We start from the raw sequence: 72,089 nt of genomic DNA, 5'->3' as shown, positions 1-72,089 counted from the left end.
GCTCTCACCACTGGTGTCCCCCAGGGCTCAGTTCTAGGCCCTCTCCTATTCTCGCTATACACCAAGTCACTTGGCTCTGTCATATCCTCACATGGTCTCTCCTATCATTGCTACGCAGACGACACACAATTAATCTTCTCCTTTCCCCCTTCTGATAACCAGGTGGCGAATGACATCTCTGCATGTCTGGCAGACATATCAGTGTGGATGACGGATCACCACCTCAAGCTGAACCTCGGCAAGACGGAGCTGCTCTTCCTCCCGGGGAAGGACTGCCCTTTCCATGATCTCGCCATCATGGTGGACAACTCCATTGTGTCCTCCTCCCAGAGTGCTAAGAGCCTCGGCGTGACCCTGGACAACACCCTGTCGTTCTTCGCTAACATCAAGGCGGTGACCCGATCCTGTAGGTTCATGCTATACAACATTCGCAGAGTACGACCCTGCCTTACACAGGAAGCGGCGCAGGTCCTAATCCAGGCACTTGTCATCTCCCGTCTGGATTACTGCAACTCCCTGTTGGCGGGGCTCCCTGCCTGTGCCATTAAACCCCTACAACTCATCCAGAATGCCGCAGCCTGTCTGGTGTTCAACCTTCCCAAGTTCTCTCACGTCACCCCACTCCTCCGCACACTCCACTGGCTTCCAGTTGAAGCTCGCATCTGCTACAAGACCATGGTGCTTGCCTACAGAGAAACAGAGCTCTGAAAGACGTGTGTCACGAAACAAACAATACCTCACAGTGATGGGGTGCAAAGAACTGAACTAAATAGTGTGCAACAATGACATACAGGTGTGTGAACAGGTGTTTAGAATTCAGGTGATTGGGATCTGGAGAGTGAGCTGTGTTCAGGGGATCGAGGTGTTTGAGAGTGTGAGTTGGAAGCAGACGTTACAGTTCTAACTGAGTGACTGACAGTCAGAGCATGATAATGCACATTTGACTTGTGAGTTGGCACCAACTCAGCTCAGCCAATCAGAAAACTGGGCCGGCCCATCTCAGCTAAATTATCAATATATATTATTATGACAGAGAAATTGCGCAACAGTCATTAAAAAACAGGCCCATGAGCTGCCAGCTGTGTCAATTTCGACCAGCCCACCCCAGTAGGAGATGGTCCGGTCCTTCTGGCATTTGCCACAATTGCCAGATGGCCAATCTGTCCATGTTCGGAAGACTCAATTGCTGTTGCGCAGATGGTGGAGGACGCATTGGGAAAGGTGGAGTCAGTCAGAGTTACCAGAAGTTGTATGGTACTGATTTTTTTTGTGTATCAGATTAACAAAAGGAACATGCATTGTGGCTCTGAAAATTATGGGAGTATGAATGTTTTGACTTTCTGAGCAGGGCTCCGGTAAAAGGTGTCATATATGGCGTCTCGATGGAAATTGAGGCTCAATGTCTTAAACACGACATACCAGGAGTAGTGGAGGCACGTCACTTGAACCGTATGGTGGATGGTAGGAGGAAGAAAAGCCTATCTGTGTTATTGCTACTTGATGAAGCGTTTCTCCCGACACATGTCAAGCTGGGTTATACAAGATATGTGGTGAGAGCTTTTGTGAACAGGCCGTTGCAATGTCGTAATTGCAAAACGTTTTGCCACGTGGCAAGTGTGTGCAAACGTAGTATATATGTTGTTGAAGAGTCAGTGCATACACAGTGCTGCAATTGTGGTGGGCAGTTATGTAAAGTACTTAAGTAAAAATACTTTAAAGTATTTGTACTTTACTATTTAGATTTTTGACAACTTTTGCTTTTACTTCTCTACATTTTTTAAGAAAAGAATGTACTTTTTACTCCGTATATTTTCCCTGACATCCAAAAGTACTCGTTGCAGTTGAATGCTTAGCTGGACAGGAAAATCGTGCAATTCATTCAATTATCAAGAGAACAACCCTGGTCTCCCTCTGCCTGATCTGACAGACTTACTAACTTACTTGTTTGTAAATTATGTTTCAGTTTTGGACTGTTCCTCTGGCTATCCATAAAAAATCTTGCCGTCTGGTTTAATATAAGGAACTGGAAAGGATTTATACATTTACTTTTGATACTTAAGTATATTTTAGCAAATACATTTACTTTTGATACTTAAGTACATTGAAAACCAAATACTTTTAGAGTAGTAGTATTTTACTGGATGACTTTCACTTTTACTTGAGTCATTTTCAATTAAGGTATCTTTACCTTTACTCAAGTATGAAAATTGGGTACTTTTTCCACCAGTGTTGGAAGGAGTACATCAATTTTTGTTCGATAAATTCTTTGGGATAAGTATGAGTATGTTTTTTCAACCTTTCCCTATTCCCCCATTTTTGTTCTTTGTTACAAGTTCCCTCAGTGTTTCCCCCCACACTGTAGGTGGTGGCTGTTTTTGCTGACCACCATAATACCATAGAAGAAAAAGAAGAAGAAGCTCTGAAACCTATTGTTATTCTTCGATTTTTCTTCTTGACATGGTCAAATAACTCAAGCATAGATTTGTAACTTTTTTTCTAATTCGGTACACAGAAACTAGAGGCATTGAGTAACTTGGTCAAAAAGAATTGCACAGATTGGTCTATAGGTGGTGCTGCTAAGCAGTCTCACCTCCTGATTTGGCCTCGTTTAATATTTGGTTCATTAAGAAATGTTAGCGCCCATGACTGAATTGAAATGTGAGATGGATCAGTCTAAAACGTTGCACATACACTGCTGCTTTCTAGTGGCCAACGTCTAAATTGCACCTGGGCTGGAATAATACATTATGATCTTTCTCTTGCATTTCAAAGATGATGGTACAAAAAAAATACAAACAAATGGTTGGTTTTTCTTTGTATTATCTTTTACCAGATCTATTGTGTTATATTCTCCGGCATTCCTTTTACATTTCCACAAACTTCAAAGTGTTTCCTTTCAAATGGTACCAAATGGTACCAAATGGTACCAATGGTACCATATGCATATCCTTGCTTCAGGGCCTGGGCTACAGGCAGTTAGGTTTGGGTATGTCATTTTAGGTGAAAATTGAAATAAAGGGGCAAATCCTTTAAGACCACATTGAATAACAGTAATTGAGACTTTACAGCCTATTTGTTGTCTATTGGTATTCTAGTTTGTCCCTTTAGGGCAACTATAACACCCCCCCGCATATGTACATTGGAATGCTTGGAATGTTTTGTCCTGTGAAACGCATTAAACAATGCCCACGTTAGTTTCTACTCCCGTCTCATGTCCTGTCCTTACAATAGTTGTATAAGTAATACAGTGTGCTTGCTATACAACACTATGGACTTTGATGTCAGTCTTCATTAGAGACTACCTGTGCTGGGGGACATCTGTAAGATGGTGCTGGCAGGCTTTAATAATAAATTTATATTAAATCGATTGCACTGTTATTGTCCTAATTGTTTGCCGTAACAGTTTACCATAAGGTGTAAAAAATCACCAAAATGAATTTGTAACTAGTATCGGATACTTTTTTTACTCTTCAAATCAAATCAAGCTTTATTTATTATGCACATTTCAGACATAGAATACAACACAATGTGCTTTACAGGAAAAATAAAGTCAAAAATAAAATACAGGAAAAAACAAATAAAAACAAAAATATTTACTACACAACAAACATGAGATAAAAAAACAAAAGAATGACACAAACTTAACTAAAAAGCTAAGGAAAAGCAAAGCTAAAAATATGTTTTAAGATCTCTTTTAAATATGTCCTGTCACGACTTCCGCCGAAGTTGGTGCCTCTCCTTGTTCGGGCGACGTTCGGCGGTCGTCGTCACCGGCTTTCTAGCTGCCACCGATCCACGTTTCTTTTTCCATTTGTTATGTCTTGATTGTTCACACCTGGTTCCCATTACGTTATTATTATTTCCCTATTTAACCCTCTGGTTCTCGTTATGTTTTGTGCGTGATTGTTTCATGGTTTTTGTGTTAGTCTTTCGTGTTAGGGTTGTTATCACTGCGTGGATTTTTGGATAAGTATTCTTTCAGAGTAAAGTACGTTATTTTACTCAGTTCTGTGTCCTGCGCCTGACTCCATCCTCACCTCCACACAACTGACACTTGACAGCTGTTTAATAAACTATAGTTTTTGCAAGTCGATTAGGACATCTACTTTGTGCATGACACAAGTAATTTTTCCAACAATTGCTCACAGACAGGTTATTTCACTTATAATTAACTGTATCACAATTCCAGTGGGTCAGAGGTTTACATACACCACGTTGACTGTGCCTTTAAACAGCTCGGAAAATTACAGAAAATGATGTCATGGCTTTAGAAGCTTCTGATCAATTGGAGGTGTACCTGTGGATGTATTTCAAGGCCTACCTTCAAACTCAGTGCCTATTTGCTTGAAATCATATTTTAGACCTCCACAAGTCTGGTTCCTCCTTAGGAGGAATTTCCAAACGCTTGAAAGTACCACGTTCATCTGTACAAACAATAGTAAGCAAGTATAAACACCATGGGATCACGCAGCCCAATTTTTTTTTTAAATACCGCTCAGGAAGGAGATGCATTCTGTCTCCTAGAGATGAACGTACTTTGGTGCGAAAAGTGCAAATCAATCCCAGAACAACAGCAAAGGACCTTGTGAAGATGCTGGAGGAAACAGGTATAAATGTATCTATATCCACAGTAAAACGAGTCCTATATCGACATCACCTGAAAGGCCGCTCAGCAAGGAAGAAGCCACTGCTCCAAAACCGCTATAAAAAAAGCCAGACTACGGTTTCCATCTGCACTTGGGACAACGATTCTGGTCTGATGAAACAAAAACAGAACTGTTTGGCCATAATGACCATCGTTATGTTTGGAGGAAAAAGGGGGAGAATTGCAAGCCGACGAACACCATCCCAACCATGAAGCACGGGGGTGGCAGCATCATGTTGTGGGGGGGACTTTGCTGCAGGAGGGACTGGTGCACTTCACAAAATAGATGGCATCCTGAGGTAGAAAAAATATGTGGATATATTGAAGCAAAACCTCAAGACATCAGTCAGGAAGTTAAAGCTTGGTCGCAAATAGGTCTTCGAAATGGACAATGATCCCACGCATAATAATTAACTGAGTGTATGTAAACTTCTTACTCACTTGGAATATGATGAACGAAATAAAAGCTGAAATAAATCATTCTCTCTACTATTATTTAGACTTTTCACATTCTTAAAATAAAGTGATGATCCTAACTGACCTAACACAGGGAATTTTTACTAGGATTAAATGTCAGGAATTGTGAAAAACTGAGTTTAAAGGTATTTGGCTAAGGTGTATGTAAACTTCCGACTTCAACTGTATATAGTCAGTGAAACGATCTTTCCTGATTTGTCATAGACACTTGCTAAAAACCTTTAATGAGCAAGCCTTCCTTCATGACCTGGCCTCTGTAAATTGGAATAGAATCAGCTTGATCCCCTCTGTCGAAGACACTTGGACCTTCTTTTTTTATATTTTCAGTGGTATCGTTAATAAATATGCTCCCATAAAGAAAATTAGAATGAAAAACATGTTCAGCCCCTGGTTCGACTGTGATCTGGAAGAGTTTATTTATTAAAAAATATATATATTTCACCTTTATTTAACCAGGTAGGCTAGTTGAGAGCAAGTTCTCATTTACAACTGCGACCTGGCCAAGATAAAGCAAAGCAGTGTGACACAGACAACAACAACAGAGTTACACATGGAGTAAACAATAAACAAGCCAATAACACAATAAACAAGTCAATGACACAGTAGAAAAAAAAGAAAGTCTATATACAGTGTGTGCAAGAGGCACGAGGAGGTAGGCAATAAATAGGCCATAGGAGCGAATAATTACAATTTAGCAGATTAACACTGGAGTGATAAATGAGCATATGATGATGTGCAAGTAGAAATGCTGGTGTGCAAAAGAGCAGAAAAGTAAATAAAATAAAAACAGTACGGGGATGAGGTAGGTAGATTGGGTGGTGTCACGGAATAAGTCGTGCGGGAGAGAGAAGGACCAAGGCGAAGCGGAAGTGTGGATACTCATATTTTAATGTTAAAAAAAAAGAATAGAGCATCCACTGAAAAAACAATGAACGGTACTCACAATGTGACGGTGTGGCAGGCTAAACCAAACAAAGCAGTGCTCACAACAATTCCCCACAAACACACAGACAAACACACCCAACTAATATAGGACTTCCAATCAAAGGCAACACCACACAGCTGCCTTCAATTGGAAGTCCACCGCAATTACCTCTACATAGAAACACCCAACCTAGACAGAACAAAGAAAACCCAACTTCTTCTGCCACGCCCTGACCAACACTTAACACCTACTCCACCTGCTGGTCAGGACGTGACATTACCCCCCCCCTAAAGGTGCAGACCCCGAATGCACCTTCAAAAGAAAAAACACAAAACACCCAAAACAACCCGAAAATGTCCCCCTAACTACAGGGAGGGAAGGGAGGGTGGCTGCCGTCAACGACGGCACTGTGCTACACCCCCCCTCCCCAACCCACCTATGTTGGAGGCGGCTCAGGTTCTGGCCGTTCCAGGCAGTCCGGGCAGTCCGGCAGCTCGGGACAGTCCGGGCAGCCCGGCAGCTCGGGACAGTCCGGGCAGCCCGGCAGCTCGGGACAGTCCGGGCAGTCCGGCCACTCCGGCAGTTCAGGGCAGTCCGGCCACTCCGGCAGTTCAGGGCAGTCCGGCCACTCCGGCAGTTCAGGGCAGTCCGGCCACTCCGGCAGTTCAGGGCAGTCCGGCCACTCCGGCAGTTCAGGGCAGTCCGGCCACTCCGGCAGTTCAGGGCAGTCCGGCCACTCCGGCAGTTCAGGGCAGTCTGGCCACTCCGGCAGTTCAGGGCAGTCTGGCCATTACGGCAGTTCAGCGCAGTCTGGCCACTCCGGCAGTTCAGCGCAGTCTGGCCACTCCGGCAGTTCAGCGCAGTCTGGCCACTCCGGCAGTTCAGCGCAGTCTGACCTCTCTGGCGACTGTTGACTGGCGGGCAGCTCTGACGACTGTTGACTGGCGGGCAGCTCTGACGACTGTTGACTGGCGGGCAGCTCTGACGACTGTTGACTGGCGGGCAGCTCTGACGACTGTTGACTGGCGGGCAGCTCTGACGACTGTTGACTGGCGGGCAGCTCTGACGACTGTTGACTGGCGGGCAGCTCTGACGACTGTTGACTGGCGGGCAGCTCTGACGATGGTTGACTGGCGGGCAGCTCTGACGACTGTTGACTGGCGGGCAGCTCTGACGACTGTTGACTGGCGGGCAGCTCTGACGACTGTTGACTGGCGGGCAGCTCTGACGACTGTTGACTGGCGGGCAGCTCTGACGACTGTTGACTGGTGGGCAGCTCTGACGACTGTTGACTGGCGGGCAGCTCTGACGACTGTTGACTGGCGGGCAGCTCTGGCGACTGTTGACTGGCGGGCAGCTCCTGCCCCGTCACACAGCCCTTGTGCCCCCCCCTAAAAAATTCTTGGGGGTGCCTCTCGGTCTCCCAGTCCTTGCCAGCCTTCTTCCGCTGCTTGGTCCTGTGAAGGTGGGGAATTCTGTCACGGAATAAGTTATGCGGGAGAGAGAAGGACCAAGGCGCAGCGGAAGTGTGGATACTCATATTTTAATGTTCAAAAAAAGAATAGAGCATCCACTGAAAAAAAAAACAATAAACAAAACAATGAACGGTACTCACAATGTGACGGTGTGGCAGGCTAAACCAAACAAAGCAGTGCTCACAACAATTCCCCACAAACACACAGACAAACACACCCAACTAATATAGGACTTCCAATCAAAGGCAACACCACACAGCTGCCTTCAATTGGAAGTCCACCCCAATTACCTCTACATAGAAACACCCAACCTAGACAGAACAAAGAAAACCCAACTTCTTCTGCCACGCCCTGACCAACACTTAACACCTACTCCACCTGCTGGTCAGGACGTGACAGGTGGGCAATTTACAGATAGACTATGTACAGCTGCAGCGATCGGTTAGCAGCTCAGGTAGCTGATGTTTAAAGTTGGTGAGGGAAATAAAAGTCTCCAACTTCAGCGATTTTTGCAATTCGTTCCAGTCACTGGCAGCAGAGAACTGGAAGGTAAGGTGGCCAAATGAGGCGTTGGCTTTGGGGTTGATCAGTGAGATATACCTGCTGGAACGTGTGCTACGGGTGGGTGTTGTTATCGTGACCAGTGAACTGAGATAAGGCGGAGCTTTACCTAGCATAGACTTATAGATGACCTGGAGCCAGTGGGTCTAGCGACAAAAATGTAGCGAGGGCCAGCCGACTAGAGCATACAGGTCGCAGTGGTGGGTGGTATAGGGTGATTTGGTAACAAAACGGATGGCACTGTGATAGACTGCATCCAGTTTGCTGAGTAGAGTAATGGAAGCTATTTTGTAGATGACATCGCCGAAGTCGAGGATTTGGTAGGATAGTCAGTTTCACTAGGGTAAGTTTGGCGACGTGAGTGAAGGAGGCTTTGTTACGAAATAGAAAGCCAATTCTAGATTTGATTTTGGATTGGAGATGTTTAATATGAGTCTGGAAGGAGAGTTTACAGTCTAACCAGACACTTAGTTATTTATAGTTGTCCACATATTCTAGGTCGGAACCGTCCAGGGTGGTGATGCTAGTCGGGCGGGCAGGTGCGGGCAGCGAACGGTTGAAAAGCATGCATTTAGTTTTACTAGCGTTTAAGAGCAGTTGGAGGCCACGGAAGGAGTGTTGTATGGCATTGAAGCTCGTTTGGAGGTTTGTTAGCACAGTGTCCAAGGAAGGGCCAAAAGTATACAGAATGGTGTTGTCTGCATAGAGGTGGATCAGGGAATCGCCCGCAGCAAGAGCGACATCATTGATATATACAGAGAAAAGAGTCGGTCCGAGAATTGAACCCTATGGTATCCCCATAGAGACTGCCATAGGTCCGGACAGCACGCCCTCCAATTTGACACACTGAACTCTGTCTGCAAAGTAGTTGGTGAACCAGGTGAGGCAGTCATTAGAAAAACCAAGGCTATTGATACAGCTATTTTAGTGACTAAAACTCAGTGTATGTGAAATCTTGCTCTATTTTTCTGTTTTTCAAAGCAAAAATCAGAAAATAAATACCTTCTACCAACAAAAAGTTAGCTGTTGGTCAGAGTTTAGAGTGACCAAAAGTATGTAGCTAACGTCAGCTAGCTAGTGTCTGTCTCATCATTGAGCAGCCCAAACGAAGGTGTTGCTATGGATACTCACAGACACAAAGGGCAAACATTATGTATGACAAGGGTGAAGAGAGTGACCAAACTTACTGATCACAACTACAGACCACAAGTACTTACTACAACCACACAGCTAATGACCACAACTACTGACCACAACCACTCAACTAATGACAATAACCGCAGCCCGTCTGGTGTTCAACCTTCCCAAGTTCTCTCACGTCACTCCTCCGCTCTCTCCACTGGCTTCCAGTTGAAGCTCGCATCCGCTACAAGACCATGGTGCTTGCCTACGGAGCTGTGAGGGGAACGGCACCTCCATACCTTCAGGCTCTGATCAGGCCCTACACCCAAACAAGGGCACTGCGTTCATCCACCTCTGGCCTGCTCGCCTCCCTACCTCTGAGGAAGCACAGTTCCCGCTCAGCCCAGTCAAAACTGTTCGCTGCTCTGGCACCCCAATGGTGGAACAAGCTCCCTCACGACGCCAGGACAGCGGAGTCAATCACCACCTTCCGGAGACACCTGAAGCCCCACCTCTTTAAGGAATACCTGGGATAGGATAAAGTAATCCTTCTAACCCCCCCCTTAAAAGATTTAGATGCACTATTGTAAAGTGGTTGTTCCACTGGATATCATAAGGTGAATGCACCAATTTGTAAGTCGCTCTGGATAAGAGCGTCTGCTAAATGACTTAAATGTAATGTAAATGTACTGACCAACATTACAAACCACAACAACAACTACAGATCACAACTCCAGCAACAACCACACAACTACTGGCGACAACTACTGACCATATCCCCACAACTACTGACCACACATACTGACTACACATCTACTGAATCACACAACTACTGACCACATCCACAGAACTACTGACAACATCTACTGACAACTACTGACCACAACCACAGCAAAACAACTACTGAACCACACAACGACTGACCACAACAACACAACTACTGACCACACAACTATCGACAACACAACTACTGACCACAACCACACAACGACTGACCATAACCACACAACTACGGACCACAACCACAAAACTTCTGACCACATCTAGTGACCACAACCCCACAACTTCTGAACACACAACTACTTACCACACAACTGCTGAACATAACTACTGAAGACAACCACACAACAACTGACCAGAACCACACAACTACTGACCACACAACTACTGACCACACAAATACTGACCACTACAAATACTGACCACAACTATTGATAACAACAACACAACTACTGACCACACAAATTCTGACCAAAGATACTGCACACAACTATTGACCGCATCTATTGATAACTACTAAAGTATTCCACATCAAGTAAATAACGCAAGCAGTAAAATTAGATTAAAATACTGATAAAAATATATACCTTATAGAACAGCGGGAACTGTGAAGCAACACAAACATAGGCTCAGACACATGCATACAAACACACGATAACATACGCACTTCACACACACGTCGCATGGATTTTGTGTTGTAGATACAGTGGCTTCGGAAAGTATTCCGAATTTTTCCACATTTTGTTACGTTACAGCCGTATTCTAAAATGGATTAAATAAATAAAAACCCTCAGCAATCTACACACAATACCCCATAATGACTAAGCGAAAAAAGATTTGTTGACTTTTTTGCAAATATATTAAAAATAAAAAACAGAAATACATTATTTACATAAGTATTCAGACCCTTTGCTATTTGACTCAAAATTGAGCTCAAGTGCATCCTGTTTCCATTGATCATCCTTGAGATGTTTCTACAACTTGATTGGAGTCCAAATGTGGTAAATTCAATAGATTGGACATGATTTGGAAAGTCACGCCATGTCCATATAAGGTCCAACAGTTGACAGTGTATGTCAGTGAAATAACCACGCCATGAGGTTGAAGAAATAGTCTGTAGAGCTCTGAGACAGGATTGTGTCAAGGCACAGATCTGGGGAAGGATACCAAAATATGCCTGCAGCATTGAAGGTCCCTAAAAACACAGTGGCCTCCATCATTCTTAAATGGAAGGAGTTTGGAATGACAAAAACTCTTCCTAGAGCTGGCCGCCCGGCCAAACTGAGCAATCGGGGGAGAAAGGCCTTGGTCAGGGAGGTGACCAAGAACCCGATGGTCACCCTGACAGCGCTCTAGAGTTCCTCTCTGGAAATGGGAGAACATTACAGAAGGACAACCATCTCTACAGCACTCCAACAATCAGGCCTTTATGGTAGAGTGACCATACGGAAGCCACTCCTCAGTAAAAGGCACATGCCAGCCCACATGGACTTTTTCAAAAGGCCAATACAGTGTCTAAGATCATGAGAAACAAGATTCTCTGGTCTGATGAAACCAAGATTGAACTCTTTGGCCTGAATGCCATGCGTGACGTCTGGAGGAAACCAGGCGCCACCCCTATGGTGAAGCATGGTGGTGGCAGCATCATGCTGTGGGGATGTTTTTCAGTGGCAGGGACTGGGAGACTAGTCAAGATCAAGGCAAAGATGAACAGCAAAAAGTACCAAGAGATCCTTGATGAAAACCTGCTCTTAGGGCCTTACACCTTCCAACAGGACAACGACCCTAAGCACACAGCCAAAACAACACAGGAGTGGCTTCTGGACAAGTCTCTGAATGTCCTTGAGTGGCCCAGCGATAACCCGGACTTGAACCCGATCTAACATTTCTGGAGAGACCTGAAAATAGCTGTGCAGCAATGCTCCCCATCCAACCTGACAGAGTTTGAGAGGATCTGCAGAGAAGAATGGGAGAACCTCCCCAAATACAGGTGTGCCAAGCTTGTAGCTTCATACCCAAGAAGACTCAAGTCTGTAATCGCTGCCAAAGGTGCTTCAACAATGTACTGAGTAAAGGGTCTGAATACTTATGTAAATGTGATGTCATTTATTTTTATAAATTAGGAACATTTTCTAAACACCTGTTTTTGCTTTGTCATTATGGGGTATTGTCTGTAGATTGATGAGGGGAAAAACTATTTGATGAATTTTAGAATAAGGCTGTAAGCTAACAAAATGTGGAAAAAGTCAAAGGGTCTGAATACTTTCCGAAGTCACTGTATGTGGTAGTGGACCAGGGGGCTGAGGGCACACACTTAATGTGTTGTGAATGTATTGTAATGTTTTTAAAATGTATAGCTGCCTTAATGTTGCTGTACCCCAGGAATAGTAGCTGCTGCATTGGCTCAGCTCATATGGATCTATAATAAATACATATACAAATAAATACAAATTCAAATATTTGTGTTTGTGGTCAGTAGTGTTCTTCTCGTAAGTAGTTGTGGTCAAAAGTTGTGGTCAGCAGTTATGGTCATTAGTTGTAGTCATTAGTTTTGTGGTTTAGTCGATGTTTGTGGTCACTATTCACATAATTCTTCCCTACACTGCCACATGTGGCCTTCTGTGTCAATGAGTATCCATAGCAATGGCTCCGTTTGGGCTGCTCATTGATGAGACATAGAGGTGTTAGGTGACATTAGTCACCTACTTTGTGTCACTATAAATTCCAACAAACACCTGTAACTTTTTATTGGTAGAAAATATTTCTGTTTGGATTTTTGCATTGAAAGGCAGAGAAGTAGAGGAAGATTTCATACACTAAGTTTTTGACTGACTTGTTGGGGGAGTGTTCAAAATGGCAGTTGTTTGTAAAAAGTTGGGAAAACATTTATTAAAGCATTTACTAAAACAGCTGTATCGTTAGAACTGTATAATATATTTTGATTCCTTTGAATAGCAGAGAAGTAAACAAAGCTGTAAATGTTTTGTCTAACTTGTTCCTGAAGTGGTAAAAATATCAGTTTGTTACAAAAAAGTTACAGAAAATGTTCTTGACGAACTTACTAAAACAGCTAGAACTTTTTAAAATCAGAATAAGATATTGTTGTTCTGCTGTCAGATTTTAAATGCAAAGAAGTAGAGGAAGATTTCAAATGCTCAAACTTTTTGTGTACGTTTTTACCAAATTCTTCAAAGTTGACGATTTGTGTCAAAAGTTGGAATAGAATGTTGAAAGTGATGATTTCACAATGGGGATTGGAATATTGAGGAAATTCCATGTAAGCGGATGGTGGACAAAAAAATGCTAAATAAAATGTACACTGCTCAAAAAAATAAAGGGAACACTAAAATAACACATCCTAGATCTGAAAGAATGAAATAATCTTATTAATTATTATTTTTTACACAGTTGAATGTGCTGACAACAAAATCACACAAAAATAATCAATGGAAATCCAATTTATCAACCCATGGAGGTCTGGATTTGGAGTCATACTCAAAATTAAAGTGGAAAACCACACTACAGGCTGATCCAACTTTGATGTAATGTCCTTAAAACAAGTCAAAATGAGGCTCAGTAGTGTGTGTGGCCTCCACGTGCCTGTATGACCTCCCTACAACACCTGGGCATGCTCCTGATGAGGTGGCGGATGGTCTCCTGAGGGATCTCCTCCCAGACCTGGACTAAAGCATCCGCCAACTCCTGGACAGTAACGTGGCGTTGGTGGATGGAGCGAGACATGATGTCCCAGATGTGCTCAATTGGATTCAGGTCTGGGGAACGGGCGGGCCAGTCCATAGCATCAATGCCTTCCTCTTGCAGGAACTGCTGACACACTCCAGCCACATGAGGTCTAGCATTGTCTTGCATTAGGAGGAACCCAGGGCCAACCGCACCAGCATATGGTCTCACAAGGGGTCTGAGGATCTCATCTCGGTACCTAATGGCAGTCAGGCTACCTCTGGCGAGCACATGGAGGGCTGTGCGGCTCCCCAAAGAAATGCCACCCCCACACCATGACTGACCCACCGCCAAACCGGTCATGCTGGAGGATGTTGCAGGCAGCAGAACGTTCTCCACGGTGTCTCCAGACTCTGTCACATCTGTTACATGTGCTCAGTGTGAACCTGCTTTCATCTGTGAAGAGCACAGGGCGCCAGTGGCGAATTTGCCAATCTTGGTGTTCTCTGGCAAATGCCAAACGTCCTGCATGGTGTTGGGCTGTAAGCACAACCCCCACCTGTGGACGTCGGGCCCTCATACCACCCTCATGGAGTCTGTTTCTGACCGTTTGAGCAGACACATGCACATTTGTGGCCTGCTGGAGGTCATTTTGCAGGGCTCTGGCAGTGCTCCTCCTGCTCCTCCTTGCACAAAGGCGGCGGTAGCGGTCCTGTTGCTGGGCTGTTGCCCTCCTATGGCCTCCTCCACGTCTCCTGATGTACTGGCCTGTCTCCTGGTAGCGCCTCCATGCTCTGGACACTACGCTGACAGACACAGCATACCTTCTTGCCACAGCTCGCATTGATGTGCCATCCTGGATGAGCACTACCTGAGCCACTTGTGTGGGTTGAAGACTCCGTCTCATGCTACCACTAGAGTGAAAGCACCGCCAGCATTCAAAAGTGACCAAAACATCAGCCAGGAAGCATAGGAACTGAGAAGTGGTCTGTGGTCACCACCTGCAGAACCACTCCTTTATTGGGGGTGTCTTCCTAATTGCCTATAATTTCCACCTGTTGTCTATTCCATTTGCACAACAGCATGTGAAATGTATTGTCAATCAGTGTTGCTTCCTAAGTGGACAGTTTGATTTCACAGAAGTGTGATTGACTTGGAGTTACATTGTGTTGTTTAAGTGTTCCCTTTATTTTTTTGAGCAGTGTTTAACTTAAAAAGTTTTGAAAGATATCAAAAAGTTGTAGGGACTGGTCCTGACCCAAATACACATTTTAGTTTGAACACATTTTTTTGATTAAACAGTGTAAGTTGAGTAGCAAGCTAAGCTAAATGGTAACTTTACAAGTAAAGTTGTGAGGCTTGGTTTCACTTTTAAAGTATTTCTGTGATCATAGAAGAAGTTATGGTTGTGGACAGCAGTTGTGGTTAGTAGTTGTGGTCTGGAGTTGTGGTCAGTAGTTATAGTCAGTAGTTGTGTTGTTGTGGTCAGCAGTTATGTGGTCAGTAGTTGTGTGGTTGTGGTCAGTAGTTCTGTGGTTGTAGTCAGAAGTTGTGGTCAGCAGTTGTAGTCAGCAGTTGTGTGGTTGTGTTTAGTAGTTGTGTGGTCATTATTTGTGTAGTTGTGTTGTAGTCAGTAGTTATGGTCAGTAGTTGTGTGGTCATTAGTTTGTGATTGTGGTCACTAGATGTGGTCAGCAGTTGTGCGGTTGTAGGCAGAAGTTTTGTGGTTGTGGTCAGCAGTTGAGTGGTCAGTAGTTGTGTGGTCAGAAGTTGTGTGGTTGATGACAAGTGGTTGTGGCCAGTACTTGTGTTGTGGTCAGTAGTTTTGTGGTTCAGTAGTTGTCTGCTTAATGTTTGTGTGGTTGTGGTCAGTAGGTGTGTGGTTGCAGCTGTTCTATCTTGCCGATGGCCCTAAAACCCAGCCAGCTGTCTGTTATCCATGTCGTCTTTCAGCCACGACTCGGTGAAACATAAGATACTACTGTTTTTAATGTCCCGTTGGTAGGATATCCTTGATCGTAGCTCATCCATTTTGTTATCCAATGATTGCACATTGGCTAATAGGGCTGATGGTAGAGGGGGTTTACTCACTAGCCTGCGAATTCTCAGAAGGCAGCCCGACCTCCGCCCCCTTTTTCTCCATCTTTTCTTCACGCAAATGATGGGGATTTGGGCCCGTTCCCAAGAAAGCAGTATATGTTTTGCATCGGACTCGTTAAAGAAAAAATCCTTGTCCTTTTCGAGGGGAGTAATCGTTGTTCTGATATCCAGAAGTTATTTTAGGTCATAAGTGACGGTAGCAGCAATATTATGTACAAAATAAGTTTTAAAAAACGAACTAAATAGCACCGTTGGTTAGGAGCACGTAAAACGGCAGCTATCCCCTCCGGTGCCATTCTGGTCACCCTCTGTGTTCTGTTAGACAGGTAACTCTTTATCCACAACATAGCAGGGGGTGTAGAGCCATAACACATATGTTTTTCCAGCAACAGACTATGATCAATAATGTCAAAAGCCGCACTGAATTCTAACAAAACACCCCCCACAATCTTTTTATCATACATTTTTCTCAGCCAATCATCAGTCATTTGTGTATTTGCTGTGCTTGTTGAATGTCATTCCCTATAAGCGTGCTGAAAGTCTGTCAATTTGTTTACTGTAAAATAGCATCGTATCTGGTCAAACACAATCTTTTTCCAAAAGTTTACAAAGGGTTGGTAACAGGCTGATTGGTCAGCTATTTGAGCTAGTAATGGGGGCTTTACTATTTGTAGGTAGGGGAATAACTTTTGCTTCCCTCCAGCCCTGAGGGCACACACTTTCTAGTAGGCTTAAATTGAAGACATCACAAATAGGAGTGGCAATATTGTCTGCTATTATCCTCAGTAATTTTTCATCCAAGTTGTCAGACCCCGGTGACTTGTCATTGTTGATAGACAACGATACTTTTATCACCTCTTCCACACTGACTTTACGGAATTCAAAATTACAATGCTTGTCTTTCATAATTTGGTCCGATATACTTGGATGTGTAGTGTCAGCGTTTGTTGCTGGCATGTCATATCTAAGTTTGCTAATCTTGCCAAGGAAATAATCATTAAAGTAGTTGGCAGCGTTTGGTTGGTCCTCAAATATTGACCACACAACTAAAGAACCACAGAACTATTGACCACAATTACTGACCACAAATACTGACCACAACAACACAAATCCTGACCACAATTACTGATCACAACCACACAACTACTGACCACAACTACTGACCGCAACTCTCAATTACTGAACACAACTACTGAACCACAACTGTTGGCCACTAACCACTATGCAAATACTATCCACAATCATACATTTTTCCATTACCACAAAAATACTTTATAAAGTTAAACCAAGCCTCACAACTCTACTTGTAAAGTTAGCATTTAGTAATATGTATTATTATTTAGCACGGTGCTTCTCTTACGCCGTTTAAGCTAGAAACGCTGTTCAAACTTTGAAATATGTAAATGAGTCAGCACCAGAGTGCCTACATATAACTTTTTGATATCTTTTATACTTTTTCAGTCATACATTTTTTGTTCTTCTGTTTGTCCTCCATCTACTTTCATGGCATTTAGTCAATATTCTAATGCTCCACATTGTGGCATCATCACAGCCAACAATCTATTTACTGTAAATACAACAATACAACGTTTGACAAAAATGGGCTACTTTGAGATCTTTGTTAACAACTTAGACAAAATTCTTCCTCTACTTCTCTGCATTTCAAATATGACAGCGGAACAACATCTTATTCTGAAAAAAGGTTACAGCTGTTTTAGTAACTTCATCAACAACATTTAATGTAACTTTTTTGTAAGCAACTGACATTTTTACCATTTCCCGAACACGTTGGACAAAAAGTTTAACATCTTCGTCTATTTCTATGCTATTTAAATCTGGCAAAGGAATCCAAATATATACTGCTCAAAAAAATAAAGGGAACACTTAAACAACACATCCTAGATCTGTATGAAAGAAATAATCTTATTAAATACTTTTTTCTTTACATAGTTGAATGTGCTGACAACAAAATCACACAAAAATAATCAATGGAAATCCAATTTATCAACCCATGGAGGTCTGGATTTGGAGTCACACTCAAAATTAAAGTGGAAAACCACACTACAGGCTGATCCAACTTTGATGTAATGTCCTTAAAACAAGTCAAAATGAGGCTCAGTAGTGTGTGTGGCCTCCACGTGCCTGTATGACCTCCCTACAACGCCTGGGCATGCTCCTGATGAGGTGGTGGATGGTCTCCTGAGGGATCTCCTCCCAGACCTGGACTAAAGCATCCGCCAACTCCTGGACAGTCTGTGGTGCAACGTGGTGTTGGTTGATGGAGCGAGACATGATGTCCCAGATGTGCTCAATTGGATTCAGGTCTGAGGAACGGGCAGGCCAGTCCATAGCATCAATGCCTTCCTCTTGCAGGAACTGCTGACACACTCCAGCCACATGAGGTCTAGCATTGTCTTGCATTAGGAGGAACCCAGGGCCAACCGCACCAGCATATGGTCTCACAAGGGGTCTGAGGATCTCATCTTGGTACCTAATGGCAGTCAGGCTACCTCTGGCGAGCACATGGAGGGCTGTGCGGCCCCCCAAAGAAATGCCACCCCCACACCATGACTGACCCACCGCCAAACCGGTCATGCTGGAGGATGTTGCAGGCAGCAGAACGTTCTCCACGGCGTCTCCAGACTCTGTCACATCTGTTACATGTGCTCAGTGTGAACCTGCTTTCATCTGTGAAGAGCACAGGGCGCCAGTGGCGAATTTGCCAATCTTGGTGTTCTCTGGCAAATGCCAAACGTCCTGCACGGTGTTGGGCTGTAAGCACAACCCCCACCTGTGGACGTCGGGCCCTCATACCACCCTCATGGAGTCTGTTTCTGACCGTTTGAGCAGACACATGCACATTTGTGGCCTGCTGGAGGTCATTTTGCAGGGCTCTGGCAGTGCTCCTCCTGCTCCTCCTTGCACAAAGGCGGAGGTAGCGGTCCTGCTGCTGGGTTGTTGCCCTCCTACAACCTCCTCCACGTCTCCTGATGTACTGGCCTGTCTCCTGGTAGCGCCTCCATGCTCTGGACACTACGCTGATAGACACAGCAAACCTTCTTGCCACAGCTCGCATTGATGTGCCATCCTGGATGAGCTGCACTACCTGAGCCACTTGCTTTGGTTGTAGACTCCGTCTCATGCTACCACTAGAGTGAAAGCACCGGCAACATTCAAAAGTGACCAAAACGTCAGCCAGGAAGCATAGGAACTGAGAAGTGGTCTGTGGTCCCCACCTGCAGAACCACTCCTTTATTGGGGGTGTCTTGCTAATTGCCTATAATTTCCACCTTTTGTCTATTCCATTTGCACAACAGCATGTGAAATTTATTGTCAATCAGTGTTGCTTCCTAAGTGGACAGTTTGATTTCACAGAAGTGTGATTGACTTGGAGTTACATTGTGTTGTTTAAGTGTTCCCTTTATTTTTTTGAGCAGTGTATTTTATGGTTCTAAAGATACAGCTGTTTTAGTAATTTATAATAAAAAAATCCCAATTTCTTTCCAAACAACTGCCGTTTTGACCACTCCCCCAACAAGTCTGACAAAATCTTAGAGTGTATGACAAAAACATTTTTGAGGCTAGGACATCTTTGTCTACTTTTCTGCTATTGAAATCTGGCAAAGGAATCAATATCTTCTATGGTTCTAACGATACAGTTGTTTTAGTAAATGTTTTAATAAATGTTTTCCCACCTTTTGCAAACAACTGGCATTTTTAACACTCCCCCAATAAGTCAGACAAAAACTTGGTGTATGAAATCTCCCTCTACTTCTCTGCTTTTCAAAGCAAAAATGTAAACAGAAATATCTTCAACCAATAAAAAGTTAAAGCTGTTTGTTGTAGTTTAGAGTGACAAAAAGTATGTAGCTAACGTCAGCTAACCCCTCTATGTCTCATCAATTAGAAGGCCAAACGGACCATTGAAAAATTGTGAGGGTGAGGAGTGAACACAATTATTGACCACAACCACACAACTAATGACCACAAACAACTGCTGACCACAACTGCTGACCACAACTATTGACCACACCTACATAAATATTGACCACAAAAGTAAAGAACCACACAAATACTGACCCCAACCACTGCACTGACCACAATTACTGACCACAAATACTGATCATAACTACTGACCACAACACTACTGAACCACACAACTATTGAACACAACCACAAAACTACTGACCACAACTACTGACCACACAACTATTTACCCAAACAACTGCTGACCAAAACCACAAAACTACTGACATCACAACTACTGACCAGATCCACTGACCATAACTAATGACCACAACCAAACAACTACTGACCATACCTACTGACCAACACTATTGACCATGACTACTGACCACAACCACACAACTACTGACCACAACCATGCAAACTACTGACCACACAACTACTTACCACAACCACATAACTACTGAACACAACCACACAGCTACTGACCAAAGTTATTATTAGTAAGGAAAACAACTACTAAGGCAATGCGGGCGCCAGCCGGAAAATGTGCCAGGGGAAAAAACTTTACATAGAACTATAAGTTCTGTTCTGACTGGAGATGCGCAGATGTTTGTATACTTGATCTGGGAAACACTGGGGAAGTGCTTTGAGCTCTCATCGAAGAGAGAAGTTTCTCCGGCTCAAACGTAAATTGTCCACAACAGTGAAATTGTTTACTTCTATGTGTATTAATGAGGAGGCGGAACACACCTCAATTCAAACGGCTGTTAGAAAATACAACTTTGAATAATTTGAAATTGACAAATTGAAACATTGCCTACAGATAATTAGCATGCAGCGTATCTTGGTTTGAGGGCAGTGTGGGTTAACTATCCTGTTGCTTAACCTCTCTAGGGTAGGTGGCACCAAATCGTCCCACCTACGTAACAGCCAGTGGAATCCTGTGGCACGTTATTCAAATACCTTAGAAATGCTATTACTTCAATTTCTCAAACATATGACTATTTTACAGCATTTTAAAGACAAGACTCTCATTAATATAACCACACTGTCCGATTTCAAAAAGGCTTTACAACGAAAGCAAAACATTAGATTATGTCAGCAGAGTACCCAGCCAGAAATAATCAGACACCCATTTTTCAAGCTAGCATTTAATGTCACAAAAACCCAGAAGACAGCTAAATGCAGCACTAACCTTTGATGATCTTCATCAGATGACACACCAAGGACATTATGTTATACAATACATGCATGTTTTGTTCAATCAAGTTCATATTTATATCAAAAACCAGCTTTTTACATTAGCATGTGACGTTCAGAACTAGCATACCCCCCGCAAACTTCCGGCGAATTTACTAAGAATTTACTAAATTACTCACGATAAACGTTCACAAAAAGCATAACAATTATTTTAAGAATTATAGATACAGAACTCCTCTATGCACTCGATATGTCCGATTTTAAAATAGCTTTTTGGTGAACGCACATTTTGCAATATTCTAAGTAGATAGCCCGACATCACAGGGCTAGCTATTTAGACACCCAGCAAGTTTAGCCTTCACCAAACTCCGATTTACTATTAGAAAAGTTTGATTACCTTTGGTGTTCTTCGTCAGAATGCACTCCCAGGACTTCTACTTCAATAACAAATGTTGGTTTGGTCCCAAATAATCCATAGTTATGTTCAAACAGCGGCGTTTTGTTCGTGCGTTCAAGACACTATCCGAATGGTAAATAAGGGTTACGAGCACGGCGCATTTTGTGACAAAAAAATTCTAAATATTCCATTACCGTACTTCGAAGCATGTCAACCGCTGTTTAAAATCAATTTTTATGCAATTTTTCTCGTAAAAAAGCGATAATATTCCGACCGGGAATCTGCAATTAGGTAAACAGACGAAAGAAAATAAAGCATGGGGTCGACTCGGGCACGCGCCTAAGCCCATTGTCCTCTGATCGGCCACCTGTCAAAAGCGATAATGTGTTTCAGCCTGGGGCTGCCTCGATATCGTTCAGCTTTTTCCCGGGCTCTGAGAGCCTATGGGAGCCGTAGGAAGTGTCACGTTACAGCAAAGATCCTCAGTCTTCAATAAACAGAGGCAAGAAGAACAACAACTTGTCAGACAGGCCACTTCCTGCATGGAATCTTCTCAGGTTTTTGCCTGCCATATGAGTTCTGTTATACTCACAGACACCATTCAAACAGTTTTAGAAACTTTAGGGTGTTTTCTATCCAAAGCCAATAATTATATGCATATTCTAGTTACTGGGCAGGAGTAGTAACCAGATTAAATCGGGTACGTTTTTTATCCGGCCGTGTAAATACTGCCCCCAACAGTGAGTGCATTCTGACATCAGGCTGGGGCGACTGGCAGCTTCATTAAATAGTACCCGCAAAACACCAGTCTCACCGTCAACAGTGAAGAGGCGACTCCGGGATGCCTTCTAGGCAGAGTTGCAAAGAAAAAGCCATATCTCAGACTGGCCAATAAAAAGAAAAGATTAAGATGGGCAAAAGAATACAAACACTGGACAGAGGAACTCTGCCTAGAAGGCAAGCATTCCGGGGGTCGCCTCTTCACTGTTGACGTTGAGACTGGTGTTTTGCAGGTACTATTTAATAATGAAGCTGCCAGTTGAGGACTTGTGAGGCGTCTGTTTCTCAATCTAGACACTCTTGTCCTCTTGCTCAGCTTTGCACCGGGGCCTCCCACTCCTTTTTATATCCTGGTTAGAGACAGTTTGCGCTGTTCTGTGAAGGGAGTAGTACACAGCATTGTATGAGATCTTCAGTTTTTTGGCAATTTCTCGCATGGAATAGCCTTCATTTCTCAGAGCAAGAATAGACTGATGAGTTTCAGAAGAAAGTTTTGTTTCTAGCCATTTTGAGCCTGTAATCGAACCCACAAATGCTGATGCTCCAGATACTCAACTAGTCTGAAGAAGGCCAGTTGTATTGCTTCTTTAACCAAGACAACAGTTTTCAGCTGTGCTAACATCATTGCAAAAGGGTTTTCTAATGATCAATTAGCCTTTTGAAATTATAAACTTGGATTAGCTAACACAACGTGCAATTGGAACACAGGAGTGATGGTTGCTGATAATGGGCCTCTGTACGCCTATGTAAATATTCCATAAAAAATCTGCCGTTTCCACCTACAATAGTCATTTACAGCATTAACAATGTCTACACTGTATTTCTGATCAATTTGATGTTATTTTAATGGACAAAACATTTACTTTTCTTTCAAAAACAAGGACGTTTCTAAGTGACCCCAAACTTTTGAATGGTAGTGTACATTTGCAACCATTTGCATAAAAGAACCCACCAGCATTAACTCTTGAACCGTTCAAGCTAGATACATCTACTTTCAAATCTACTTTCAAATGTTCAGGCTATCCTAACTTTTCATCTACCTATTTTTTTGTAACCAGTCACCACCATTACTACAGCAGACATTACCACTACCTTAATATATTTCCAAACCATACATACTTTAACCCTTGTTTGGTGTTCATGTTTTTGTTATTCACCCAATGTTCGCGGGTCTGATGGACCCACAACATTTGGGGTTTTCTTCCTTCAATCCTGTCTCTCCTGAGAACATTGTAGGCAGGCACAATCAAAGCAGCAGATGGAGAGTTTTTATGGAGCCATGTCTCTGAAAGGCAGAGGAAGTCAAGGTTGGAGTCTGTGAGAAGATGTTGAATTTGATCACTTTTTGGAATGACACTGCGAATATTCAAGTGCCACCCTAGTAGTTCCCTGGGCTTAGATGACTCGATAGTGATTGACACATTAAAAAAATATATACATTTTCTGATGGTGTAGTTTATGACGTTTTGTTTCGTTTTGATTAGGGGCAGTTCGGTTGTGCAATTAACTGTCCCTTCCCGCTTGCTTAGGATGCGGGGAACAAATTGAAAAAGCTTGCGTGCCAGAAGCAGAGTCTGAGATCACGTATAGCGACTTGGATATGTTTGGAGAGTTAAATTTAATCTTGGAGCTTAGAGAGAAATCATGGGATCATAGACAATATTCAGAACATTATGGTATGCTGTGTACTGTCCGCTCCCGTGGAACGGTGAACCAATGTGTTTGGTGTTGATATTCTCCGGCAGTAGATTGATTGTGTCATCCCAGCAAGGATTATCAGTAGAGCAGCTACATAACTGACAATCATGGCAAAGTACTGGAGATAAAACACATCATTGCGCTTTAAATCTTTGCATGAGTTACTTAGCTGGGGTCGGCGTACACCTGATAGTGTAGTTGTGTGTTCAGTAGTTGTGTGTTCAGTAGTTGTGATGTCAGTAGTTGTGTGTTCAGTAGTTGTGATGTCAGTAGTTGTGTGTTCAGTAGTGTTGATGTCAGTAGTTGTGTGATCAGTAGTTGTGATGTCAGTAGTTGTGTGTTCAGTAGCTGTGATGCCAGTAGTTGTGATGTCAGTAGTTGTGTGTTCAGTAGTTGTGATGTCAGTAGTTGTGGTCAGTAGTTGTGTGTTTGTGATCCGTAGTTCTGTTTTTCAGTAGTTGCGGTCAGTAGTTGTGGTTGTGGTCAGTAGTTCTGTTGCTGGTTCTTTGGGCCCTACAGTATGGACGTGATCAGTAGTTATGGTCAGTGCAGTTGTGTGGTCAGTAGTTATGTTGGTCAGTATTGATCAGTTGTGTTGGTGAGCAAGTGTGTTGTTGTTATGATCAATAGTTGTAATGTCAGTAGTTGTGTGTTCAGTAGTTGTGTGGTTGTGGTCAGTAGTTGTATGGTTAAACAGTTGTGTGGACAGTAGTTGTGGTCAGGAGTTTTGTGGTTGTGGTCCGTCGTTCTGTGGTTCAGTAGTTAAGTGGTCAGTAGTTGTGGTCAGTATTGTAGTCAGTAGTTGTGGGCAATATTTGTAATCCAGTACTGACCAATCTTGGGTTTGAGCTCAATTTAGAGTCGCATAGCAAGGGGTCTCCATCATTCTTAAATGGAAGAAGTTTTGGAACCACCAAGACTCTTCCTAGAGCTGGCCGCCCAGCCAAACTGAGCAATCAGGGGAGAAGGGCCTTAGTCAGGGAGGTGACCAAGAACCCGATGGTCACTCAGAGTTCCTCTGTGGAGATGGGAGAACCTTAAAGAAGGACAACCATCTCTGCAGCACTCCACCAATCGGGCCTTTAATGGTTGAACGGCCATGTGAAACAAGACACTCTGGTCTGATGAAACCAAAATTGAACTCATTGGCCTGAATACCAAGCGTCACGTCTGGAGGAAACCTGGCACCAGCCCTATAGCACGGTGATGGCAGCATCATGCTGTGGATATGTTTTTCAGCAGCAGGGACTGGGAGACTTGTCAGAATTGAGGGAAAGATGAACGGCGCAAAGTACAGAAAAATCCTTGATGAAAACCTACTCCAGAGCGCTCAGGACCTCAGACTGGGGTGAAGGTTGACCTTCCAATAGGACAACGACCCTAACGCTTCGATCACACCAACAGTGTCATTGTGCAAAATAGTATGCAGCATCATCTGGATATGTATGAAGCAAAAGTTAAACATTCACCTTCTGCTGCCATTTCTGTCAAGCCGTCTACGCATACAGTTTGATGCACATGTTCGATAAATCCAATTTATGCACCACACAGAAAACACTGCAACTGCCTCTGTAACGCAATGCTGCAAGGTAAACACTGTGTTTCATTGGAAATTAATGTAGTTCTGGTGTACCAAAATGCAATGACGCTGTCGGTGTGTTCGAAGCGTAAGCACACAGCCAAGACAATGCAGGAGTGGCTTCGAGATAAGCCTCAATGTCCTTGAGTGGCCCAGCCAGAGCCCGGACTTGAAGCTGATCGAACATCTCTGGAGAGACCTGAAAATAGCTATGCAGTGACACTCCTCATCCAACCTTGAGAGGATCAGCAGAGAAGAATGGGAGAAACTCCCCAAATACAGGTGTGTCAAGCATGTATAGTCATACCCAAGAAGACTCCAAGCTGTAATAGCTGCTAAAGGTGCTTCAACAAAGTACTGAGTAAAGGGTCTGAATACAAATGTTTTTGATTTGTGATTATTGGGTATTGTGTGTAAATTGATGAGGGGAAAAAAGATTTAATCCATTTTAGAATAAGGCTGTAACTTAACAATGTGGAAAAGGGGTCTGAATTCTTTCCACAATGCACTGTATACATTTGTCTAGTCCTAGAGACAATCCAAGAATTCATATGAAAACTAAATATATGGGCTAATACAAGACAAGTATGCAATCCTTTCATGGTCCCACTATGAATGCATTGAAACCCCCTGCAGGACCACTGTTGTGTTCCAGAAAACAGGATCATTATAATCGATCTGGTTCATTTATAAAGCTGAACTTGAATATGGGTTGTGGTTGTCAAGTAACCCACAACATGCACATTTTACACATCTGTATTGCTCAAAAATATGAATTCATTTCAGGGTCATCTGGCCAACTCAATGATCTTGCATTCTGGAACAGACAGACCACATACCAACTCAGCACTGATGAGAAACACTGAGTACAATAGGAGAGAAATAACTGGCAAAACAAATGCAGGATTTTAGTAGTTGTGGTCAGTAGTTGTGCAGTTCAGTAGCCGTGTGGTCAGTAGTTGTGGTGAGTAGTTGTGTGGTTGTTGTTGTGGTCAGTAGGTGTGGTCAGTAGTTGTGGTGAGTAGTTGTGTGGTTGTTGTTGTGGTCAGTAGGTGTGGTCAGTAGTTGTGGTCCGTAGTTGTGTGGTTGTTCTTGTGGTCAGTAGGTGTGGTCAGTAGTTGTGGTCAGTAGTTGTGTGGTTGTTGTTGTGTTCGGTAGGTGTGGTCAGTAGTTGTGGTCAGTAGTTGTGTGGTTGTTGTGGTGGTCAGTAGGTTTGGTCAGTAGTTGTGTAGTTGTTGTTGTGGTCAGTAGGTGTGGTCAGCAGTTGTGGTCAGTAGTTGTGTGGTTGTTGTTGTGGTCAGTAGGTGTGGTCAGTAGGTGTGGTGAGTAGTTGTGTGGTTGTTGTTGTGGTCAGTAATTGTGGTGAGTAGTTGTGTGGTTGTTGTTGTGGTCAGTAGGTGTGGTTAGTGGCTGTGGTCAGTAGTTATGTTGCTGGTTCTTTGGGCCCTATAATATGACATGATCAGCAGTTGTGTTGTGGTCAGTAGTTGTATTGTGGTCAGTAGTTGTAGTCAGTGGGTGTGTGGTTGTGGTCAGTAGTTGTGTGGTTGTGGTAGTAGTTGTGTGGTTGTAGTCAGCAGTTGTGTTGTGGTCAGTAGATGTAGTTAGTGGTTGTGTGGTTGTGGTCAGTAGTTGTGTGATTCAGATGTTGTGTGGTCAGTAGCTATGTTCAGTAGTTCTGTTGTTATTTAATAGGTGTGTGGTTGTGGTCAGTAGTTGTGTGGTTGTCGTCAGTAGTTGTGGTCTGTAGTTTGTCAGTAGCTGTGTTGCTGAGGTCAGCTGTTGTGTGGTTCAGTTGTTGTGTGGTCAGTAGCTATGTTCAGTAGTTCTGTTGTTATTCAGTAGTTGTGTGGTTTTGGTTAGTAGTTGTGGTCAGTAGTTATGCTCAGTGGTTGTGGTCAGTAGTCATTTTGTTGGATCTTTGGGCCCTACAGTATGGAGTCTTGTGGTCAGTAGTCATGTGGTTTTGGTCAGTAATTGTGTGGTTGTAGTCAGTAGCTGTGTGGTCAGTAGTTGTGGTCAGTAGTTGTGTGTTTGAGCCGTAGTTCTGTGGTCAATAGTGTTGGTCAGTAGTGGTCAGTAGGTTTGGTCGGTAGTTGATTGGTTGTGGTAATTAGTTATGATCAGTGGATCTGGTCAGTAGTTGTGATGTCAGTAGTTGTGTGGTCAGTAGTCATGTGGTTTTGGTTAGTAGTGGTATTCAGTAGTTGTGGTCAGTAGTTATGATCAGTAGTTGTGGTTGTGGTCATTAGTTATTTTGCTGGTTCTTTGGTCCTACAGTATGGACATGGTCAGTAGTTGTGGTCAGTAATTGTGGTTATAGTCAGTAGTTGTGCAGTTCAGTAGCTGTGTGGTCAGTGGTTGTGGTCAGTAGTTGTGTGGTTGTGGTCAGTGGTTCTGGTCGATCGTTATTTGGTCAGTAGTTTTGGTCAGTCGTTGTGTCCTTTGGACCTTACATTATGGACGTGGTCATTCGTTGTGGTCAGTAGTTGTGGTCAGTAATCCAGGTCAGTAGTTGTGTGGTTCAGTAGTTGTGTAGTTGTATGGTCAGTAGTTGTGTAGTTGTGGTCAGTAGTTGTGATCAGTAGTGTTGGTCAGTAATGCTTAGTGTCTGTGTGGTTAAGTAGTTGTGTGGTTAAATACACAGCTGTACATTTCGATGAAACATGGTGAAGCCCCAAAATTGCCTACCCTGGAAGCTTGTGTTTCATACTTAAGGAAGTGGATGGCGGCAAATGTTCTTCTTTTAAACTCGGACAAAACAGAGATGCTAGTTCTAGGTCCCAAGAAACAAAGAGATCTTCTGTTGAATCTGACAATTAATCTTGATGATTGTACAGTTGTCTCAAATAAAACTGTGAAGGACCTCGGTGTTACTCTGGACCTTGATCTCTCTTTTGACGAACATATCAAGAATATTTCAAGGACAGCTTTTTTCCATCTACGTAACATTGCAAAAATCAGAAACTGTCCAAAAATGATGCAGAAAAATTAATCCATGCTTTTGTCACTTCTAGGTTAGACTACTGCAATGCTCTACTTTCCGGCTACCTGGATAAAGCAATAAATAAACTTTAGTTCGTGCTAAAGACGGCTGCTAGAATCTTGACTAGAATCTAGAACCCCAAAATTTGATCACATTACTCCAGTGCTAGCCTTTCTACACTGGCTTCCTGTTAAGGTTAAGGCTAGGGCTGATTTTAAGGTTTTACTGCTAACCTACAAAGCATTACATAGGCTTGTTCAAATCAAAGTTTATTTGTCACGTGCGCCAAATACAGTGAAATGCTTACTTACAGGCTCTAACCAATAGTGCAAAAAAGGTGTTAGGTGAACAATAGGTAAGTAAAGAAATTAAACAACAGTATAAAGACAGGCTATATACAGTAGCGAGGCTATAAAAGTAGTGAGGCTACATACAGACACTGGTTAGTCAGGCTGATTGAGGTAGTATGTACATGTAGATATGGTTAAAGTGACTATGCATATATGATGAACAGAGAGTAGCAGTAGCTCCTACCTATCTCTCCGATTTGGTCCTGCCGTACATACCTACACGTACGCTACGGTCACAAGACGCAGGCCTCCTTATTGTCTTTAGAATTTCTAAGCAAACATCTGAAGGCAGGGATTTCTCCTGTAGATCTCCATTTTTATGGAATAGTCTGCCTATCCATGCGAGAGACGCAGACTCGGTCTCAATCTTTAAGTCTTTATTGATGACTCATCTCTTCAGTAGGTCCTACGATTGAGTGTAGTCTGGCCCAGGAGTGTGAAGGTGAACGAAAAGGCACTGAAGCAACGAACCGCCCTTGCTGTCTCCGCCTGGCCGGTTCCCCTCTCTCCACTGGGATTCTCTGCCTCAAACCCTATTACAGGGGCTGAGTCACTGGCTTACTGGTGCTCTTCCATGCCATCCCTAGGAGGGGTGCGTCACTTGAGTGGGTTGAGTCACTGACGTGATTTTCCTGTCCGGGTTGGCGTCCCCCTTTGGGTTGTGCTGTGGGGGAGATCTTCGTGGGCTATATTCGGTCTTGTCTCAGGATGGTAGGTTGGTGGTTGGAGATATCCCTCTAGTGGTGTGGGGGCTGTGCTTTGGCAAAGTGGGTGGGGTTATATCCTGCCTGTTTGGCCCTGTCCGGGGGGTATCGTCAGATGGGGCCACAGTGTCTCCCGACCCCTCCTGTCTCAGCCTCCAGTATTTATGCTGTGATAGTTTATGTGTTGGGGGGCTAGGGTCAGTCTGTTATATCTGGAGTATTGCTCCTGTCTTATCCGGTGTCCTGTGTGAATTTAAGTATGCTCTCTCTAATTCTCTCTCTCTTTTTCTCTTTCTTTCTCTTCTTTCTTTCTTTCTTTCTTTCTCTCTCTCGGAGAACCTGAGCCCTAGAACCATGCCTCAGGACTACCTGGCCTGCTGTCCCCAGTCCACCTGGTCGTGCTGCTGCTCCAGTTTCAACTGTTCTGCCTGTGGCTATGGAACCCTGACCTGTTCACCAGACGTGCTACCTTGTCCCAGACCTGTTGTTTTCTCTAGAAAACTCTCTAGAGACAGCTGGAGCGGTAGAGATACTCTGAATGATCGGCTATGAAAAGCCAACTGACATTTACTCCTGAGGTGCTGACCTGTTGCACCCTCTACAACCATTGTGATTATTATTATTATTTGACCCTGCTGGTCATCTATGAACACTTGAACATCTTGGCTATGTTCTTTATAATCTCCACCCGGCACAGCCAGAAGAGGACTGGTCATCCCTCATAGCCTGGTTCCTCTCTAGGTTTCTTCCTAGGTTCTGGCCTTTCTAGGGAGTTTTTCCTAGCCACCGTGCTTCTACATCTGCATTGCTGGCTGTTTGGGTTTTAGGCTGGGTTTCTGTACAGCACTTTGTGACATCAGCTGATGTAACAAGGGCTTTATAAATACATTTGATTGAAATTTGATTGTAGTTTTTTTGTGGTCAGTAGTTGTGTGGTCAGTAGTTGTGGTTCAGTAGTTTTGTGTGGTTCAGTAGTTTTGTGTGGTTCAGTAGGTTTGTGGTTCAGTAGGTTTGCGGTTCAGTAGTTGTGTGGTTTTGTTGCTACTTTTCTGGGCCCTACAGCATGGACATGGTCAGTGGTTGTGGTCAGTTGTTGTGTGGTCAGTATTTGTGTGGTTTTGGTCAGTAGTTGTGTGGTTCAGTAGTTGTGTGGCTGTAGTCAGTAGTTGTGTGGTTTTGGTCAGTAGTTGTGGTCAGTATTTGGGTGGTTCTGATGCTACTTTTCTAGGCCCTACAGTATGGACATGGTCAGTAGCTGTGGTTAATAGTTGTGGTTAGTAGATGTGGTTGTGTGGTTGTGGTCAGTAGCTGTGTGGTTGTGGGCAGCAGTTGTGTGGTTGTGGGCAGTAGCTGTGTGGTTGTGGGCAGTAGCTGTGTGGTTGTGGGCAGTAGTTGTGTGGTTGTGGGCAGTAGTTGTGTGGTTGTGGGCAGTAGTTGTGTGGTTGTGGGCATTTAGTTGTGTATTTAAGTTGTTTTGTGGTCAGTATTTGTGTGGTTCAGCAGTTGCGTTGTTCAGCAGTTGCGTGGTTATTGTCAGTATACAAGCACACCATTCCAGACCGGTCTGCCTGTTTTACAGTTTGAATGGCTCTTCTAGCTAAAATGGCTGAAGACTTGTAGTGACCAGAATTTTCCCATTGTAGTCTTTGGCTCCTGAAATGCATTGGGATTCATGCAAATATTGTAGTAGTGTGAAAAGTATTATTAGTAGTATCAAAAAACATTTAAGAACACTGACCAGTGGTAGTCTGGACATTTGACCGTTGTTTTGGTGTTGGTAACTTTTGCGGTTTTGGCAGCAGAATAATAATATTATTAAGTATGAACAGTTCGTAATGTTGTGCTTTGCTTTAAGCAAGCACACCTAATTATTTCAGGCCACTAATTCAGCTGATTGGCAAGGTGAGCATCAACAAGCCCAAATTGGAGATGTGCTGCCACAAGTAGGATCAAAACTGGTGGCTGCCTTATTGGTGGCCCTTCTGCCGAGAGCTGTGCTCTAGCCTATCATTTTATTTTTATCCTTATGTTCCCTTTTTCTCAATATTTCTCTCTTTTCCCCTTGCTCTCTTCTGTCTTTATCCTCTCACTTTCCCCTCTGTCCTACTTTCTGTCCATCCATTTTCTCTCTTTCTATCTTTTTTCTCTTTCTTTTTCATCCTCTTTTTGTATTGTTTCTCCTCACTCGCTCTACCCTTCTCTCTATCCTTCTCTCAATTTCTTCCTCTCTCTTTCCCCTTCTTTCTCATCTCTTTCCCCTCTCCTCCATTCTCTTTATCCTATTTCTACCTTTCTCTATTCTCTCGCATTCTCTTTTTCTCATTTTATCCCTATTCCTTCAGCAATTCCACACCTTTTTTCAGGGAATATACCTTTTCCATTTGTTTTTCATTTTTGTCATATGCACAGCGGATTTTGATTACGTTTTTGGGGTATGTTTTGTGTTCGCACACGCTTGCTTAAGTTTGTGTGATTCTTGAGATTGTTGAAGCTTTTTATTGATCTAATTCAATGTTGCATTATGTCAGTACCATAAAGCATGACTTTTTTGGTCACTTCAACCAAAATAGGGTGGGACAAAGACCATAGTATCATGGTAATAATACATTGTAAACAACTACCATGCTTTCCTGTTTACATGCTGCTAGTACTAAACCATATATAGTCACTCCATCTGTGCTAGTACAATCAACAAAATACATGGCTTTTTGGTCACTAGCATGGCAGGAATATACTATGGTATTTGCACCATGAACCATGAAAAATATGAAAGGTCCATGGTATTTTTTTCCATTGTACTACCATGGTACATCTTTGTAAGGGCTGTCTAGTTCTTAACCGTACATCCCACACACACATTAGGTCAGTTTGAGAGGCTCACAGATCAATGCTAAACTATCAATTGCCTATAATAAAATTGTTGAATTGTGCTGTGTAGGCCTCTATTTGACATCTACAAAAGACTGTTGGGTGGGATGAAGGTGTTTTGTTGAGATGCAAGAAGACAGTCAGTGTCTTAGTCATTTAACTGGAGGGGGTAGTTAGTTTGACAGGGGTATCCCTTGGCAACAACATGTGGAAGACAGCCTTTTGCTAAGAGATTTCTTCAACCAGAAAAGTGGACCCCCCTTCCTTCCTCTAAAGGAGATTATAGCTTACAAATGCAGGTACTCTCACTCTATCCATTAGTTTACATGTTCCGAGTTGCCCTAATCAGAAAAGACCCCCCCCCTCAAAAACAATATGAACTTTGTGAAATAGTTGAGTTCCGTAAATATCCATCCATGGCCTGCCCTATGACATTCCCTAGCCTAGCTTGACTAGTCAGTCAGTGATAGCAGACCTTATTTCCATGAGAATGGCGAGGGGCAGGGAAAGGGTTAAGCCTGGACTGTGGGATAAGGAAGAATAGGCATTCAATGCAACGCTAATTTTCTGCCCCGTGGGACACACCAAGAAAAGAGGACAAAGCCCAGCATAAGACATGCTGAGAACCACGGTATACTGTGTGCACCTGCATGCTCTAAAGCAGTGAGGGAACAATGAGATTTACCGAAACGGGCAATTATGCTCTGAAGTCCACTCTCCTTTTCTGTTGGGAAAGAAGCGGGCAACGGTCTGGAGAAAGTGGATATAGACCTATATAGGACTTTTACTTATACCAGATTTTCTCAAGCTACAAATAAATGTAAAAAAATGTATATGAAAATCTGTCTCAATGTTAATCCTAAAGCTTAGCTACATTTTATGTAAATGTGTTTGTTTAGGAATTTATCATAGAAAAATTGTGACGGTAGAAAATAGAAAAATTATAAAACAAATCTTTATTTCTTTTATTTTTACATTATTATCGTCAAGTGACTTGAAATAACAATACCCTTACTATAAGGGCATTAATAAAAACATTATTCAATACATTTCACAACTCTAAATAAGGCCTGAACCTTAGAAAAGCAGCATTGATTTAAACTAAACAATAACAAAATCCTCAAACATTTGTTCAGTTTTGTTTCAAAAGGTTGTGAAATAAAAACCAACTGCTGTTAACTTGAATATAAATCAAAGTGTGTAGACCCATTTAGATGTACATTAGTTTTCTGAACAGACAGAATTGGCAGTCTGAGAGAAAAACTTGGGATTGTCAGCGTCGAAGCCATTTTGTTCAGAATTCATGAAAATAAAGTCCACTTCAACTTTTTGAGATCCCATTGCAGTCCTAAAAACTATTTTCATATGAGGGGGTTTAGAGAAAGGCCAGAATGGGGCAATATCTGAGGTTTGTAAAAACTCATAACCATTGAGGCGTTCCAACTAAAATGTACACTGAAACCAATCAACCAATCAATGACATCATCTTGCCACAAAATAGTGTTTGTGTCAGTGACTGATCGCATCTTTGTATTAAAATTAAGTTTTTCTTTCTTCAGTCCCTACACATTTACTAACCACATCAGTCTGCCACCAGTCAATCCCAGCAGATCAAGTGAGATCAGGTTGTGGGTAAGAGTGAATTCAAAGGTGGGTGAGTGGAGCTGACCCTCCCAGGTAATGCTGCTGGATGTTAGCTGCGGAGACAGAGTACCCCCTCTGGGCATCTGAGGCATCTCCCCCAGGCATGTACATGCTGATCATGTCTCTGAGATGGTCCCCCTGGACCTGGAGACCACGCTGGGCCTGGTGGTGGTTGTGGGTCCCCGTAGGGGAGGGAGACATGCTGTGACCATCAGACTGCTGCTTCACCATAGACATCACTGGGCTGACTTGCTGGGGGCTGCTGCTGTAGGACATGGGGCTGGATGACAGAGATTGGAGAGTGAGTTACTAATCAATTGAGGCAAATAAATGAGAGGAACTATTGGACTTGAAAAAGTCACAAAATAACAGAAAACAAACCTAAAACCTACATTAACAAGGCGGGAATAGGCTACCAGTATCCTTAAAACAACCTGGTCATTGGTTTTGTTGTTCCAACATCTCAATGACTGTTGATTAGCAACAGTTTAGGCCTATAACTCCCATTGGAAAGGAAATATAGCTGAATACACAGCAATTCCATTCACTGACAAAAGGTAACCATCTAAATTCACCTGTATGCGTTGGCACCGTTCATGTAGGCCTGCGCCTGGGCTACGCTGGACTGATACTGAAGTGCTGACAGGTCATAGCGGTGAAGTTGCTGGCTGTAGCCGAGGGCCTCGCTCTGCATCGCCGCCGTGTAGCCCCCGGTGTGGCCCCAGCCATAACTGTCGATTCTGGGGTTTCCACCTTGTCCCTGAGCCGTGGACGCACTCAGCAGGTGGTTACCAGCCGACATCTGATACTGCGCGGCTAGAGTATTATTCTTCGGCATTAGTTTGGTTTTACGACGGGGTTTGTATTTATAGTCTGGATAATCCTTCATGTGCACCGCGCGGAGGCGCTTGGCCTCGTCAATGAAGGGCCTTTTCTCTGCGTCTGTCAGAGATTTCCACGCGACACCCAGTCGTTTGGATATCTCAGAATTGTGCATTTTGGGATTCTCCTGAGCCATTTTCCGTCGCTCACCGCGAGACCATACCATGAAAGCATTCATGGGCCGCTTGACTTTGTCCATCGGGTCAGGTTGGATTGCAGGTTGTTTGGATCCTGTGTGGCCGCCCCCGTGCCCCCCTCCTGCATTCGCAGGTGGCATCCCTGTTCCAAGATGGTGCGAGGGACCAGAGGACTTGAGTTGGTGCTCCATAATGTTATACATATTTACCATAAACAAAATATATAATTTGTGAACAAAGTTTTAAAATTACGCCTGCTGTCCTCGCAGTGGTTGACCAACCTTCCTTGGTAAAAAAGTCTGAGAAAATGTCAACCAAGCATCCCAAGCATTAGTTGAAAACAATACAATTAAAATGTCAGAGATGTAAATAAAGTCGTAGCAAAAACATCCTGCTACCAACTCACTATTCAGATGCAGACCTTTAGGCTACTCTGAGAATTGAGATCTAGAGATACTGCTGTAGAGTTCCTTCTTGAAATGAAAACTCCCTCTCCCACTGGTAGCTTGGTGATTATAAAACGTATTCTCCAGTAAATCCGCTCTTAACTTCCCTCCCTTCCTCCACCCTACTCATTTACATCACTATAGAAGGGGTGCGGTGAATTTGGAATGCACTTGAGTGAATATGAAAAGAGGAGGAATCGCTGAGGGAGGGAAGGAGGGGGGCAGGGGGGTCCCCTCAACCCCCCCCCTCTCTCTTTTCAATAGCAAAGACAAACTTTAGTTTGTTACATGTATATATAGTTCATGTTTATTTAATATAAATAATACTTTTGTTTCAGGCTTCTTTCCATAAGATAATTTTTATTTACTGAAGATATAGAATCATTTTGTTTTAGATTTTTTGGGCCTAATATTGACCACCACACTAATGACACTTGTTGACAATAATCCAAGTTTAGGCTTTTCAAATAAATGTCATATAAGAATGAAATCTGTAGTGTATTTGAATGACCTAATATATGACAATATACATTCCATTGCATTCCATTGTCGAGTGCCTGGTAGACCTATGTTTTCAGAGAGAAAGGATGTCAACAAAACAGGATCCATTTCCCAATATAGCCCATGATCCATGCCCCCTCTATCCAGTAGCAGCTCCCTGCTGTTCTGAAATAAGGCTAGGTGTGATATTACTAGTAGCTACCAATTGACACCCCTTTCTAGTTTCTATGGTCATCACTTTACACCTCCATTGTTGGTTAGGTGTTCACCCATAGCCATCCATCAGAAAATAGCTAATTCATTATGCTTTGCAGGATCATGCTAAGAGTCAGTGCTTGAGTTGGGCCAGTTCCCAAAGGTGTACCGGCAACTCTTATAGAATATAGGCAATACAATGTGATGAGTACGGACACCTAAATAATAAGACTACTGCGGCCGGCATCATAAATTAGTCCTAACTGGCACCTATTTCAGTTCACTTCAAACTGAATAGAGTGATATAAGCAAGTAGGTTGATTACAATAGCTAAAAATAGACCACAATGTGCACAATAATCCCAGTCCCCCTCAGCTTCAGGGAGATTTGGTTGGTTGAGAGGTCAATCTGTTGATTTGGACTTGTCTAAAAGTCCACAATAATATACACATTATTTTCCTAGCCACCGTGCTTCTACACCTGCATTTCTTGCTGTTTGGGGTTTTAGGCTGGGTTTCTGTATAACACTTTGTGAATTCAGCTGATGTTAAAAGGGCTTTATAAATCAATTTGATTGATTTGGAATAGGAATAGTTCCAATCGCCACAGTAATACGGCCATTATGCAATTTATTTGGACTGATTCCAATGACCAAGACAATACAGCCATTATCCAATTCATTTGACTTTATTTGTACTTATGGAGTGAGTGTTCGTCTCCTATTGTGCCAGGGTCATGCTTATTGTGAGCATAATATAGGGGAAGTAGAGGAAACACATTTATGTCTCCTGGTGTTGTGATGGTGACAATCAATTCAGCATTAAAGTGGACAAATAAAAGACAGACAGGGAGGTTTGAAAGCCTCAAGCATTATATACATAAGAAAAAAATGATTGGCAATGACAGATTTGAGGCAATGAGGCAAAGGAAAATGAAGTGAAGAGGTTGAGAAGAAAGAGGGAAGAAAGAGAGGGAGGCAAAAAAACAGAGTTGCACAAAGAAAGGGTTGGTGATGGGGGGTTGGTGGCTAGGAGAGAAAGTCCTCAGAGACAAGCAGATTGAAAGCCGCTCTATTCATCGCTCTCTCCTCCGGCTCTTCTCATGTAAATAGCCCTGCACTCTCCCAGCTATCCGTCACAGGGCAGAAGAACCCAGGCAGTGCCCTTTACGAGCCTCCCGCACACACAATTGCCCTGCCAACAATTGGGGTGCCAGTGGGGGGTGGGCGGTCACGGTTGGGAGGCCAATCCTGGTGAGAGAAATACTGGAGGATGGATACCAGAGGGGAGAGAAATTAGAGGAATGGCCACCGACACTGAGCCAGAGAAGCATACATTGGTTTAGGTTGGTTGTGTTTAATAACATAAGGAAAAGCAATGAAATTACAAGAGAAACAATGTGAGAAATTCAAGAGGCTGTTTGATGTCATTCTCAAGTGTAAAAAAGTTGAGGGTGAAGATTTGTTTCTTATTGAGAAAGAAATAGGACGCCAAAATGCTTTTATTTCCTAATAACTGATTCATTTAAGACTTGCTCAATTGAGAGGGGGCTAGAGGGGGCTATAGCCTAAAGAGTAGTTATTTCAGGACACAGAAAAAGTAGCTGCTGCATGTGCAACAGCTTATGGAGATCCTAATAAACTAAACATAAAGACACACAAAGACAATATAAATTACTGAAATGTACTCCAATAGCATATCTGAAAAACATGATTACATGGGATTATTTTTCACTTGATCCACTTCATGACTCCACAGTAACTAGTAAAACAATATATACATTGTACAAAAATTGGTTGGTTTATCAATATGACACTTGAGTTCAAGACTGAGTTATCTTCTATCTCTTGTGGGTGCATTTAAACAAAAAGTGATCTGTATTGCTTAAAATCTAAATGTCAGAAGTATAGGATTGCTGAGTCAAGCAGCAGCACTGGATGGAAGGCACCCAAGGCTGGAAAGCATTTGGAATCCATCTGGTGGTAGATCATGGTATAACAACCCAGTCATTATGTAATATATTAATTTTTCCTCTGACAGGAAATGTCAAGCTGTAACATTCTACTCCTAAAATGGGACTGGTCAAGCATAATGCATTTGCCAAACCACAACAATACATGTTCAATTTACACAAAATTTGATTAAGTAGTACTCTGTAGTATGCTCAACTCTAACTCCAATCAACTGCAGATATCCAAAGTTGTTTCTCCAAGAAGCAGTCAGACGGTATTAAACCAAAGACATCCAGACTTACATAGAGCAGCATCCAATGTTTAAAAGCTTACATTGTTCATGTTAAAAGATATTGATACAAATTTCAGCTAGTCTACAACATCAATGTTTAATTATGTTTGAGCAGCAGACAACTGTTTGCATGATAAAGTTACTCACAGTACACATACAGTACATTGGTAAAGTATTCAGAACCCTTGACTTTTTCCACATGTTATGTTACAGGCTCATTCTAAAATAGATAACATTTATATACAAACAATACCCCATCATGACAAAGCAAAAACAGGTTTTTAGAAATTGCAAATGTATTAAATATTAAAAACAGAAACACCTTATTTACATAAGTATTCAGACTCTTTGTTATGAGACTCAAAATTCAGGTGCATCCTGTTTCCAATGATCATGCTTGAGATGTTTCTACAACTTGGTGTACAGCTGTGGTAAACTCAATTGATTGGACATGATTTGGAAAGGCACACACCTGAGAGTGCACGTCAGAGTAAAAACCAAGCCATGAGATTGAAGGAATTGTACGTAGAGTTCAGAGAGAGGATTGTGTCGAGGTACAGATCTGGGGAAGGGTACCAAATCATTTCTACAGCATTGAAGGTCCACCAAAACATAGAGGCCTCCATCATTCTTAAATGGAAGAAGTTTGGAACCACCAAGACTCTTCCAAGAGCTGGCTACCCGACTAAACTGAACAATCGGGGGAGAAGGGCCTTGGTCAGGGAGGTGACGAAGAACCCGACGGTCACTCTGACATAGCTCTAGACTTCCTCTTTGGAAATGTTAGAACCTTCCAGAAGGACAACCATCTCTGCAGCACTCCACCAATCAGGCCTTTATGGTAGAGTGGCCAGACGGAAGCCACTCTTCAGTAAAAGGCATGACAGCCCGCTTAGAGTTGGCCAAAAGGCACCTGAAGGACTCAATGATTTTCTGGTCTGATGAAATCAAGATTGAACTTTTTGGCCTGAATGCTAAGCATCACGTCTGGAGGAAACCTGGCACCATCCCTACGGTGAAGCATGGTGGTGCCAGCATCATGTTGTGGGGATGTTTTTCAGCAGCAGGGACTGGGAGACTAATCAGGATCGAGGGAAAGCTGAACGGAGCACAAAAGATCCTGTTCAGGACCTGACGGGGGCGAAGGTTGACTTTCAACAGGACAACGACCCTAAGCACACAGCCAAGACAATGCATGAGCGGCTTCGGGACAAGCCTCAATGTCCTTGAGTGGCCCAGCCAGAGCCCGGACTTGAACATCTCTGGAGACCTGAAAATAGCTGTGCAGCGACACTCCCCATCCAACCTGACAGAGCTTGAGAGGATATGCAGAGAAGAACGAGAAACTCACCAAGGTGGGCCAGGCTTGTAGCATCATACCCAAGAAGACTCCAGGCTGTAATAGCTGCCAAAGGTGCTTCAACAAAGTACTGAGTAAAGGGTCTGAATACCTATGTTAGTGTTATTTTTTTAAATACATTTGCAGAAATTTCTGAACGTGTTTTTGCTGTCGTCATGGGATAGTGTGTAGATCAAGAGGAAAAAATATTTAATCCATTTTAGAATAAGGCTGTAACGTAACAATGTGGAAAAGGGTCTGAATTCTTTCCACAACGCACTGTATACATTTGTCTAGTCCTAGAGACAATCCAAGAATTCATATGAAAACTAAATATATGGGCTAATACAAGACAAGTATGCAATCCTTTCATGGTCCCACTATGAATGCATTGAAACCCCCTGCAGGACCACTGTTGTGTTCCAGAAAACAGGATCATTATATCGATCTGGTTCATTTATAAAGCTGAACTTGAATATGGGTTGTGGTTGTCAAGTAACCCACACCATGCACATTTTACACATCTGTATTGCTAAAAAATATGAATTCATTTCAGGGTCATCTGGCCAACTCAATGATCTTGCATTCTGGAACAGACAGACCACATACCAACTCAGCACTGATGAGAAACACTGAGTACAATAGGAGAGAAATAACTGGCAAAACAAATGCAGGATTTTATTTGGTAACTTTATTGAAGTCCTCCCCCTCCCCCAATTTGTAAAATGAAACCAAACTAATGAATAAAAAAGGGGTGGAAAATAAATAGTTTGTACTGGATTTTGATTTGCCTATAGGGTTTGTCGAGTCCAAATATATTTGCACCCAAAAAAAACTCCCAATACCCCCCTCTGTACACCATTATGCTCTCCCCAAAAACTTTTAGAACAAGGGGTCAACGCCAACCCATGTGAAATGTCGATTATACACACTAGAAATATCTACCAACATGTTTGGAACACCACTAAGAGTATTCAAATAATTGCTGTACTTCCAAGGGGGCACATGGAACAAAAAAATAAACAGATCAACAATGTCATCCCTTGTTTCTGTTTAAAAACACTCCTGCAGAAAAACTACTGCATATCAGCAATGGATAGTAATACAATATAACTTCGATGCAAATAAAGAATGGAACTGAATGATGCAATCCCCATCCCCCAAGAAGTCACAATTTCCTATTGAAATGGAGTCGCAAGGGTCCAAGTAGACCACAAGGAAATCAAGTCTGCTGCTAATACAAACATAGCAAATCTCGTCTGTGGCCAAGTAAAATACAATTATTGATTTTTATTAAGCAAGGCGATCCATAGAAAACCAAATGAGTGGGGCTGAGCTGAGAGACCGCAGAGGGCATGGAAGAGGAGGAAAACAGGAGTTCCCCTACCCCATTTAAGAGCGCAAAATTGGGATACATGGGAGGCTTGGTTAGGTGGGTGATAGGTAGGAAACGGGAGATGTTAGAGAATGAGAAATTGGGGGGCGGGGGGGTAGTGGGATGATGATGATGATGGTCCATAGAGAGTGTTAAGGTACCACCAGCAGGCAGGGTGCCAGGGGTAGTCTAGATTAGGTCAGCCACATTCATTGGCATCTCTTCTACTGTGGTGTTGTAGAACGTCTCAATGTCCCGGAGTGTGCGCTTGTCCTCTTCAGTCACCATGTTGATGGCAACACCCTTCCTGCCGAAACGGCCTCCTCGCCCGATCCTGGCACACAATTAAAGACCAGATTAATACGAACCCTGCCAATCGGAATTTAGAATCAAAATGGTAGCGAAATAAATACGATATGAACGAACAAACCAGGAGGAATGAGACCAGGACATTATAGAACAAGTCAGAAAAAGTAGGATATTGGTTTGTGGTTAGCTAGTTAAATTTCAAAGATGTATGAAATTGAGGATGTCAGAAAAGCAGGACCTCCTGATTAATCAGGAAAATTCACACCCCAATATGAACCATGTTGATTGCCATAATCAAAACAGCAGTGACATAAGTTACTCCTATGGAAATTTGTTTTTAATATAACTCAGGGTCCCTCCTACCTGTGAATGTAGTTCTCACGATTGGTTGGCAGGTCATAGTTGATAACCAGAGACACCTGCTGGACATCAATTCCTCGGGCCTGAAAGCAGCAACATGATCAGCACCTCTGCAATTCCTGACCCCTAGCTGCCATTGCTTTATTACCCTGAACCCTGGTGCAGGCTAGCTTGGTTCCATGTGAATCAGTTGGTAAACGTGCAGCACTAGCAACGCCAAAGGTTATGGGTTCGATTCCAGAGATAACATACAAAATATGTGCCACTTGACTAAAACTTTGGTATTACTGAGAATAGGCTAATTAAATAGATCATAGAGCTCACTTACACATTTAATTTAACTGTAAAGGAAGTCACTTTGAATAAAAGTGTTTGCCAAGTTGATTAACATAAGAAAAATTATATTTATTACATTCAACGAATGAAAAGATTCAGGTCACGGTGTGCTCTGCCCAGGTAGTAGGGTGCTGCTGCGTTTCCTGAACTCAACTCACCAGCAGATCTGTGGTGATGAGGACACGGCTAGACCCAGAGCGGAACTCCCTCATGATTAGGTCCCTCTCCTTCTGGTCCATGTCACCGTGCTGGTAGGAAGGAAGGTGTCACATATTTTACATTTAGTACTCTTATGCAGACCCACTTATAGTCAAACACGACAGTCAGCCTGGATCTGTGAACACCACAAGCACTTAATTTTACATTATGGAAATCAAAAACCAAGAAATGCTGATCTAACCAGATCAACAGGATGTTTTTCCACATAAATAGAGGCACTAAGAAGCAATGGAGGAACTTGAGAGGATTCTGCATATAATGTAAATTAATGCTGACACCTCAATACAATTTATAACCTCCATGGGATCGGTGACACCCCCCCACGGGACAGTTGAGCTAACATGTGCTAATGTGATTAGCATGAGGTTGTAAGTAACAAAAACATTTCCCAGGACATAGACATATGATATGGGCAGAAAGCTTACATTCTTGTTAACCTAACTGCACTGTCCAATTTACAGTAGCTATTACAGTGAAAGAATACCATGCTATTATTTGAGAGCACAGTTATGAACTTAAATGTATCAATAAACCATAGAATGCTCTTGTGCAGATCAAGGGCAGTCAGGTCCGGGGTGAACCAAGGGCTATATCTGCTCTTAGTTCTACATTTGTTTTGAATGGGGCATGCTTATTTAAGATGGCGAGGAAAGCACTTTTAAAGAGCAACCAAGCATCCTCTACTGACGGGATGAGGTCAATATCCTTCCAGGATACCCGGGCCAGGTCGATTAGAAAGGCCTGCTCACTGAAGTGTTTTAGAGAGCGTTTGACAGTGATGAGGGGTGGTCGTTTGACCGCGGAACCATAATGCACGCAGGCAATGAGGCAGTGATCGTTGAGATCCTGGTTGAAAACAGCAGAGGTGTATTTAGAGGGGAAGGATGATATCTAAGAGGGAGCCCATGGTTACGGATTTAGGGTTGTACCTGGTAGGTTCCTTGATAATTTGTGTGAGATTGAGGGCATCTGTCTTAGATTGCAGAAGTGTTAAGCACGTCCCAGTTTAGGTCACCTAACAGCACGAGCTCTGAAGATAGATGGGGGGGGGGGGCGATCAATTCACATATGGTGTCCAGGGCACACCTGGGGGCTGAGGGGTCTATAACAAGTGGCAACGGTGAGAGACTTGTTTCTGGAAAGGTGGATTTTTAAAAGTAGAAGCTCAAGTTGTTTGGGCACAGACCTGGACAGTATGACAGAACTCTGCAGGCCATCTCTACAGTACATTGCAACGCCACACCCTTTGACAGTTCTAGCTTGTCGGAAAATGTTATAGTTAGGGATGGAATACAGTGTCATCTGTATGTGTGCAGCGCACGCATGTCTACAACTATAACCGTTAGTGATGCTAAGGATAAGACTTCTGGTTGACGGAAAAAGGCTTTCCCAAAAACCTTCTCATTAACTAGAAAATGTGCACCGATGTCGCAAGTTGAGGGAGCGTGCAACTGGCATGCTGACTGCCGGGATGTCCACCAGAGCTGTTAGCAGAGAATGTAATGTTCATTTCTAAACCATTAGCCGCCTCCAACGTAGTTTGAGAAAATTTGGCCATACGTCCAACAGGCCCTACAACCGCAGACCTTGTGTATGGCGTTGTGTGGGCGAGCGGTTTGCTGATGTCAACCTTGTGAACAGAGTGCCCCACAGTGGTGGGGTTATCGTATGGGCAGGCATAAGCTACAGACAACAAATTGCATTTTATCGATTGGCAATTTGATTGCACAAAAATACCATGAGATCCTGAGGCACCTTTTTTTTTTAAAGGTATCTGTAACCAACAGATGCGTAATCCATATATTAGGGCCTAATGAATATATTTCAATTGACTGATTCTCATATGAATTATAACTCGGTAAAATCTTTGAAATTGTTGCTGCATGTTGCATATTTTTGTTAAGTATATAAAGGAGGCAAATTTTGGTCAATTTTGCCTGAAACTAAATGACCCTCATTAACCGGTCAAAAGTTACATTTTTTCAAAACAGTAAAATGACGTGACCAACAGAAAACACTATCAGAGATCTGTATATAATGACGAGATGCTTATGTTTCTTCCCACCAAAAATGGGAGTCGTCCCAAGGCGGAAAGGCAGGCGACAAGCATAGGCCCAAAATAAGCCCATAGAAATGCATTGGACAGATTTTGGCGAGAATGAAACCTCTCGCTTTTTTCCCCTCTTCCTCTGATACTATGCATGCATACCTACAAGGACCCAACAATTTTTTATTAAGAGCTTAATGGAAACATGAATCAATAGCAAGCCTATCGTCTTCCAGTCAAAAGGCTATAGCCTGTTATTAAACATGCAACTCCTGTAATGAAGCAGCTAATAAAACAATTTTCAAACATTTGCCCAAATGCAATTAGTTGAAAACAGTTCTAAACAGCACACCTAATGTGAGCAGTTCCATATGTGACTGATAAAAATCTGTTAGAAACTTAAAGGGAATCTAGTAGCAACTACTATGATGGGTTTCTAATATGACTAGGATTGTATCTTTGGCTTCTGGACAATTAAATAATATGAAAACCAATAGAACCGGGGATGCAAACTGGTGAGGGCCCAAAAAGGTGACACTTTTTTGCACTAAAACATGCAAAAACAATATCCCTGCTAGGGGGGATAAAAAATAAATATAAAAATATCAGCTTTAAAATCCTAATTTCTAGTGATTTAGGCTGGATCCCTTCTTGAAATGCAGGTTTTACCTAATTAAACAAAGAATATGATCGACATGATCAGTCGGTGTAAAATAAGTTGTTAATGTGAACCTAACTCACATCTAAAAATGTAAAAAAAATAATAAGAATGTAAATGTTTCCAATGTTATTTGTTGCCTAGACTTTAGTGGAAATGACACTCAAGTCTTAAGAAAAAAACAACACTAAAATTGCAGTTAGCCAACATTGCACTTGGGAAAAAAATACTCTTAAAGTAGAAACAGAATGAAACAAACGAATAGTTAAAGGCCGACTATAGTAGACATCGATCAAGTGCACAAGGCTACCTGCGCAGAAATAACATTCACAGAGTAAAACATTAAATAATCCCCCTCAACTCAAGTGTTACTGTCAAGTTCAACACAACAAAAGCAATATCTTTGGGCTACACATTATTACATTGTACACTTTCTGCCTGTGGACATCTGTTCTACAATGTGCCAGCAGAGCATGATAAAATCTTTGCCTACCCATTTCTATGGATGGATTTTTGCAAGGCTACTTTAAAGCAAAATAAGATATCATTATTTGAAGTAAAACATTCAGGGTTTTAAACAATTATACTGCCTCAAGCTCCCAAAGTGGTGGGGGTGACACTGAAGGTCAACAGTAGGCAGGCTATAGTCTACGTAGCCGAATGGAAGGCGCGCTTTACAAGTTGAGAAATAAAAATAGCTCCATTTTAAATTGTGGCCACTAAAGTGAACACGCGATTGCGGAACAAATAACAATTCTAAACACAATGACTGGGCTTACAAAAGCAGCTTTCACTCCAGTAGTCTACAGGCTTTTTGAGGACCTACCCTCGCACCGTCTTGACAGATGGTAGGTAGGCTATTCCGCTTCTCAAACTAGGCTCTGTATGCTGTGCGTGAGATAAATAAAATGCATGCCGACTAACAAAAATACACACAACAATTGAATTCCACAAAATTATGCAAATTAACATATAGACCGATAAGCATGACTGGTCAACTGTATTTTTGGCAAATAACCAATTAGCATCTATCGGTAAGACAACACTGTGGGACATGGACAGCGAGCTGGAAGTGCAGGAGCTCTTACCAGGGCAGAGACTGTGAAGTCCCTGGCGTGCATCTTCTCAGTCAGCCAGTCCACCTTTCGGCGGGTGTTGATGAAGATCACAGCTTGGGTGATGGTCAGGGTCTCATACAGATCACACAAGGTGTCCAGCTTCCACTCCTAACAAAAGAAAGGGGGTTGAATTGAGTCTGAAGACATGGGAAAACTTCAAGCCTAAGACCTGGTCAAGAACACCTGTTTCAAGCTATCGTGCCAACCCAAATTACACTATCCATGCAAGGAAATTTTGTTTTGATATTACTGTGTTCACATTTTCCTTATCCAGCAGTTTCAGGCTAGTGCAGTAAATATTGTCTCAGCTCAGTAGTGTGAAAGGGGGTACACTACACATAAGGTTGATATTACAGTATTAGCAAACGTCTAAATTATGAAGAGCATGAGGTTGCTTTTAAGTTAAAGCTGTGGAGAGGGACAAAGAGGCCAGCCATAGTGGAGAGCAGTCGACTTCCTCTGCCAAAGAACATTGTTCCTGCAACAGCTTGGGAGACGCCATAAAGAGGCCAAGTGAGAGGTTTCACTCTAGCCTACATCTGTCCAAAATAAGCCCAATGTGTTTCTATGGGCTTATTTTGGACCTAAGCTTGTCGCCCGCCTTCGGGACGACTCCCATTGTTAGAGCGGAGGCATGAGCATCTCTTCATTATATACAGATCTGGAGACGCAGAGGGAACTTGGGACCCCAACAACATTTCCAAAGTGCTCAAGAGGATATAGCTAAACTCATCATTAGAATCATTGTAGCAAGCTCTTTTCATACAAAATCAACCATCTTGATAATCAAATACTACAATTTTAAGAAAGGAAAGGCCATTTCTAAATGTCTCATTGATTATCATTCCATGTTAACAGGACAATTACTGTGTTGTATTGACCAAAGGGGGCTACTTCATGACTTGACTTATTCCTGTTAGTAGAGCAAAGGGCCTCACAAGATTGTAATAACGAGCATATAAATAGAGCAATACATTAATTATACGTGTACACACACACACACACACACTAGCATGCATCCATTACACCAATACCTCTTTCTCCACGTTGATGTAGAACTGGCGGATACCCTCCAGGGTAAGCTCTTCCTTCTTCACCAAGATACGGATGGGCTCACGCATGAACTTCTTGGTGACCTCCAGCACATCCTGAGGCATAGTGGCAGACAGGAGAACCACCTGGAAAACAGGGTTGTGAAGGGTATTAGCTCTATAGAGCAATCACTTGACAAAGGAATACATGGGTCATTGAAGATTACTATGGTGTGCTCAGCTGTTCATCTCCCTCTTGCTAGCTTTTTCTTTCTCTAGGAGCACTACCAGGGAGGAGGGTCGGGACAAGTACTAGCTAAGATTGAGAAAAGCACAGTACATTCTACATGAAAAAAAATATTCTACATTCCCAGAGATTATGCTTAATTGACCTTTTGCTATGCCGCCCCAGAATGTGGGGAACCAATCGCAACGCTCCAATGGATAGCAACTGCCGTCGAGTCTGACACTTGGGACAAGATCACGTTTAAGTCGCATGAAAGCCAGTGGCAAAAATAGTTCTTAAAATATATTGTTTAAATGGATAAATAATTGAACACTGCAGCAGAAGTACTTGCTACTGTGATTCCTGAAATGCAGAGCATGTTGGGCAGGTAGGAGCGCTGGGCCAGTAACCCGAACGGTTGTTGGATCAAATCCTCGAGCTGGTAAAAATCTGACGTTCTGCTGCCGAGCAAGGCAGTTAACCCATTGTTCCCCGGGCACCGATGACGTGGATGTCGATTAAGGCAGCCCCCCCGTACCTCTCTGATTCAGAGGGGTTGGGTTAAATGCGGAAGACATTTCAGTTGAAAGCATTCAGTTGTACAACTGACTAGGTATCCGCCTTTCCCTTTTTCTAATCCAAAATTAAAAACTTGTTACAATATTTGCTAGCTCAGCTGTCTAAACTCAGTCTCATTAAACACCAAACGTTGCTAACGCTAGCTAGGCACGTAATACAACTTCTTCTCGAAATGTGTTAGCTAACTAAGTTAGCAATGATATGAAAACAACTCCCATCTGCTGTACACATCAGGATACCATGAGAGCACTAGTGAATTCAGAGTATTTCAATGTCTAGCTACACTACAAAGCAATTGCAATGACAGTTCACAACATACCCAAGAGTTTGCTGATTAGCAAGGGGTAGTCTGTAGGGATGTGCATCTTTCCCTTTCAAGACGATTCGATACGCATCTATACTGAACAAAAATATAAACGCAACATGTAAAGTGTTAGTCCCATGTTTTAAGCTGAAATAAAATATCCCAGAAATGCTTCAAACGCACAAAAATAATTTCTCTCAAATTTGGTGCACAAATTTAAAACAGTATGATCATTACACAGGCGCACCTTGTGCTGGGGACAATAAAACGACACTCTAAAATGTGTAGTTTTGTCACACAAGACAATGACACAGATGGCTCAAGTTTTGAGGGAGTGTGCAATTGGCATGCCGACTGCAGGAATGTCCACCAAAGCCAGAGAATTTAAATGTTAATTTCTTTACAATAAGCCGCCTTCATTGTTTTAGAGAATTTGGCAGTACGTCCAACCAGCCTCACAACCGCAGACCACATGTAACCACGCTAGCCCAGGACTTACACATCCTGCTTCTACACCGGTGGGATCGTCTGAGGGGAGTATGTGTCTGTGTAATAAAGCCCTCTGGTGGGGGAAATACTTGTTCTGATTGGCTGGGCCTTGCTCCCCATTGGGTGGGCCTGCAGCGCCCCTGCCTAGTCATGTGAAATCCAGAGATTATGCCCTAATGAATTTATTTAAATTGACCGATTTCCTTATATGAACTGTAATTCAGCAAAATCGTTGAATGTTGTATTCAGTGTAGATACATGGGATCTAATACGTTTACATTTTAAAATTACTCCGTTTCATTAGAGCAAGGATCTGGCGGACCCGGATCAATCTCTTTATTTGTTTTACTCAGTCAACTTACTGTTGAGCGTTGGAATAGTAGAATACACTGTGAAATGTAGTTATTTTATTTGCAAATGAGTCTAACGGGCAGTTATCGAAAATTGTAGAAACATTGTGGAATTACCAACCGGTGGGCCCCCGTCGATTTTGATAGTCACTCTCACTCAGATACCATATAAATAAATAAAAAGCGAACATTTCTCTGCACCCTGTAGGTATACAGACCTGCATGCCACTGCTGCCTCATGAGTTCAGATTGTGGCACCCACCCCATCAAAGTTGCCCATCCCTGGATTAGAGGAATGAATCGATGCACTAACATTTGCTGTAGGGCTGACCCCATTTATTAGACTGGTCAGTCAATAGGCTGATGGTCGACCGAGATGTCTTTAGTCGCCTGTCTGAGTGGACTGATCCATTGTGGAGGCCGTATAGATGGCACAGTCCATCACTAAGACACATGCTACTGAAATTGTATATGTTTATATTACATAATGGTGCAACACTAATAAAAATACTATTTTATAAAAAGCACCTTCTCCCGCATTGAATAGCGGTCGCGATCCGTGGTTCTGAAACATCAGTGAACTGTTGAATTGGCGCCTTTTCCTAGACCATGTCGCTATGTGCATAACAGCAAAAGTTAATCAGCATATTGGTGTTGAGAACAATGCGGTGGAGTCAGCAGCGGAGATAGGAGACGAGAAAACAGCTCGCCTTAATTGTCCAAGAAAAGTGAGGAGAGGAAACCAACTTAATTAGGTCAATAATCAATAGCTTAACTTCCAAAATGTGCCTGGCTTTATAAATCATCCATAATATAATACAATCTCCAGATATATATATATATATCTAATCTATATATATATATATATATATATATATATATATATATATATATATATATATACACACACACACACACACACACACACACAGAAATAGGACAGATCCTTCTTCTGTTGCCTGTTTGTTTAATAGCCTGATTCCGTGAGCATCTAGCCTCACGCAACCACACAATCTCCAGATAGCTCCCCGAGTGGCACAGCAGTCTAAAGCACTGCATCGCAAGGCTAGAGGTGTCACTATAGACCCTGGTTCGATCCCGGGCTGTATTACAACTGGCCGTGATCGGGAGTCTCAGAGCTGCGGACAATTGGCCCAGTGTCGTGAGGGTTTGATGGGGTAGCACGTCAATGTAAAATAGAACAGCCAATATGGTATTAGAATGTATTGTGTCGTTTACACTGTTCCAAATTGTCAGAAACATATTAGCCCTCTGTTGATCTCCTTGTTAATATTACTATTATGATCATCATGATAATAAGTAATATCATTAGTAAGCTTAGACTTCATTAACCATAACTTACTTAGGATTATATTTCAATACTTATATAGGCTACTGTTTCAATCAATCATTTGTTCATGTCATCACACAGCATACAAGTCATTCATGATTGGAAACGCAAATCAAGCATTTTAGTTTGGAAATCAAATAAAGCAAACCTTGAATAATTAGCGTAGACTAAAACCATCCCATTTCGAAAATTGCATTCAGCAATGAATGCGAATGTTTAGTCTGAGGTAACAAAGGCTTAACAAAAAAAAAAAAATGTTAGACTCCGGTAGGCTTATAATTTATTTAGTGGTTTACATTGTTCCAAACGGTCAGAAAAATTATATTGAAACTAACAGCAACAATTTTGCAACACATTTATTTTACATTCTATACTGAACAAAAATATAAAACTTCAAAGACTACAGAGTAACAGTTCATATAAGGAAATCAGAAAATTGAAATACAATTCATTAAGCCCTAATCTATGGATTTCACATGACTGGGCAGGGGGAGCAGCCATGGGTGGGCATAGGCCCACCCACCTGGCAGCCAGGCCTAGCCAATCAGAATTAGTTTATCCCCACAAAAGGGCTTTATTAGACATAAATACTCAAATGACCCTGTAGGTGAAGAGGATGGAAGTGGGAGTCCTGGGCTGGCGTGGCCACATGAGGTCAGCGGTTGGACGTACTGCCAAATTCTCTACAACAACATTGGATGTACCTTATGGTAGAGAAATGAACATTCCATTTTGCTCCTTACCTTTTTCTTGATCTCCAGTATTTTCCACAATGAGTCAAATTTATTCCACACATCTGAATTCTCCTTTACCTCCTGAGCAACCAGTAAACATTCCCGCTTTAAGTCCATCTGTCACATCCTCTGCATCCACTTAGCTGTCACATGTATGCAGTGTTTGTTATAACCAAGTTATTGATGTGATGATATGCTACAAGTCAGGCCCCATCAGTCATGTGCATGAGATGCATATACATGTTACGTAAAGAGAGCAAGGGTTGAGAGAGTATCCCAACTGCACGTGGCATTGTGAGAAAACTGCACATTTTAAAGTGGCCTTTTGTCCCCAGCAGAAGGTGCACCTGTGTCATGATCATGCTGTTTAATCAGCTTTTTGATCTCCCCCCCCCCCCCCCCCCCCCCCCCCCCCCGATTGATGATGAATTGAAAAATTGTATGGATGAACAGGATGAGGAAAAAGGAATGGCAATCTAAGTTTGGTTGCAAAACCGATAGGCAAACATACTGCAAATTGAGAAATAATGTGACTAAACTGAATAAAAGAAGAAGAAAGTACAATGAAAGAAATTATATAAAGAAGGATAGTAAAACGCTTTGGAGCACCATAAATTACATTTTCGGCAAAAAGCCAAACTCATTCATTGAATCAGCTGTCTCATTTATCACATAACCCACTGATGTTGCTAATTACTTTAATGATAGTTTGCTAATCTTGCCTATGGAAATAAGGCATGACGTGCCAGCGTCAAACACAGACTACACATCCAAGTATATCTGATCAAATTAGTTAAGACAAGCATTGTAATTTTGAATTCTGTAACCTGAGTGTGGAAGAGGTGACTAAATTGTTGTCTATCAACAATGACAAGCCACTGGGGTCTGACAATCTGAATGAAAAATTACTGAGGATAATAGCGGACAAAATTGCTATTCCAATTTGCCATATCTTCAATCTAAGCCTACTAGAAAGTATGGGCACTCAGGCCTGGAGGGAAGCAAAGGTAATGCCGACACCCAAGAATAGTAAAACCCCCTTTACTGGCTCAAATAGCAGACCAATCAGCCTGTTACCAACACAGTGTAAACTTTTTGGGGATAAAAATAGTGTTTGACCAGATACAATGCTATTTTACTGTAAACAAATTGACAGACTTTCAGCACGCTTATAGGGAAGGACATTCAATAAGGACGGCACTTACACAAATGACTGATTGGCTGAGAGAAATTTATGATTACAAGATCGAGGGAGCTGTTTTTTTAGACTTCATTGTGGTTTTTGACCTTATCGATCAGTCTGCTGCTGGAAAGACTTGTGTTAACCTGTTGTGGTATAGGGGGCAGTATTTTCACGGCCGGATAAAAAACGTACCCGATTTAATCTGGTTACTACTCCTGCCCAGAAACTAAAATATGCATATAATTAGTAGATTTGGATAGAAAACACTCCAAAGTTTCTAAAACTGTTTGAATGGTGTCTGAGTATAACAGAACTCATATGGCAGGCCAAAACCTGAGAAGATTCCATACAGGAAGTGCCCTGTCTGACAATTTGTTGTCCTTCTGTTGCATCTCTATCGAAAATACAGCATCTGTGCTGTAACGTGACACTTTCTAAGGCTTCCATTGGCTCTCTAAAGCCACCAGAAAGTGGACTGGGGTGTCTGCTGTCTCTGGGCAAAGCACAGCAGCAGAGTTTGTAAGTGGTCAGCCTGGGGACAGTGAGACTGAGATGCGCGTTCACGAGACTTCTCCATGTTTTTCTTTCTCTCTGAATGAATACAACGTTGCCCGGTTGGAATATTATCGCTATTTTACAAGAAAAGTAGCATAAAAATTGATTTTAAACAGCGTTTGACATGCTTCTAAGTACGGTAATGGAATATTTTGAAAATTTCTGTCACGAAATGCGCTCGCGCGTTACCCTTCGGATAGTGACCTGAACGCACGAACAAAACGGCGGTATTTGGATTTAACTATTTGGAACCAAAACAACATTTGTTGTTGAAGTAGAAGTCCTGGGAGTGCATTCTGACAAAGAACAGCAAAGGTAATCCAATTTTTCTAATAGTAATTCTTAGTTTAGGTTGTCCCAAACATGGTGGGTGTCAAATTAGCTAGCCGTGATGGCCGAGCTATGTACTCAGAATATTGCAAAATGTGCTTTCGCCGAAAAGCTATTTTAAAATCGGAGACTGCGATTGCATAAAGGAGTTCTGTATCTATAATTCTTTAAATAATTATTTTTTTGTCAATGTTTATCGTGAGTAATTTAGTATATTCACCCTAAGTTTTCAGTGGGTATGCTAGTTCTGAACATCACATGCTAATGTAAAAAGCAGTTTTTTGATATAAATATGAACTTGATTGAACAAAACATGCATGTATTGTATAACATAATGTCCTAGGAGTGTCATCTGATGAAGATCAAAGGTTAGTGCTGCATTTAGCTGTGTTTTGGGTATTTGTGGTGCATGCTAGTTGCTTGGAAATGGCTGTGTGTTTTTTTGTGTCTATGTACTCTCCTAACATAATCTAATGTTTTGCAAGGCTGTAAAGCCTTTTGGAAATCGGACGAGGTGGTTCGATTCAGGAGAAGTGTATCTATAAAATAGTCCTATGTTTGAGAACTTTGAATTATGACATTGTGGTTTTAAATTTGGCGCCGATTTGTCACTGGCTGTTGAATAGTGTGGGACGATTTCGTCCCACCTCCCCTAGAGAGGTTAAGGATTTACACCCCCTGCGATATGGTGGATAAAGCATTACCTGTCTAACAGAACACAGAGGGTGTTATTTAATGGAAGCCTCTCCACATAATGCAGGTAGAACCAGGAATTCCCCAGGGCAGCTGTCCAGGCCCCTTTTTTCAATCTTTACTAACGACATGCCACGTATGTGTGTATATATGCAGATGACTCAACACAATATGCAGCAGCTACTACAGTAAGCAAAATCACTGCAACATTCAAAGAGCTGCAGATAGTTTCAGAATGGGTGGCAAGGAATACATTTGTCCTAAATATTCCAAAAACTAAAAGCTTTGTATTTGGGACAAATCATTCACTAAACCTCAACTCAATCTTGTCATAAATAATGTGGAAACTGAGCAAGTTGCGGTGACTAAACTGCTAGGAGTAGACCTGGATTGTAAACTCATGGTCAAAACATATTGATACAACAGTAGCTAAGACGGGGAGAAGTCTGGCGATAATAAAAAAGCTCCTCTGCCTTTTTAACACTATCAACAAGCCAGGTCCTACAGGCCCTAATTGTCGCACCTGGCCTACTGTTCAGTCGTGTGGTCAGGTGCCACAAAAAGGGTCCTCTGAAAATTACAATTGGCTCAAAACAGGGCAGCACAGCTAGCCCTAAAATGTACATGGAGAGAAACAATAATATGCATGTAAATCTCATGGCTCAAAGCTGAAGAGTCCGACTTACACACTACTTGTTTTGTAAGAAGTGTTGACATGCTGAATGCACCGAGGTGTTCGTTTAAACTACTAGGACACAGCTGACACCCATACATAACCCACAAGACATACCAGAGGTCTCTTCACAATCCCCAAGTCAAGAACAGAAAATGGGAGGCGCCCAGTACTACGTAGAGCCATGAGTACATGGAACTCTATTCCACATCAAGTAACTGATGCAAGTAGTGGAATCAGATTGTTTTTTAAACTGATAAGAATACACCTTATGGAACAGCAGGGACTGAAGAGACACACACACAGACATAAGACATGCACTCCACACACGTACACATGGATTTTGTGTTGTACATATGTGGTAGGGAGTATTGGCCTGAGGGAACACAATGTGCTATTACATTTCATATCTTAAATTGTACTAGCGTAATGTTGCTGGACCCAGCTAATAGGGATCCTTAATTACAATAACAAACAAACGTGACTGGGGAACTATGCAAACTTCATAATGTAAAATAATGTGACCAGTGAAATTAAAATACCATCTGCTTTATCTCCTAACGCATTGCACAAGTTGGCTGCAGAAATTTCCTTAAAAAGCTACAAATATTAAAATATATTGAAAAACTGCTATATTGAGGGTATTGAAAAACCATCCCGTGGCCATTTCCAAATACCCCGGTACATACAGTATAACGCCCAAACCTAGTGGTAAGCCTAGCTCATTCTGGAAAGTGGTTTAATGTTTGAAACAAAACAGAAATTTGTAGTGCTTTTAATAACCATTTTGCTTCAGCTAGCCAAATGCTTGAAAGGAGAACTGAAAATTAATCTCATTCCACTGGAGGGAGTCCTTTAGTCACCTCAGAACAGATTGTAGAGAATGATGCTCTAACAGACTCACATACCTTATTTGAATTTCAACCATCTGATGTCTCCGATGTACTAACCTCACTAGGGTAAGGGGCACCATTTTCACCTCCGGATGAAAAGCGTGACCAAAGTAAACTGCCTGCAACTCAGGCCCAGAAGCTAGGATATGCATATAATTGGTAGATTTGGATAGAAAACACTGTAAAGTTACCAAAACTGTTAAAATAATGTCAGAACTGATATGGCAGGCAAAAATTGAGGAAAATCCTTCCACGAAGTGCCATTATTTTGAAATGGCTGTTTTTCCAATGAAAGCCTATCCACCATTTAAAGGGATAGGACCCAGATTCCGTTCCCTATGGCTTCCACTAGTTGTGAACAGTCTTTAGACATTATTCTGAAAAATAAGGGAGAATGACCACTGAGTGAGTGGATAGCGGGATGTCCCCAGAGCTGTTTGCTGCGCACAACCGAGAGTGCACCTTTCTTGTTTTTCCTTTTATATTGACGACGCCATTGTCTGGTTGAAATATTATCGATTATTTAGGCTAAAAAACAACCTGAGGATTGATTATAAACATCATTTGACATGTTTCTATGAACTTTACCGGTACTATTTCGAATTTTCGTCTGCCTGTTGTGACTGCCTTTGAGCCATTGGATTACTGAACAAAACAGATGTTTTTGGATATAAAGAGGGACTTTATCGAACATTTATGTAACTGGGAGTCTTGTGAGTGCAACCATACAAAGATCAAAGTTAACCTGTTAAGGTATAGGGGGCAGTATTTTCACGGCTGGATAAAAAAATGTACCCGATTTAATCTGGTTACTAATCCTACCCAGTAACTACAATATGCATATACTTATTATATATGGATAGAAAACACCCTAAAGTTTCAAAAACTGTTTGAATGGTGTCTGTGAGTATAACAGAACTCATTTGGCAGGAAAAACCCTGAGACAGATTCTGACAGGAAGTGGATACCTGATGTGTTGAATTGACTTTAAGCCTATACCATTGAAAAACAAAGGGAAGGAGGAATATTTTGGCACTTCCTATTGCTTCCACAAGATGTCCCCAGCCTTTACAAAGTGTTTTGAGTCTTCTACAGTGAGATCTGACTGAAGAAGAGCGTTGGAACGGCGATGGCCCATTAGACACCTGGCGCGTGATTTGATGGTGGGTACTCTCATTCCGAAACGTTTTAAAAGAGAACCCAATGGTCCGCCTTGAATTTTATTCATGTTCTGGTTAAAAAAGGCCCTAATGATTTATGCGATACAACGTTTGACATGTTTGAACGAACGAAAATATATTTTTTCCGTTCTTGAAGTGAAGTGAAGTCCGGCTGGCTTAGATCATGTGCTACAACACGGAGGTTTTTGGACATAAATGATGAGCTTTTTTGAACAAAACTACATTCGTTATGGACCTGGGATTCTTTGGAAGTGACATCTGATGAAGAGAATCAAAGGTAATGGATTATTTACATAGTATTTTCGATTTTAGATCTCTCCAACATGGCGGTTAGTCTGTATCGCAATGCGTATTTTTCTGGCGCAGTGCTCAGATTATTGCAAAGTGTGATTTCCCAGTAAGGTTAATTTTAAATCTGGCAAGTCCATTGCGTTCAAGAGATGTAAATCTATAATTCTTTGAATGACAATATAATATTTTACCAATGTTTTCTAATATTAATTAATTATTTTGTTGTCATGACTTGACTGCCGGTATTGGAGGGAAACGATTTCCTGAACATCAACGCCATAGTAAAACGCTGTTTTTAGATATAAATATGAACTTGATAGAACTAAAAATGCATGCATTGTCTAACATAATGTCCTAGGAGTGTCATCTGATGGAGATTGTAAAAGGTTAGTGCATAATTTTAGCTGATTTTATGGTTTTGGTGACGCCTGTCTTTGAATCGACAATACACTACACACAGCTATTGTCAATGTACTCTCCTAACATAACCTAACTTTATGCTTTCCCCGTAAAACCTTTTTGAAATCGGTAAACGTGGTTAGATTAAGAAGATGTTTATCTTTCAAAGGGTGCCAGATAGTTGTATGTTTGAAAAACTTGAATTTTGACATTTATTTGGTTTCAAATTTGCCGCTCTTGAAATGCACCTGCTGTTGATAGGATGCGCCACGGGTGGCACGCTAACGTCCCACATAGCCCCAAGAAGTTAAGTGATTAATTTTATTGCCATTTCTGACTTGTGACTAATCTACTTGGCTGGTACCTGTATGTAATGTTTTGTGTGCTGGGCGCTGTCCTCAGATAATCGCATGGTATGCTTTCTCCGTAAAGGCTTTTTGAAATCTGACACAGCGGTTGGATTAACAAGAAGTTCATCTTTAAGCCGATGTATAACACTTGTATATTTTATGAATTTTTATTATGAGTATTTCTGTTTGAATTTGGCGCTCTGCAATTTCACCGGATGTTGGCCAGGTGGGATGGTAGCGTCCCACACCCCCTAGAGAGGTTAAGTGCCCTGCTAAAGATCTGGGGCTGATTCACTTGACCTCTTCTTACTACAGCTATCTGCCCCACTCATTGATGAACCTTAAATCCTGTAATATTCATCTGTATGCAATACGTTTGTATGCTATTGCACCGACTGTTAACCAAGCAATGTTAAAGCTGCAATCTGATTTTGTTGCATTACAGAAAGCTCTTGATTTAACTTGTTATGGATAGGGGGCAGTATTTTCACGGCCGGATAAAAAACTTAACCGATTTAATCTGATTATTACTCCTGCCCAGAAACTAGAATATGCATTTAATTATTAGCTTTGGATAGAAAACACTCCAAAGTTTCTAAAACTGTTTGAATGGTGTCTGTGTATAACAGAACTCATTTAGCAGGCCAAAACCTGAGAACATTCCAAACAGGAAGCGCCCTCTCTGACCATTTCTTGGCCTTCTTGATCATCTCTATCCAAAACAGGGGATCTCTGCTGTAACGTGACATTTTCTAACGCTCCCATAGGCTCTCAGAAGGCGCCAGAACGTTGAATGATGACTTTGCAGGCCATGGCTGAAAAACAGTAGCGCATTTGGTAAGTGGTCGATCTGAGAACAATGAGACTGGCGCGCGCGTGCACAAGACGACTCCATGTTTACATTTTCAGTCTTTGAACGAAAACAACGACTCCCGGTCGGAATATTATCACTTTTTTTTTACGAGAAAAATAGCATAAAAATTGATTTTAAACAGCGTTTGACATGCTTCGAAGTACAGTAATGGAATATTTCGAATTTTTTGGTCACGAAACGCGCCGGGCGTGTCACCCTTCGTTACCCTTCGGATAGTGTCTTGAACGCACAACAAAACGCCGCTATTTGGATATAACTATGGATTATTTGGAACCAAACCAACATTTGTTATTGAAGTAGAAGTCCTGGGAGTGCATTCTGACGAAGAACAGCAAAGGTAATCAAATTTTACTTATAGTAAATCGGAGTTTGGTGAGTACCAAACTTGGGTGTCAAAATAGCTAGCCCGTGATGGCGAGCTATCTACTCAGAATATTGCAAAATGTGCTTTCACCGAAAAGCTATTTTAAAATCGGACACCGAGATTGCATAAAGGAGTTCTGTATCTATAATTCTTAAAATAATTGTTATGCTTTTTGTGAACGTTTATCGTGAGTAATTTAGTAAATTCACCGGAAGTGTTCGGTGGGAATGCTAGTTCTGAACGTCACATGCTAATGTAAAAAGCTGTTTTTTGATATAAATATGAACTTGATTAAACAAAACATGCATGTATTGTATAACATAATGTCCTAGGAGTATCATCTGATGAAGATCAAAGGTTAGTGCTGCATTTAGCTGTGGTTTTGTTTTTTGTGACATTATATGCTAGCTTGAAAAATGGGTGTCTGATTATTTCTGGCTGGGTACTCTGCTGACATAATCTAATGTTTTGCTTTCGCTGTAAAGCCTTTTTGAAATCGGACTGTGGTTAGATAAAGGAGTCTTGTCTTTAAAATGGTGTAAAATAGTCATATGTTTGAAAAATTGAAGTTTTCGGATTTGAGGAGTTTGTATTTCGCGCCACGCCTATCACTGGATATTGGAGCAGGTGTTCCGCTAGCGGAACGTCTAGATGTAAGAGGTTAAAACTTGTACTTAATGCAGGCAAAACTAAATACATATTCTCTAATTCACTGAAAAATGTCTCAGATGGGCTAGTCTTTCATTGGATGGCTCTCATTGAGCGGGTTCCTGCCTATAAATATCTGTCAGTTTGGATTGATAAAGATTAACGTTTAACAAAATATACTGACGACCTAGTTAAAAAGCTAAGATTTAAAGTATTTAAATATATATATATATATATATATAATAGATCTTGCCTCTCCATTAACAGCAGGAAGCAGATTGTGCAGTCAACTTTCCTGACAGTTCTTGACTATGGTGACACCATTTACCAGAATGCAGCAGCCACTACTCTCAAACCATTGGATGCAGTCTACCATAGCGCCCTTCGCGTTATTACAGGTGACAGTTTTAATATTCATCACTGCATCCTGTATCAGAAGGTCAGCTGGACCTCATTAATGTTCTGTAGATCACTTCATTACTCCCTTCTTTTTTGCAAAGCTCTGCTCCACAAGCTTCCAACATAACTCACTTCACTGCTGAAATACAAAAATATGAGCTACCACACTCATTCACAGGGTCGGTTAACTCTTGAGTTCCCACTTGTCTCCAAAGTTAGGTAAATCCGTCTTTAGTTTTAACGCGCCAGTTACCTTACAGAGCAAATTACACCTGGATTCCCTGGTGCCGATGGGGTAGTTTAAAACTGTTTAATGAAGTGTGCAATTGTTTCAATTGGCCATTATAACTGATGAATAACCTGATGTAATGCATTTATAGCTGTCTTGTAGTTTATCTTTTTGTTGCAAATGAGACATGACACTGGTCTCAGTTGGGCTACATTGAATAAATAAAAGTAAATAAAAAATGCAGAGGCTTCAGGTAGAGCATAACTTCCTAATGTACTTTTAGACACAATTTGTCTTCATACCTGTGTGCTAGTGCCAAGCTTCTGGAAAATCTCGTAGATCTGGTCCTTGAAACCCCGACTCAACATCTCATCAGCTTCATCCAGGACAAACATCTTGATGTACTTAGCAGCTGAGGGGGAAGATGAGCACTTGGTTAAGACAAAACTTGAACACAAAAATGAAATGTCAATACTCTTCATTAAACAAAAACATACAGCTGTAAACAATGTTGAGAAAAGTTTGACAAACGATTGTTATCTGAACAAATCTGGCAACAAAAAGAAATACATGGACATCACTCACAGAGGAACTTGCGGTTCAACATGTCGAACACGCGGCCTGGTGTTCCAACCACTATGTTGGGAGCCTCAGCTTGGAGCTTTGTCACCTCGTTCCGGACGTTGGTTCCGCCAATACAGGCATGGCACGAGGCACCCATGTAGTCGCCGAGGGCCAGGATCACCTTTTGGATCTGTTGAAGGGGGGGGGAGTCAAACTCAAAGCCAGCAGTTGTCACAAAGTACTTTTACTGTAACACAGCATAGACTAGGGAGCAAGCAGAAGCACAGTGGCCAAGGAAAGCTTCCATTGGCACGTATTTGTTTACATGTCCATGGTCTCTTAGTAGGTAGGGCAAACCCATTTTGGTGATTTTTGGTATATCATTCAAATCAATCACAGCATGTTTTTGGACTCATTCAGCAGTTATTACCTGATTAAGAACAATACAAAATGTTGAAAGTTGAATTTATAAAACTAACGTTAAATGGTGTCGCTGCTTCCTGATAAAACATTGATAAAATAACTCAATGCCAAATCACTGCTTGAAAGTGTCCAAATCAATATGCAGAAACAGTTTGTGATATTTGTATTTATTATGGATCCCTTGAATGACTCCAAAAACATGCTGTGGTTGATGAGATATATATATATATATATATCTCTCAACACATTAAGTGTGTGCCCTCAGGCCACTACCACACAAAATCCATATGTAGATGTGTATAGAGCATATGTTGTCATGCGTATGCATCTTCACAGTCCCCACTGTTCAATAAGGTGTGAAAAACTAAATCTACACATACATGTGCAACAATAGTGATATCACTTGCATTTTTTTCTTCTTCTGACGAGCACTTTATAAAACTGCACACACACAAACACACAACAAAAACACTTTGACAAGTGGCAATAAATAACTCATCGATGAGGGAGAGATATGCGCTGTGGAAACTACCACAAAAACTGGGGATATTTTCACATTAGAGGTTGGAGAACACAGCCAGCTACATTTTGAGATGGGGGTCACCAAAACAGAAAAGCAACACTGTCAATCACTCAAATCGATTATCACGTTGAAATCAATTGTGAGAGAGGGGGGAGATGAGGTTACACATTCTTTTAAAACTAACAGCTCAAAAAGCTGAGGAATCTGGCGATAATGTTTACATCACTGGTTAATTGGTTAATCACTGGTCAATTGGTAGAAGACTGCTAGCTACATTTTGAAGTGTTGCATTTTGATTCAAGTGGGTCGCCAATGCAGTAAGTAATGCAACACTTTTTGTTAATCACTTTCATCGATATCACGCTGAAATCAATAGAACTGGGGCAAACATTTGGGGTGTAGAGCAATTTAAACTAATACCATTCAAAGGCCACACGGAAACCTGGAATAATAACCTATAAATGGTTGGTTAGATGAGAACTTGTAGAAGGCTTAAAATCTGTCTTTTGGAACGTTGGATGCTTATTTCGGGAGGCTGCCATCATGGGAAAGTGAACAAACCACTTTCTGGTAGCTTCAACTAATCATGACGCGGCATAGGATATTAACAGTGACAACTGTTGGCTGCTATTTAAAGCCAGGTGTACGCTACATGATTTTCAAAACCCTAACACCGCTGAGCCTCTCACATTAAAAACTACCGTCTTTCCTGTAGTGTTTAGCCAACTAAACAACGTGGCACAGATGGGGGTCACACAATACAAGATTCTTCACTCGGTTGTGAGAATTTGACACCACGCCGTCTCACGAAAACAGCAATGGGATTAGATTTAACACAGCTACAACGAGCTGTGGCTCAAAGCAGCCTCAAACGTTTTCAGTCAGACATTGGGACGCGTGTCCCATACAGAGTTGAAATATCTAGCCAACATTGTCAATTGAACAACATTGCTTGTGAACTTCAGAGCTGTAACAATGACTATTTGGCTTTGGCTAAAGACAACTACAAATGCATACTAGTAGTAGTCATTGCACCTGCTTGAGAGTACACATTCTGGGTGATGAGAAACAAGGTCAACTCCCTGGCTGCTTCTCTGGCGAGCTCTCATTGGCTATTGCTAATGACCATTCTCAAAACGTGTCCTTGCACATCTCACACTAAAAGAGCATTGCAAATTGTGCCGATAAAAATCAAACATGTTTGAAAATATCGGCATGTCTGGGACTGCTCAAAGACTAGATCGGTAGCCCTCAGATTGTGTCTGACCTGTTCACATTAAATGAGTGTCAGTGATAGCTGCACCCTTCAAGTAGGCAATGACATGGGGATTTTGTTTCTCCGATCTCAAAAACTTCTGGGACAGCTAAATCGTGGCCAAAATCGTGTAACGTACCCCCGGCTTAAGTGATAATTTTTCTGTCACATCCGTGTATTGGTGTGTGGCCAGTGACTTTTATAGAGAGAATGTCCCTGATTGTTTGTGTCTTATGAGAGTTTGAAAATGAACTCAGTTCCAAGTCCTGCGCACCCCATTGGTTTTGTACAGTTTATTATGCGAAGTTAATGACCTGTTTTAAGCAATTGATCTTATATCATTGTGATGACTAAAGTTTCATACCATCACCACCAATCTGAGCAAAAAGAGGATGTGGATTTCCACTACATTTTATGGGGTGAAAATGCAAGCTTGTGTAAGGCAGTAAAATCTGTCCACATTAGGGAAATTAGCACAATATAAAATAATTCAAATGTCAATTTAAGATGTTATGTTGCCTGCTCTATTGATTACAAATTGAACCATTCAGAGTTTCAAAGGACACTTCAACATTTTTCAGAGTAAGATGAACTCATGGATACCATTTCTGTGTCTCTGCATGCAGTTAGAAGGAAGATGCTAACTAGCGCTAGCGCAATGACTGGAAGTCTATGCTACCTACTAGCTTGATAGTACTAGTAGATAGCACAATGACTTGAAGTCTATGGTAACACTAGCTGGCATTGGCTCACTAAACTACCTCTAATATTCTTCATACTGGATGCAGACATAAAAATGGAATCCTTGAGTTCATCTGACTCTGGGGAAGTAGATAAAGCGCTTCACTGCCAAAATCCCAAAGAATCCCTTTGAAAATGCTCTCAAACAATTTAACCAGGCGCACTAGAGCCTCCATAGTGTCAGTGCAGTAGCCTGAACATTTGACTTCCCTAATCGAAGTCACATTTTAAGTACTTCCATGTTCAAGATAATTTTAGCATACATGCACGACAGTGTGTAAAGGGTACAGAAGTTGCATTTAATGTGCACTGTTTTTAGGGCAATTTAAGTGTGTGTGTAACCTGCCTGCTGAGCCAGCTCTCGGGTGGGGGCGAGGACCAGGGCCTGGGTGCCCTTAAGCTCGATATCAATCTGCTGGAGGATGGAGATGGCGAAAGTGGCAGTCTTCCCTGTGCCAGACTGGGCCTGTGCAATGACATCATAACCTGGTGGGGAATGAAGGCTGGTATTCATTAGTGGACACCATAACAAAACACTAACAGAAAAAAAATCAAGTGTTTCTTATTGGACAAATTCAGACCGGTCCATCCCAGTTGGTTCCTAGTGAATATGACCATGGATAAGTTTTATAGGCATTTGGTTCACTGTTTAGACTCATGATTAAGAAAGTCTCCAAACCTGACATGTAGGATGCAATGGAATAAATAAAAGCCAGTGTACTATGATCAAGGAAACCTAATGTTCCACATAGGAATGAAGAGGATTATTTAAGTATAGAAGCAACTGCCGTCAGCGACAACTTAGGCTAGATATTGACAGAAAAAGACCACAAGAAAAATCAACACTATTGGCATTGAAGTTATACCCATCTTGATAAGTTGATGGAAATGAACATGCATGCAGAGGTCTCCCACAGACAATATCCTGTGTGTGGGAGTTGATTTTAGGAAACTTGAACTTACCCTTGATACAAGGGAGGATGGCCCTCTGCTGAATGGCAGATGGTTTCTCAAAACCATAGGCATAGATTCCTCTCAGGAGAGTCTCACGCAGGGCCATCTCATCGAAGCTGTCCACAATCTCATTCCAGTTACTCTGTGTAGGGAGAAAAATACCAGACCACGGTTAGTCTATATAGTACCCAGATACTGTACTCCTTACAGACTCCCAGTACTGTTTTACTGCTAAAGGAGAGATGGAAAACCAAGCAAGACCCTGATTGTGGGCAAGAGATGTATGCATCTTCTCCTCCACCCCATTGGACTACATGCCATTCAAATATTCAACAATTTAACTGGTCCTTCACCCAACTTTTGACAAACTTGCCTGACACAAACAAAACATTTAACTTTACCTCAATGATGCCATCTGGCTCCATGCCCTCAGGGCCATTGTCTCTGTTGGAGAGGTCTCTGGAGGAAAACGTCCACATGTCAATACTAGATGATACATGTTTCATAACACATTAGCAAATTCTAATGATATCATGAACAAAAACATTTATAACCAGTAATGTATCAGGGGTCTAATGCCAGAGTTTATGATTGTAATGGGGATGACATGCCTGAATACATCTAGAAGGGGTTTGATGCCAGAGAGAGTGATCGTAATGGGCATGACATGAAGTGCCAATGACTGCATCGAGGCCCCCCCATGTATAATAAACTCGCATAAGATGGTGGTGCTGGCGACCAACGATGCAGAAGTTGGGGCGCACACACAACCACATTTGTGACGCCACTCAATTTCAAAAAATATATATATTTCATTAAATCTTCCCAATGCAGACGACTCGAACACGCCCATGCAGTTACTTGCACTCAGAGAGATTTTGAATAGAATAATGGTCATGGTGGATACATTGGTGGTGCTTCTCTGGCTGGTTAGGCCCGAGTGCTCATGGTGGATAACAAATTGGTGGGGGTTCGCTAGCTAACTAGGCCCGAGTGGAAATGATGAAACTACTAACCTTGGCTAGCTAACAAGTAAAACGACGCATTCAACAGGGACAGCTAACCATACTAATTGGAAGTAGCAGTCACTCAACCGGATGGCCCATCCGATTGAAAATCCTTCAATTTTGTAATAAAGAAAAAAATACAAATAACGCACCGCCACCAGGCCTAGCGACCCTTTACCCGAAAAGCATGTGCTCGTAGCGCACAAGGTTAGCTGAAAGGGTTGCTCCACCAAAAGAACAAGCGACCCAGCAAGCTCGCACGCATATTTCGGATAAGAACTGTAGCTAGCGAGACACTAGCTACCTGGAGTTGGTGTTAACGTCTGTTAGCTAACGTAGCTAAACGTGACCAAAGACACTGATGGGCAGAAACTAATTTGTTCACCATGGCGGGGCTCGCTGGAGAGACAGACCACCATTTTCCCGCAACCCCTGTCTGGTGTTCGCCTGCCAAATTATAACTAGTTAGCCATCTTAACCGATGTTAGCAGTTCGCCTTCACCGAGCATTACTCAATTAACGTTCGTGGGCTGGCCAGCAAATCAGTGTTTACAATAATACAGGGCACAATATGAGCCAACTACCTAGCTAACATGGTATAACGTGAAAAATGTACTACGGGCTTGCAGTTAAACCTGGCCAGCTAGCTAGTGGCTCCAACACGGCTACCACTAGCTAGTTTACAGTTGCTAACGTTAGTTAGCACTAAAGCGACAGCACAAGGAAACCATTAATGTTTCATTTTTATAAAGGAATTGCGGGGCTGACGGGTTATTTCATCGAGCCATGTATAACTGGTTATAATAAAACAATGGAACAATTTGCAGGATTCTTTACCTCTCTTCATAATCTGCCGACATTATCACAAAGGGCGAATACGCCGCGAAAATGTTTTATATACCACAACGTGGTTTGGAAAGCTCAAGTTTTGATTGCTGAAGGGGACTATCATTCAATATTGGCAACACCCAGAGTCATATGTTTAAACCCATTGTGACATATTATTGGCTATCTAAGAAGTCACTAAACGTATGGTGTCCGCCTTTATTTGACCATAATAGGAGCGAAAAGGAGGACTCGACATTGGGCTCCTCCCCAGCAACAACACCATTGGAAGCAGAGACCCTAATAAATGACTAAGTCTATGATTAGAACCAACATAACGAACAATGCTTTCATTGGATTTGTTGATGAGCCATAATACAATAAATACACTATTTGAACTCCACTAGCCATTACCTTATCAGAAGATAGACAATTAGAAACCATGTTTCATAAAATGTATAAAAATAAACTGAACATAAGGTTGTGTCCCATCAAGACTTTCCAACTCTGTAACACTGGCTATCCCCCAACCCTCAATGACACCAAGGACAAAAAAAATATTACTTTGTTTAGTGTCCTCATAGGATCTCATGAGAGTACACTACATTTGGCCTAAACCAACAAAAGGGACAAATAATCAGATATGAAAGTGAGTGGTTGTGAGGAAGAAAAAAAAGCAACAACGTCCATCTTGTAAAAATGGTGATACCTAGAGAGCTAGGGGAAGGGAAGTGTGAATAGTCTTCATCTTTTTTCATTATGTGATAGCTAGTTGTTTCAATATAATTCACAGTGAGAGCTTGCAGTGACAACTGTTTGTACATTAGTCTCCTTAACTTTGGCATATCCAGCTGGCCAAAACTGAAAGGCTGCTCCAAGGCTAGGAACTTACAGTACTGTGGGGGGAACAGTGTGAACTAAAGTTAATGTCAATATCAATAGCAAATGCAATGATATAGTAGAGTACTGTTTTTATGACAGATATCAAAGCAAATTACTTTGCTACCGGTATGTGTGTAGCATACCGGTAGCAAAGTAATTTGGAAACAACGTTTTTGAACAACATGACTGAATAGACAGATGGTGCTTTAGGTTCTGTTGATACTGAAATAGGAATAATGATATTAAAGATAACCCACCTGCAGAACAAATGCACCATTGTCACTGTCATTGTTCTACATGCCCACGTTCTGGGAAACACATATAAACATGGGATCAACAACAGCAATCACAAAAACATGGTATCTATCACAAATAAACCACAACAAATAAACATTGCCTACCAAAAACCTCAAAGCCCTCTTACCTTTTATTTAAACCTTTATTTAACTAGGCAAGTCAGTTAAGAACTATTTCTTACTTACAATAACAGCCTACCCTGGCCAAACCCTAACCTGGACAATACTGGGCCAATTGTGCGCCGTCGAATGGGAATCCCAATCACGGCCGGTTGTGATACAGCCTGGAATCGAGCCAGGGTCTGTAGTGACGGCTCTAGCACTGAGATGTAGTGCCTTAGACCGCTGCGCCACTCAGGAGCCCCAACCCTTCCACCCTGTGATGAAATAATTTTGCTCTTTCTTGATTGCCTAAGCTTGTGCATGTTTTGTGATGTGCTGAAAATCAAGAGAAAGACATGGGTGAATATGAATGTACTGAGGGATTTAAAAAAATACAAGTATAAGAATGACCATTGAGAGAAGCAGATGTGTGATTCTATAGATCCAAATGACCGATGGGTTGTATGTATTGGCCTAAAGGCAGGTTTATACTTTCCACATTCGTATAACTGCATGGGTATATACGGATATCATTTTAAAACTATAAATGGGCTTTAATCCCAGGGAGGTACACTACACTGACCTTTGGGCAGTGGTAGTTGAGGGTGAGCTGGGAGTCGAAGTACATGATGGCGCGCTGTGGGACGTCCACACACACCAGAGACCACCTCCAGGTGGATAGGGATAAACAGTAGCCTCTTCTGGAAGATGTCCACCTGGAAAAAAATTGTTTGGGTGGCATCTTAATTTTTACACATTTTCCCTGTCAACTTTTCTTTACTCTTCAGGTATATTACCAGGTATATTTACAGACATGTTGATCGCTGTGCATTGTCCATGTACAAAAAACTATTACGTAAAGTACTTCTGACATGCCGTTACAAAACTACATAAACAGTGTATACAAACAAACAAACAAACACACTTGACAACATGCAAATGAAATTTCCCCAGGGATAACTCACATTTTCCGTCCACTGTTTTACCCGTCATAGCCCTTTGTTCTCAACTTGTCGGGAAAAAAAGCTGTTGAAAAAATGAACCTGAAATAAAGAGGAGAGGACAGCAGCCACGATGTGAATGGGAAGACAATAGACAAGGTGAGTGTTAAAGCACACACAATAGTGGGGCTTTCGTGTGCTGGGGAAAAAATGCTTGCAAATGAGGAATGGGGCATAACATGACCGATGAGGTAAGAGGATGCCAGCACCTAAATGTCATCCTCGTTTCTCTCTCCTAAACATATATTTTACATTCATATTACTAGACAGGTTCATTTTCTCACCTCTTCTGGGGCTGTGTCCATGACTAAATCCCCATACATGTTCATGATCTGTCATTCCAAGACATCAGAAAAACACTAATATTTATATTATTTAGTCACAATGTTTACAGAATCACACACTGAAAAATACATGAAAATAGCACACTTTATTCTATACTGATTAACAACTCGGTATCTAGGAAATATTTCATAAACTTCTAAAGTAAAAATAAATAAATTCTCACATCACATTGTAGGTGATTTGGACTGACCAAGACAGACCAATTGAGATGTGCTAATAGTGTTATTTTCAAATGTTAATGAGTCATTGAGACAGTTCAGTCCATACAATGTGCTGAGATCATCCATTGGAGGACATAGAACCCCCTCAGTCCCAGACAGACGCTGGTAAGACTGGATGAGTTGCTGCACAATCACTTTCCTTTGTAAGGGACAACAACGAATGAGACACCTTTCAACATAAAAATACTAAACACCATGGTCGTGTTAATTTGGCACCAAACGGGAGAACACATTCAAACCACAGTGATACAGGGAGAGGCTACTTGGATTTGTAGAAAAACGTTCATTTTCATTTCCCATTGCAAAACGCTTAAAATACTTTTCCATTGTGTGCCTAATGAACATGACCCAGGATGATGATAATGTAATGAGCATGATGAGGTAAAGGCCAATTATTGTGAATCGGGGAAGTTCTCGCTGGGGAAGATGTCCTGTAGTTTGTCCACATGGATAGGGATCATGCTCCCATACTGTTGCAGGAACTCATCCAACATACCTGGAAGAGGGAGAGTGCAGTCACATTGCCACATAAATTACATACTGTATAACGTCTTTTATTACCAAATTAATGTTATTATTACCTTGTGTTATATTGTGGGTGGATGGAAAAAGTCATTCTGATACAACGTACAACTTCTGGTTGGCATGTTATATGCTAAATGGCATCTATTTATGTTTCATGACACATCCAACAAATTCTGTCCAAAAAAAACAACAACATTATACATACCATCTCCAGCCTCTATGTCATCCCTCTCCTGAAAGCAGCCCTGAGATCCCCCATTCAGATGGGATCTTACTGGCTTCTGTCTGCTGTGGAGGTATCTGTTCCTGCCATGTCACCTCCTAGTTCTAGTTCACCTGTACCCTAGGCCCAGAGTTCCATCCCATTTAGCCTGCTGGCACCACGTCCTCCAATGCAGGGCCAAGTGAGGGAGAAGGTTCACAGTCCTACTAAATCTATGCCAGCGCAGCAATCAACGTACCCTAAACCCATTGGCCTGTGTTTTTATTTGTGCGAGGCTTCCAGAGTCTCTGGCTGTGTGTCTACTCTGATCATGCGATGGTGATAGAAGTGGTGCAGTCCAGTCATCCTCTCCTGGTTCTCCCCAAATGAAACCCCCATCTTCCTCCTGGTACATATCCATATGTTCTTCCAAGGCCCACATGTTAGCTTCCTCCTCATGCCACCCTAGTTTGAGATGCATGGAAGTACTAAGGACACGGTGAGGCATGGAGTCCACTTGGTTTCCTGGTCCGGTCACCTCCCGCCTGTCTGTTGCCGGGACCCCTGCCAGTGTCAGTCCATTGGTCCAGTGGTTCTGTGCAAAGCTGCCTCCACTGTCTCACATCTATCTGTCTCACATCTATCACCCCACCAACACCACTTGCTGTAGCCTCTGCCTGGAATACACAACAAGTTAAGTGAACATAGTTGAGGATCAAATAATAGTAAATACTGTTACGACAGTAATGGTAGTAGTAAACCAGGTAATCATTTCTAGTGTTTACTTAACATGGATTACTGAAATAAGTATTTTAATCCGGGAACGAAAATAAATTCATTTCTGCAAGACTGCAAATGTATCTAGCCCAATAATGCACTAAAGGAGCCTGACATTACTCCTTAGTCCAAGGACCTCACACATTCTAAAGATTCTTCGGGATCGGTGTCCCTTCCACGGGACGGTTGAGCTAATGTAGGCTAATGCGATTAGCATGAGGTTGTAAGTAACAAGAAAATTTCCCAGGACATTGACATATCTGATATTGGCAGAAAGCTTAAATTCTTGTTAATCTAACGGCACTGTCCAATTTACAGTAGCTATTACAGTGAAAGTATAGCATGCTATTGTTTGAGGACAGTGCACAATTTTGAACACGAAACATTATTAATAAACAAATTAGGCACATTTGGGCAGTCTTGAAACAAAATTTGCAACAGAAATACAATGGTTCATTGGATCAGTCTGAATCTTTGCACATACACTGCTGCCATCTAGTGGCCAAAATCTAAATTGCACCTGGGCTGGAATAATACATTATGGCCTTTCTCTTGCATTTCAAAGATGATGGTACAAAAAATACAAAAGAAGGGTTGTTTATTATCTTTTACCAGATCTATTGTGTAATATTCTACCACATTCCTTTCACGTTTCCATAAACTTCAAAGTGTTTCCTTTCAAATGGTACCAAGAATATTCATATCCTTGCTTCAGGGCCTGAGCTACAGGCAGTTAGATTTGTGTCATTTTAGGCAAAAATTGAAAAAAAGGGGCTAATCCTTAAGAGTGCGAATTGGCTCTGGATGCCAAAACATCCAAAAATATTCTAAACGTGAATCAATTCTCAATTGCGGTACGGTTCTACTATCATACCACATCAAAATAATTTCACAAATGCAAAATACACACTAAACGTAGTGTTTAAACCAAGTTTAACACAATTGCAGCTGACAATATTTTTCAGTGACAACACGTTTGTGGCGTCTGTCTTCCGTTTATACACTGGTGTTCGGATACGCTTATAGCTAGCACAGGTCTTCCATCTGTTTTATGTAAACAAGCGCTGTAACATGGAAATATGGCCTTGTGGGAGCCTAACCTTATAAATGTGTGTTCACCACGGAAGACAGACGCCAGAAACATGTTGTCACTGAAAAATACTGTTGGCTGTAACTGTTTTAAAACACTGTAGAGTAAGTCTGTATTTTGCATT

The 72,089-nt window shown here is 41.9% G+C and overlaps 2 protein-coding genes and 1 pseudogene across 2 annotated transcripts; all 3 read right to left on the bottom strand.

The window, feature by feature from the left end:
- Nucleotides 1-33,261: 33,261 nt before the first annotated feature.
- On the bottom strand, nt 33,262-35,540 carry LOC115197218 (transcription factor Sox-19a-like). Its single transcript, XM_029758544.1, has 2 exons — nt 34,517-35,540; nt 33,262-34,221 (listed from the first exon to the last, which is right to left on the bottom strand). The coding sequence occupies exons 1-2, from the start codon at nt 35,170-35,172 to the stop codon at nt 33,942-33,944; spliced, it is 936 nt and encodes a 311-aa protein (XP_029614404.1). The 5' UTR covers nt 35,173-35,540; the 3' UTR covers nt 33,262-33,941.
- A 4,817-nt stretch (nt 35,541-40,357) lies between these two features.
- Nucleotides 40,358-66,646, bottom strand: LOC115197217 (eukaryotic initiation factor 4A-I). The gene is made up of 11 exons (XM_029758543.1): nt 66,537-66,646; nt 65,094-65,151; nt 64,702-64,834; nt 64,085-64,224; nt 60,818-60,986; nt 60,535-60,644; nt 47,141-47,284; nt 46,077-46,214; nt 42,223-42,312; nt 41,732-41,811; nt 40,358-41,393 (listed from the first exon to the last, which is right to left on the bottom strand). The coding sequence occupies exons 1-11, from the start codon at nt 66,557-66,559 to the stop codon at nt 41,249-41,251; spliced, it is 1,230 nt and encodes a 409-aa protein (XP_029614403.1). The 5' UTR covers nt 66,560-66,646; the 3' UTR covers nt 40,358-41,248.
- Nucleotides 66,647-68,024: 1,378 nt separating this feature from the next.
- LOC115197793 (sentrin-specific protease 3-like) lies at nt 68,025-69,128 on the bottom strand (annotated as a pseudogene).
- Nucleotides 69,129-72,089: the final 2,961 nt, after the last annotated feature.

Source organism: Salmo trutta, chromosome 7, assembly GCF_901001165.1.
Source record: "Salmo trutta chromosome 7, fSalTru1.1, whole genome shotgun sequence".
In the NCBI taxonomy this organism is placed as follows: domain Eukaryota; kingdom Metazoa; phylum Chordata; class Actinopteri; order Salmoniformes; family Salmonidae; genus Salmo; species Salmo trutta.
The sequence above is the reverse complement of the archived record's forward strand: the minus strand, read 5'-3'. Positions and strand labels throughout refer to the sequence as shown.

Excerpts from the sequence above, each read along its gene's own strand:
- LOC115197218 (XM_029758544.1), bottom strand. The coding sequence starts at position 35,172 with ATGGTAAATATGTATAACATTATGGAGCACCAACTCAAGTCCTCTGGT. Across the intron at positions 34,222-34,516 it reads AACGGTGCCAACGCATACAG|CCCCATGTCCTACAGCAGCA; the intron begins GTGAATTTAGAT and ends TCTGTCATCCAG.
- LOC115197217 (XM_029758543.1), bottom strand. The coding sequence starts at position 66,559 with ATGTCGGCAGATTATGAAGAGAG. Across the intron at positions 65,152-66,536 it reads TCGGCAGATTATGAAGAGAG|AGACCTCTCCAACAGAGACA; the intron begins GTAAAGAATCCT and ends GTTTTCCTCCAG. Across the intron at positions 41,394-41,731 it reads CGTGAGAACTACATTCACAG|GATCGGGCGAGGAGGCCGTT; the intron begins GTAGGAGGGACC and ends ATTGTGTGCCAG.